Below are 72,089 nucleotides of genomic sequence, written 5' to 3' on the forward strand. Positions count from 1 at the left end.
TAAAGCAGTTTGCTGACAGTTCGGTCGATTGTAATGCAGGTGAGGTGGCAAGGAACTGAAGGGGTAAAGTGATTTTAGTTCAAGGATTTACCAGTATTGATAATGCAGAGAGGGAGATACAGAGATCACAGGTTAGAGGTTTGCTTCCTGGTTTCCTGTTTGATCATTGGCCTGTTCTTTAAGGGCATCCTCCAATAGCTTCAGTGCCCTCTGTCCTATTGAGGGGAGGGATATTGGCTGCTCATCCGGGGATTCTGCAAGGAAACAGCTTTGTGCTTCACAGTGCGGGCGGGTGCTGCTGTGCTGTACGTCGCAGTTGAATAGCTTGCTGCGATCTGCTGGCTGGACTCACCTACAAAGGACGGTCGCTTTTGAGAGGAACTGTGGTGAGGAGTCAGTAGCTTCAGGAGCTGAGGTAAGATGTGAAAGAGAGAAATAACTGCGATGCTGGGTGGCTGTAAAGCAGCTCTTGTTCCCTCAGTAACAGACTGCAGGAGTATCTGGGGACGAGATCTACAGACTGGTGCAGATTTGGGAGGGTAATGTGACAGAGAGGAACAATGTCTCAGAGTCTGTTACAGGGATGAGCATTGTTGACTCTTATCCTTCACCTGTTGAAAGACTGAAGTAGTGTCTATCTTGGGAGCCTTTGTTCCTGGCAGCTGAGGACAGCGGTGGTCTGTGAGGATGTAGACTGATCCATGCTGTCATTTCCCCCTTCACTCACTCTCCTCTCCCCCATTTGTGTCTCCCTCCTCCTGGTCCCCAATCACAGCTGCACTCAGGACCTGCAGCTCATCCAGAACCTTGGCCAGGGAGCCTGGAAGAGAAAGAAGAATTTTGCATTTATGTAGCCTCCTGTTACAAGCTCAGGGCGATCTGCAGCCTCTGCAGTGCTTCCCTGGATGTGCGCTTGTTACTACATCGCAATCACTTGTTGCTACGTAGAAACCAGTGCAAACAGTAACGTGATAACAATTAGACACTGATGGAGAAATATTGACCAGGACATCAGGGAGAACTCCCCTGTTGGTCTTCAAAATGGGAGTTTGAGTCAACCTTTTTTTTTTAATTCATTCGTGGGGCCATGGGTGTTGCTGACTTGTCAGCATTTGTTGCCCTTGAGAAGGTGGTTGTGAGCTGCCGCCTTGAATCGCTGCAGCCCATGTGCTGTGGGTTGACCCACAGTGCAGTTAGGAAGGGAATTCCAGGATTTTAACCCAACGACTGCGAAGGAATGGCGATGTGTTTCCAAGCCAGGACGGTGAGCAGCTTGAATGGAAACTTACAGGTGGTGGTGTTCGTAAGTATCTGCTGCCCTTGTCCTTCTAGATGGAAGTGGTCAGGGATTTGTAAGGTGCTGCCTAAGGAGCCTTGTTGAGTTACTGCAGTGCATCTTGTAGATGGTACACACGGCTGTCACTGTGCATCGGTGACGGAGGGGGTGGATGTTTGTAGATGAGGTGCCAATCAATTGGGGCTGTTTTTTGTCCTGGATGGTGTTGAGGTTCTCGAGTGTTGTTGGAGCTGCACCCATCCAGGGCAAGCGGAGAGTGTTCCATCACACTCCTGACTTGTGCCTTGTAGATGGTGGACAGGCTTTGGGAAGTCAGGAGATGAGTTACTCGCCGCAGTATTCCTAACCTCGGATCTGAGATCCCCGGTTTAAGATTACGTAAGAAATAGGAGCAGGAGTAGGCCATCTAGCCCTTTGAGCCTGCCCCACAAAGATTAGTGGGAAGAAACTTAGTAGAGTGGTCGATAATAAGGGGGCATAGATTTGAGGTCAGGGACAGAGGAGATTTTGAGGGGATTTGAGGAGAAACTTTTTCACTCAGAGGGTGTTGGGAATCTGGAACTCTCTGCCTGAAAGGATGGTCGAGACGGGAATCTCACAACATTTAAGGAGCATTTAGATGAGCACTGGAAATGCCACAGTGTACACTGCTGTGGAGCGAATGCTGGATAATGGGGTTAGGAAGTGTTTAATGGCCAGCAAATGCATGATGGGCTGAAGGGCCTCAAGGGCCTCTTTCTGTGCTGTGGAACTATATGAATTGCAAGAGTGAGGTCACAGATGCGAGGTAATCGCATTCCTCCCTTTTTGTAGGATCTAGCCTGCTCACTAATTTAGATCGCATTAACCCAGCTTCTCACCTGACAGTAACATACACTGGAGGCTGCTTGAGATTGTCCATCACTAGGACTGTGAGTGGGCCCTGCAAGTGTAGGAGTCTCTACAGCAGATGGCATAGCTTTGCACCCAGTGACACCCTGTGCAGGTAGTTCCTCATCACCATTGCCAGGTGGGTGTGTAAAGCCTCCCTCTATCATGGCAGGGAAATGCAGATTTTTTTTTTTGCAAAGGATTTTTTTGCTCTTGTGGGGAAAGGTAGAGGACGGGGTGATGGGTAAAACACCAACTCTATTTATTGTTGGAATGTGGGTGACACTGGGCTGGGCCAGCTTTTGTTGCCCATCCCTAATTGCCCTTTCAATGGAGTGTCTCACTCAGTCATTTTAGAGGGACAGATAGAGTCACCCACATGTAGGCCAGACCAGGGTAAGGACAGCAGATTTCCGTCCCTAAAGGACATCAGTGAACCTGATGGGGTTTTCTGACAATCGACAATGGTTTCATCAGTAGATTAATTCCAGATTTTTTTAAAAATTGAATTTAAATTCCACCCTCTGCCATGGTGGGACTCGAACCCAGGTCCCCAGAACATTAGCTGTGTTTCTGGATGAATAGTCTAGCTATAATACCACTAGGTCATCGTCTCCCCTGTAGGGAAGCAGGACAGCAAGAACCTATGGACAGCGATAAGACCAGTAAGCTATTTAGTGTTACTGGTGATGGGATAACTGTGTGTTTACAATGTATTATTTCTCTTTTTTTTAAAAACTCTTGTATTTCAGCAAATGTCCGCCCCGGGCAGTTACCTTTAGTGTAGGCCGGGCCTGCAGCCTTTGAAGCCTGGGTGTGGGGTAAGGGCCGGGCCAGCTCCTCTTCCTCACGCAGGGCGACTGTGGAGCGGATTGGCACAGCTCGGCGTTTCTTGTACTGGCTGAGCAGCCCTTCCTGTCTCAGTGTGCTCTGGAAAAGAGGGAAAAACAAGCACAATCCTCACTCTGTACCTGTCCCCCCCCACCGTACACACAACCCTCACTGTGTACCTGTCCCCCCCCCGTACACACAATCCTCACTGTGTACCTGTCCCCCTCCCCGTACACACAATCCTCACTCTGTACCTGTCCCCCCTCCACCACCCCCTCCCCGTACACACAATCCTCACTGTGTACCTGTCCCCCCCCCCGTACACACAACCCTCACTGTGTACCTGTCCCCCCCCCCGTACACACAATCCTCACTCTGTACCTGTCCCCCCCCCCCCCCCGTACACACAATCCTCACTCTGTACCTGTCCCCCCCCCGTACACACAATCCTCACTGTGTACCTGTCCCCCCTCCACCACCCCCTCCCCGTACACACAATCCTCACTGTGTACCTGTCCTCCACCCCCGTACACACAACCCTCACTGTGTACCTGTCCCCCCCCCCCGTACACACAACCCTCACTGTGTACCTGTCCCCCCCCGTACACACAATCCTCACTCTGTACCTGTCCCCCCCCCGTACACACAATCCTCACTGTGTACCTGTCCCCCCTCCACCACCCCCTCCCCGTACACACAATCCTCACTGTGTACCTGTCCCCCCCCCCCCCCGTACACACAACCCTCACTGTGTACCTGTCCCCCCCCTGTACACACAATCCTCACTGTGTACCTGTCCCCCCCCGCCATACACACAATCCTCACTGTGTACCTGTCCCCCCCCCCCTCCGTACACACAACCCTCACTGTGTACCTGTCCCCCCCCCGTACACACAATCCTCACTGTGTACCTGTCCCCCCCCCCCCCGTACACACAACCCTCACTGTGTACCTGTCCCCCCCCGTACACACAATCCTCACTGTGTACCTGTCCCCCCCCGTACACACAATCCTCACTGGGTACCTGTCCCCCCCCCGTACACACAATCCTCACTGTGTACCGGTCCCCCCCCCCCGTACACACAACCCTCACTGTGTACCTGTCCCCCCCCGTACACACAACCCTCACTGTGTACCTGTCCCCCCCCCCGTACACACACAATCCTCACTGTGTACCTGTCCCCCCCCGTACACACAATCCTCACTGTGTACCTGTCCCCCCCCCGTACACACAATCCTCACTGTGTACCTGTCCCCCCCCCGTACACACACAACCCTCACTGTGTACCTGTCCCCCCCCGTACACACAATCCTCACTGTGTACCTGTCCCCCCCGCCGTACACACAATCCTCACTGTGTACCTGTCCCCCCTCCCCGTACACACACAATCCTCACTGGGTACCTGTCCCCCCTCCCCGTACACACACAATCCTCACTGGGTACCTGTCCCCCTCCCCGTGTACACAATCCTCACTGTGTACCTGTCCCCCCCCTCCCTGTACACACAATCCTCACTGTGTACCTGTCCCCCCCCTCCCTGTACACACAATCCTCACTGTGTACCTGTCCCCCCCCCCGTACACACAATCCTCACTGGGTACCTGTCCCCCACCCGTACACACAATCCTCACTGGGTACCTGTGTCCCCCCCTCCCCCCCCCCCGTACACACAATCCTCACTGTGTACCTGTCCCCCCCCTCCCCGTACACACAATCCTCACTGGGTACCTGTCCCCACCCACCCCCCCGTACACACAACCCTCACTGGGTACCTGTCCCCCCCCGTACACACAACCCTCACTGTGTACCTGTCCCCCCCCCGTACACACAATCCTCACTGGGTACCTGTCCCCACCCACCCCCCCGTACACACAACCCTCACTGGGTACCTGTCCCCCCCCGTACACACAACCCTCACTGTGTACCTGTCCCCCCCCCCGTACACACAATCCTCACTGGGTACCTGTCCACCCCCCTGCACCCTACACACAACCCTCACTGGGTACCTGTCCCCCTCGCCCCGTACACACAATCCTCACTGGGTACCCCCTCCCCCCACTCCCAGATTATTAAAGCAAGGCCCATCATGTCTGTGCTAGCATCAAGCCCCCATCTGTTCTAATCCCATTTTCCAGCACTCGCTCCATAGCAATGGCATTTCCAGAGCTCATCTGAATGCTTCTTAAATGTTCCTGCCTTTCAGGCAGCGAGTTCCAGATTCCCACCATCCTCTGGGTGAAAAAGTTTTCCTTCAAATCCTCTCTAAATCTCTTGCCCCTCACTTCAATCTGTGCCCGCTGGTTACTGACCCCTCTGCTAAGGGGTAAAGTTTTTCCCTATCTACATCCCTCATCATTTTGTACATCTCAATTAGGTCTCCCCTCAGCCTTCTCTGCTCCAAGGTAAACAACCCCAGTCTAACCAGTCTCTCTTCATGGTTCAAACACTCCAGCCCAGGCAGCATCCTGGTGAATCTCCTCTGCGTCCCCTCCAGTTCAATCACATCCTTCCTATTGTGTGGAGACCAGAACAGCACACAGTGCTGTAGCTGTGGCCAACATTTTATACAGCTCCGTCATAACCACCCTGCTCTTATATTCAATGTCTCAGCTAATAAAGGCAAGTATCCCATACACCTTCTTAACCACCTTATCTACCTGTTCTGCTTCCTTCAGGGATCTTTGGACACGCAACCCAAGGTCCTCCTGCTTCTCCTAGCATCCCACTGTTCATTTCTGACAGTTTAGATGATAAAATAGCAATAACAGAAAAACTACTGGGCTGTTGCGCGAGTCCCGTTTCCAAAACCAAGTGATTAGGACGGCAAATGTCAACATTGGCCTTCATTGCAAGGGGAATTGAGTAGAGGAGTAAGGTGCCTTGCTGCGTTTGGAGACAGCCTTGGTGAGACTGCACTGTGTGGAGTTTAGATCACTTTTATCATTCTGCTGGAATGTGAGTCACCACCACCGCTCCCGGTGAGTTCCACATTCTCATCACTCACTGGACAATGACACTGCCCTCGATCTGTCTGACTGCGAGGGCCTGGTGTTCCGCTAGCTGTGAAACTCACTGGTTCAAATGACACTTGCCACTTACCACGAGAAGATTCTTGTCCCGCTCCAGTTCCCGCAGCTTGTTACTGAGCCGTTGGATCTCCCTCTGATGCTGTTCCTCCTGTACCTTCCCACAGGCTTGCATTCGCTCCTTGTCACGAGCAGCCTGTCGGTCTGTCTGACGGAGAGCGACAACTGGGTAAAAACCGAGACAACATCAACACAGCGGCACTGTCAGCAGCGGGTGAATTACTGATTCTAATCAGGCAGTTTGACAAACCGGTCTCCCTCGACGTTGCTTTCTTACCCACCTGGGCCCATCTGCCAACCCTGCCAAGTAGCTGCATGGTCCACGAGGGCAGCACTGAGGTTTAGTTAGCAAGGAGGCTCAGGAGGTTAAAGGGGTGCAGAGGATGGCAGATGGGAATCAAAGGGAAATGGAGAACAGCACCCAAGGACAGGAGGGTAGGCGATGCCGCGAGGGTAAAAGAGAAGCTGGCGGGCAGAGGGTACTACGCGATTGGAGGGAAGTTCAGGAGGGGGTGGATGGCTGCAGGAGAGTAGAGGTTATTGTACAAAATCTATGTGATATAAATAACAGAAAATGCTGGATAAACTCAAATCTGTTGGAAGAGAAACTGTTCTGTAGAAGGATCAGTTCGATCTGAAGTGTTAACTCTGTTTTTCTCCACAGATGCTGTCAGACCTGCTGAGTTTATCCAACGTTTTCTGCATTTATTTCCAGCACCCGCAGTATTTTGCTTTTATTTGCGAGGTTACTATATACCAAGTTAAGTGGAATTGAATTGTTTTATTATTATCCGACAGTAAAAAGTATTCTTTCTTTCATGCTATACAGACAAAACATCCTGTTCATAGAGAAGGAAAGGAGAGGGTGCAGAATGTAGTGTTACAGTCATAGCGAGGGTGTAGAAAAAGATCAACTTAGTGTGAGGTAGGTCTATTTCAAAAGTCCAACTGCAGCAGGGAAGAAGCTGTTCTTGAGTCAGTTGGCACGTGTCCTCAGACTTTTGCATCTTTTTCCCAGTGGGAGAGAGAATGTCCGGGTTGCGTGGGGTCCATAATTATGTTGGCTGCTTTTCCTGAGGCAGTGGGAAGTGTAGACAGAGTCAATGGATGGGAGGCTGGTTTGTGTGATGGATTGGGCTACATTCACAACCTTTTGTAGTTCCGTGCGGTCTTGGGCACAGCAGGAGCCCAGACCGAGCTGTGATACAATCAGAAAGAATGCTTTCTATGGGGCATCTGTAAAAGTTGGTGAGAGTCGTAGAGGACATGCTGAATTTCCTTAGTCTTCTGAGAAAGTTGTAGCGTTATAAATGTGCTCCCAACCCAATTCAAGCTTGTTAGGTTTGGCTATTGGGAAACAATGGTTTTCAAAAAAAAAACTGCTAAATTTGGTGGTTAGCAGCCGATTAACTCAGAGTTTACGCATCTGACATCTGATTCGATATCAAACCTGTTTGTTTTATTTGTCTGTGGGATGTGGGTATCACTGACTGGGCCAGATTTATTACTCATCTCCCAGGGCATTTAATAGTCAACATTAAAGCACATCAGTGAACCAGCTGGGTTTTTATGACAATGACTTTTCATTTCAGATTTTTATTGAATTCAAATTTTACCATCTGCCACGGTGGGATTCGAACCAGGGTCCCCACAGCATCCCCCTAAATCTCTGGATTACTAGTCCAGTGACCGTACCACTACACTACTGCCTCCCTCTGTTTGTTGCTGCATAGGCAACATTATTTTACCATTAATAACTTTCACCTTCAATGTTTTTAACATGGAGAAACATTCCAGGGAGCTTTATCAGACAAAACATTGCCATTGAGTCGCAGGAGGAGGAGGAGGAGGGGGAATGAGCAGGAATTATTTCAGCCAGAGGATGTGAATCTGTGGAGGCCAGGTCATTGAATGTCTTTATAGATGGGTTCTTGATCAATGAGGGGAGCAAAGGTTATGGGGAGAAGGCAAGACAATGCGGATGAGAAAAATATCAGACATGATTAAATGGCGGAGCAGATGTGATGGGCCAAATGGCCTCCTTTTGTGCTGTAGGGATTCTATGTACTGTCAGATTGGGAGTCGATGCAGGTCAGTGGGACCAGGGTTAGAAAAGCAGCCAGAGAGCAGAGCTGTCTGACTCTGCCTGGGTGAGGTCTCACTCTCCTCCTCACCCACATCCCACCCTGTCCCCACTCACCGGCCTTGGTGTGCTCCCTCCTGGTCTCGTTCAGCCGTTTCTCCATTTCGGCCAGTTGCTCTGCCATTCGTTTCTCTGCCTCGGCCATCTTCTCACCGAGAGCTGTAACAAGAGGCAGGGACCGTGCGATGAAGGAAGCTCTGAACATGTGAGCCACAGGAAGCAACAATCCACAGCAAATTAATCCCCTAGGAGTGGGAGGAGGTGGTGGAGGGAGTGGTCGAGTCTAGGAAGTGGTGTGTGTGTCGATGTGGGTTCTTTAAGCAGCACACTGTTACAATGGGTGGCACAGTGGTTAGCATGGCTGCCTCTCAGCTTCAGGGACCCGGGTTCAATTCCCGGCTTGGGTCACTGTCTGTGTGGAGTTTGCACATTCTCCCCATGTCTGCATGGGTTTCCTCCGGATGCTCCGGTTTCCTCCCACAGACCAAAGATGTGTAGGTTAAATTGATAAGTTTATTTATTACTGTCACAAGTAGGCTTACATTAATACTGCAACCTAGTTACTGTGAAGATCCCTGGTGCCTGTTTGGGTACACTGCGGAAGAATTTAGCCAATGCACGTATTTTGGACTTGGGAGGAAACTAGAGTACCCGGAGGAAACCGACGCAGACATGGGGGGAATGTGCAGACTCTACACAACGCGAGACCCAAGCCAGGAATCGAACCCATGCTGTGAGGCAGAGTGCTCAACACTGTGCCATCATGACGCCTCTTTTTGGCCAAACTAAATTGCCCCCTAGTATCAGCAGAATTAGCAGGGTAAATATGCAGGGCTGTTGTCGGTGCAGGCTCGATGGGCTGAATGGCCTCTATCTACACTGTAGGATTCTATAACAAAATCACCTGCCCTGAATCACACCCACAACACCATCCATTGATTTACTCTCAGCATTCAGGACAACATCGATATGTTCTGATGTCCTGTCCCTGTGGTGGTCACACAAGACTCTGTAGTAATATTTGAAGAGGAGCTCTGTCTGGTGTCCAGGCCAATGGGAGGTCAGAGTCGCTGCAGTCACCCCCATTTCTGTGGCTCTGGAGTCACGTGTAGGCCAGACAGGGTAAGGACGGCAGATTTCCTTCCCTAAAGAACCAGGTGGATTTCAGGTCACTAGTTTCACAGTCACCATTACTGAGAACTTTATATTCCCAATTTTTTTAATTGAATTTAATCACAGCAGCTGGTTTATCCCCCAGCCACATTTAAAGAGAGTAAAGATTTTCTCACAACAAGAAAGATCTAACCATCACCCTTAACATTCAATGGTATTACCATCGCTGAACCCCCCACTATCAACATCCTGGGGGTTATCATTGACCAGAAGCTGAACTGAACCCAGCCATATCAATATAGTGGCTACAGAGCAGGTCAGAGGCTGGGAATCCTGCGGAGAGAAACTCACCTCCTGACTTCCTAAAGCCTGTCCACCATCTACAAGACCCAAGTCAGGAGTGTGATGGAATACTCCCCACTTGCCCTGGATGGGTGCAGCTCCCAACAACACTTGAGAAGCTCGACACCATCCAGGACAAAGCAGCCCCGCTCGATTGCTACCCCATCCACAAACACTCACTCCCTCCACCACTGACACACAGTGACAGCCGTGTGTACCATCTACAAGATGCACCGCAGCAACTCACCAAGGCTCCTTAGGCAGCATCTTCCAAACCCATGCCCGCTGCCACCTAGACATGGGCAGCTGAATTTGACCCAGCGCTGGGGGAAATGGAAGCTCTATAATGGAGCTGTGCCGTTACCCACACAACATTGCTCCTGACAATACACAGGCCAAAGGGAAACTTGCCTTGTTCATATTTCTCCTGCTGTCGGCACAGTTCGAGCCTCAGGCTCTCTGCAGCCTCCTGACTGTCCGTCAGCTGTTTCCGGGTCTCTGTCAGTTCCTCAGCCAGTCTCTGCTCACCCTGGGATTTCGCCTCCAAGGCTTCCTCCAACTGAGCCACCACCAGCAGCCGATCCTTCAAATCAGTGTCAACTGAAAGAGAAACAATAATTGCAAATGTAGCACCTTTAGTTTATTTATTAGTGTCATACGTAGGCTTACATTAACACTGCAATGAAGTTACTGTGAAAATCCCTTAGTTACCACACTCCAGCGTCTGTTCGGATACACAGAGGGAGAATTTAGCACGGCTAATGCACCCTAACCAGCACGTCTTTCAGACTGTGGGAGGAAACCGGAGCGCCTGGAGGAAACCCACGCAGACACAGGGAGAATGTGCAAAGTCCACACAGACAGTGACCCAAGCCAGGAATGGAACCGGGGTCCCTGGCGCTGTGAGGCAGCAGTGCTGACCACTGTGTCACCGGGAATGGAACCTGGGTCCCTGGCGCTGTGAGGCAGCAGTGCTAACCCACTGTGTCACCGGGAATGGAACCCGGGTCCCTGGTGCTGTGAGGCAGCAGTGCTAACCCACTGTGTCACCAGGAATGGAACCCGGGTCCCTGGTGCTGTGAGACAGCAGCGCTAACCCACTGTGTCACCAGGAATGGAACCCGGGTCCCTGGTGCTGTGAGACAGCAGTGCTAACCCACTGTGTCACCGGGAATGGAACCCAGGTCCCTGGCGCTGTGAGGCAGCAGTGCTAACCCACTGTGTCACCTGGAATGGAACCTGGGTCCCTGGCGCTGTGAGGCAGCAGTGCTAACCCACTGTGTCACCTGGAATGGAACCTGGGTCCCTGGCGCTGTGAGGCAGCAGTGCTAACCCACTGTGTCACCGGGAATGGAACCCGGGTCCCTGGCGCTGTGAGGCAGCAGCGCTAACCCACTGTGTCACCGGGAATGGAACCCGGGTCCCTGGCGCTGTGAGGCTGCAGTGCTAACCCACTGTGTCACCGGGAGTGGAACCCGGGTCCCTGGCGCTGTGAGGCAGCAGTGCTAACCCACTGTGTCACCGGGAATGGAACCCGGGTCCCTGGCGCTGTGAGGCTGCAGTGCTAACCCACTGTGTCACCGGGAGTGGAACCCGGGTCCCTGGCGCTGTGAGGCAGCAGTGCTAACCCACTGTGTCACCGGGAATGGAACCCGGGTCCCTGGCGCTGTGAGGCAGCAGCGCTAACCCACTGTGTCACCGGGAATGGAACCTGGGTCCCTGGCGCTGTGAGGCAGCAGTGTTAACCCACTGTGTCACCGGGAATGGAACCCGGGTCCCTGGCGCTGTGAGGCAGCAGTGTTAACCACTGTGCCACATAATGTAGGAAAATGTCACAAGGAGGTTCACGGGGGGAGGCATCAAAGAATACACTAGGACAGGCAACCACAAAAGAAGACTTTAAGAAGCATCTTGAAGGGGAGAGGCATCTTGAGGGGTAACTTAGCATGGCCAATCCATCTAACCTGCACATCTCTGGAGTGTGGGAGGGAGTACAACAGCAACCAGTACAACAGCAATTAAAATTGGTGAATGTGCCAGAGGCAGGAGTTGAACGGACACAGATAGCTCGTGGGGGGGGGTGGTGGTGCTTTTAGGACTGGATCATCTCCCCTTGCCTCCTAAAGAAAGGATATGTGCATCACTCCTCAACCTGCCCCAATATGCCTACTCTTCACGTCTGAGTCCAGATAAGGCCAGAAGATACAGGAGCAGAATTAGGCCATTTAGCAATGCTCAATGGTGAGGGGCAGGATCGAGCTGGGTTCATAAACTGGGCACAGAAAAGGGCAAGGAAACCGGATCTTGCAATTTTCTCCAGTACAGGATCGGAGCGAGATCGGATAACAGCCTAGTAACCAGATGGCAGTCACTGGTCCTTGAGGACATGTCAATACATCAATGAGTGCTGAGGTATATCCGTTCGGCCCTCCTCTGTGAAACTCGATCCCTCTCTGCCTGCTTCCCTTTCAGCCCATCTGTTTCCAGCTTCCTCCCTTTTTATGTGTAACCAGGGGCTCTATGAAAGGTTTGCATGATCACAAACCCCTCCATTAATCACACACACGTTTATGTTTAGTTGAGAAGTTGGTTTAGGACAGCAGATTTCTTTCCCTAAAGGACAGATGGGATTTTCCGTCAATCGACAATGGTTTCATGGTCATTAGTAGATTCTTAATTTCTGATACATTTTTTTAATTGAATTTAAATTCCACCATCTGCCGTGACGGGTCCCCAGAACATTTGCTGACTTTCTGGATTAATAGTCTGGCGATGATACGACTAGGCTATTCCCTCGCCACAGCTGGAGCACCGTGTGCAGTTCTGGTCAGCACACTACAGGAAGGATGTGATAGCGCTGGAGAGGGTGCAGAGGAGATGCGCCAGGATGCTGCCTGGGATGGAGCATTTCATCTATGAAGAGAGATTGGATAGACTGAAGCAGAGGAGGCTTGAATGGGGATGTGACTGAGGTGTATAAGATTATGAGGGACATAGATTGACAGGAAGAAATGTTTCCCCTTCGTTGAGGTGTCAATGACCAGGGGGCATAGATTGAAGGTAGGAGGGGATGTGAGAAGAAGCTTCTTCACCCAGAGGGCAGTGGGAGTCTGGAACTCACTGCCTGAGAAGGTGATAAAGACAGAGACCCTCGGCACATTGAATATTTAGATGGACACTTGCGATACTAACGCACACCAGGCTATAGGTTAACTGCTGGGAAATGGGATTAGAATAGTATTATCGGACAACAAATTTTATGAAGTTGGGCACACAAAATGGAAGCAAACTAAAGTTACACTCAGAGCCCCTCCACTAAAATTCACAAAGTAACAGACACCAATCAATAGGCAAGAGCATGCTTTTAGAATGCAAATGAGACAAGCTGGACAGGATGGCACCTACAGGAACTAAATTTCCACCCCATCAAAATCAGCACTTCTAAAACAGTCAAACAACCCATGGAGACACCTAAAATTAGCATAGTTAAAGAAACATTCCTGGCCCCTCAAAAGCTCTTTTGAGATCAATGACACACCTATGGTTCAAACCCCAGAGATTCTAGACTATTAAATAACCAGTCAGACAAAACAATTAACACACACTTAAAACAATTTCCTCAACACTTGGAAACATCGAGACGGGATGGCTAAGGTCAAATACTGTAAATAAAGTATTAGCATTTGAATCACATACTGCACTAGAGTTCAGGTATAACTATAGCCTGCTGCGAGGGACAGACAGAGCGCTTTCGGGACAGTCCAATTGTATGTCCTGACTGCGCTTCTCCGTCAATGTAAAAGAAAATAAAGTTGTGCCGTTATTGAACTTCACCCTGAGTCTGTAGTGGTCGTTTCGCCCATTCGCGCGAACAATAGTTAGGTGGTTGTTTTTGACTAGCACACACGTGATGGGCCAAAGGGCCTTTTCAGTGCTGTAGATCTCTGTGACTCTAAGGCCATTTGGTCCATTGTGTCTGTGCTGGCTCTATGAAGGAACAAAGTGCCCCACTTTCTTCTCGTAACCCTCTCTTCCTTTTCCCTCCAGTGAACCCGTCTGCACCACACTCTCAGAGACACAAAAGATCAGTGGATTTCATAACATTTTAGATCACCCCCTTAATCTTCGGTACTTGGAGGATACAAGCAACAACTTAATGTGGTTTAATTTGTGTCTTTATAATCGATGCCCGTGATAACGGCACATGTTCACACAATGTGACCAGGATTTCTGGTTATCTGACTCAGCGGTGGGGGCCATCGTGTGGGTCTCCCTCAGGAGGATGGTAATGTACCTACATTTCAGCCTGGCCTCAGCGACCTTCTTCTCGATTAGCTGTGAGTTCCGCTTCAGCTCTGCAGCCAGTTGGTCCCGTTCTCCGTTCAGTAGCTCGAGTTCCTTCTCCAGATCCTCGTAGGAGCGTCTGTGGGAGCAGCGTGTGAGAACCAATGAGAGCGGCTGCAGGATTCGACCCCCACCCTCCGCGGTACGCGCGACCCCCACCCTCCGCGGTACGCGCGACCCCCACCCTCCGCGGTACGCGCGACCCCCACCCTCCGCGGTACGCGCGACCCCCACCCTCCGCGGTACGCGCGACCCCCACCCTCCGCGGTACGCGCGACCCCCACCCTCCGCGGTACGCGCGACCCCAGCCAGCGAGGAAGGAAAAAGCTACGGAAAAGGTTGCATCTATGGAGGAAGCAGAGGGCACCCTAAAGGGAGCGCAGCGCAGGGACAATACTGACCTGCCGATATCAGGCACTGCCGCTCCACTCTCCTCCTGCAATTTCAGCTTCACTAGTGCGTCCTTCCGAGCGACTAACCCTGCACAAAGAGAGACACAAACTGTAGCCACCCCCTATCGCAGGCGTTCCACCTCCCCCGTATGGTCCCGTTCACCCGAACGTTCTGTTTTTGGTACAGATACCAACCTGTGCTGCTCTGAACATCTGGACAGAGGATCTCAGTGTCTTTCAGTAACAAGAACACGAGGTGCTGGCTCTGTGGGTCTAACCAGTAAAAAGTCTGACAACACCAGGTTTTAGTTCAACCGATTTATTTGATAGTAAACTCACAAGCTTTCACAAGTCTGACAACCTGGTGTTGTCAGACTTTTTACTGTGTTTACCCCAGTCCAACGCTGGCATATCCACATCTGTGGGTCTAACCAGTGAGCATAATGTGGAGTTGGACTGGGGTAAGCACAGTCTGAAATCTCACAACACCAAGTTAAAATTCAACAGCTTTCAGAGCGCTGCTCCTTCATCAGAGGAATGGAGGATTCACAAACAGGACATATACAGACACAAACTCGATTACAAGATAATGTTTGGAATGCGAGTCTTAACAGGTAATCAAGTCTTTACAGGTGCAGACAATGCAAGAGAGGGTTAAGCACAGGTTAAAGACGTGAGAATTGTCTCAAGGCATGTTCGCAGCAAACTACCCAGCCTTCAGAATCGTGACCACACAATCCTGCTACAGTAACCTCTACAAGACATGCCGGATCATCGACACGGATGCTATCATTTCATGTGAGAACACCATCCACTGGGTACACGGTACATATTCTTGTAACTCAGCCAACGTTGTCTACCTGATACGCTGCAGGAAATGATGTCCCGAGGTATGGTACATTGGGGAGACCATGCAGACACTACGACAACAGATGAACGAACACTGCTCGACAATCACCAGGCAGGACCGTTCTCTTCCTGTTGGGGAACACTTCATCGGTCATGGGCATTCAGCCTTTGGTTTTTGGGTAAGCGTTCTCCAAAGCGACCTTCACGACACACGACAGAATCGCTGAGCAGAAACTGATAGCCAAGTTCTGCACACACGAGGATGGCCTCAACCGGGATCTTGGGTTCACGTCACACCATCTGTAACCCCCATGACTTGCCTGGGCTTGCAAAATCTCACTAACTATCCTGGCTTGAGATAATTCTCATATCTTTAACCTGTACGTAAACCTCTCTCCACTTGCATTGTCTGCATCTGTAAAGACTTGATTACCTGTTAAGACTCGCATTCCAACCATTATCTTGTAATTGAGTTTGTGTCCTGTTTGTGAACTCAATTCTTCACTCCCGTGACGAAGGGGCAACACTCCGAAAGCTCATGATACCAGATAAACCGCTGGACTTTAACCTGGTGTGGTGAGAGTTCTTACTGAATATTACAGGCAAGGACGTCCCAGGCTTTGATTCCAGATGGAAGTGCTGGCAGCAAAGATTCTACGGTCAAAGAACAGTACAGCACAGGAACAGGCCCTTTGGCCCATCAAGCCTGCACCGACCATGCTGCCCGACTGAACTAAAACCCCATACCCTTCCGGAGACCATATCCCTCTGTTCCCATCCTATTCATGTATTTGTCAAGATACATCTTAAAACTCACTATCGTATCCACTTCCATTACGTCCCCCGGCACCAAGTTCCACACACCCACCACCCTCTGTGTAAAAAAGCTTGCCTCGTACATCTCCTTTAAACCTTGCCCCTCGCACCTTAAACCCGTGCCCCCCCGTGTAATTGACTCTTCCACCCTGGGAAAAAACTTCTGACTGTCCACTCTGTCCATAACCCTCATAATCTTGTAGACTTCTATCAGGTCGCCCCTCAACCTCCAGCATTCCAGTGACGAAAAAAACCAAGTTTTCACATAGCTAATACCGTCCATGCCAGGCAACATCCTGGTAAATCTTTTCTGTAACCCTCTCCAAAGCCTCCACATCCTTCTGATAGTGTGGCGACTAGAATTGAACACTATATTCCAAGTGCAGCCGAACCAAAGTTCTATAAAGCGTCAACATGACTTGCCAATTTTTAAACTCAATACCCCGGCTGATGAAGGCAAGCATGCCGTATGCCTTCTTGTCTACTTTCTCCACCTGCATTGCCACTTTCAGTGACCTGTGTACCTGTACACCCAGATCCCTTTGTCTATCAATACTCTTAAGGATTCTGCCATTAACTGTATATTTCTCATTTGTATTAGACCTTCCAAAATGCATTACTTCACATTTGTCCAGATTAAACTCCATCTGCCATCTCTGCCCAAGTGTCCAACTGATCGATATCCTGCTGTATCCTCTGATGGTCCTCATCGCTATCCGCAAATCCACCAACCTTTGTGTCATCCGCAAATTTATTAGTCAAACCATTACATTTTCCTCCAAATCATTTATATATATCACAAACAGCAAAGGTCCCAGCATTGATCCCTGAGGAACACTACTTGTCACAGCCCTCCATTCAGAAACGCACCCTTCCATAGCTACCCTCTGTCTTCTGTGACCGAGCCAGTTTCGTATCCAATTGGCTGCCTATTCCTGTATCTGTCAAGATGTCTCTTAAACGTTGCTGTTGTATCTGCTTCTACCATACTCTCCGGCAATGCATTCCAGGCAGTTACCACCCTGTGTCTAAAACACTTGCTTCTCACATCTCCTTTAAACTTTTCCCCTTTCACCTTAAACCTCTGTCCCCTAGTAATTTGATATTTCGATCCTGGGAAAAGGACTCCGACTCTCCATTCTCTCCATGCCTCCCATCATTTTTTAAACTTCTATAAGGTCGCATCTGTCATTCAAGTGAAAACAAACCAACTTTGTCCAAACTCTTCCCATAGCTAATACCCTCTAAACCAGGCAACATCCTGGTAAACCATTTCTTTAGCCTCTCCAGATCCTCAAGGGCAGCCACCCCATTGTCACCCATCTTGCTCATCACTGCTGCCCAACGATCCATAATGGAAAGTGCCGGGGGGATAGTTCTCAGAGGAGGACAAAGTTACACACATTAAAAAAGCCTCCCGACACACCACATGTTCACGGAGCCTGAGTAATGGGAAATTCAGGCGACTGGGATCTAACTTGACTGATAAAGGTCGCTCACCATGAATAGTATCGATCCGCTTGTTGGCAAAGCTCACCCTCTGTGCCAGGCTCACCAGACGGCACAAGGCCTTCCTCAGTTCTGCCTCCTGGTCCAAGAATCTCTGGGAGAAACTAAGGAAGGGAATGAGAGGAAGTGTGTTTGAATCGATGGTGCAAGTGGACCCAGTGAACCATCCACATTTAACAATCCCAGATTCCAACGATACTGGTCTTGTATCAACCCTTCCACCTGGGGAAAAGCCTCTGACTGTCTGTGCCTCTCATCATTTTGCAGACTTTTATCAGGTCTTCCCTCAGCCTCCTCCTTTCCAGCAAAAATAATCCGAGTTTATCCACCCTCTCCCCATACCTAAAACCCTCCAGACCAGGTATTATCCTGGTGAACCTTCTCTGCACTCTCTCCAAAGCATCCACATCCTTCTGGTGGCAACCAGAATGGCACAAAATACTCCAAATGCAGCCTAACTAAGATTTTATGCAGCTGCAATGTAAGCTCTGGATGGTCTCAGGTTTCTGGAGGGTTGAATGTAGGTAGCTAGCCAGGAGAGGATTGAGATAGGCAAATCTCGGGGCAACAAAGGCATGGCGGGGGTTTCAGCTAATGGAAAAGCTTAGACATGAGTGAAATCTGGTGATATTGTAGAGAGAGGATATAGACATCCAAAGATGTGCAGGTTAGGGGGGATTGGCCATGCTAAGTTGCCCCTTAGTGTCCAAAGATGAGCAGGTTAGGGTGGACTGGCCATGTTATATTGCCCCTCAAGTGTCCAAAAGTGTGCAGGTTATGGTGGACTGACCATGCTAAATTGCCCCTTAGTGTCCAAAGATGTGCAGATTAGGGCGATTGGCCATGCTAAATTGCCCCTTAGTGTCAGGGGATTAAAAAGGCAAATACGTGGGGTTGCGGAGATAGAGCCTGGGTGGGATTGTGGTCAGTGCAGACTCGCTGGGCCAAATGGCCTCTTTCTGCACCATAGGGTTTCCATGATTCTATGAGATGGAATGAGGCAGGAGTATTGGTGAGGAGTTCATCCCAATCAAAGCTCTAACCTTTCCAGAGGTATGGTGTTGGCCAGGGGAGGGGGGAGAGTGAGATACAATATTCTGCATCAGAGTAATGACTTGCGGGTCAGCAAATCAATCTTCCACTGAGATATTTAGCACCATCAGCACTCCTCGTACCTGCTAACCACCTCCTTGAGGCTGCGCAGAGTATTCTCAGCTTGGTCAGCCTTCCCCCGAATCCTCACTGCTTCATTTTGAGCGCTGGCCAAATCCTCCCGGAGAGTCTGAAAAGGGGAATAGAATAGATCAAAGAGAGAAGGTGAGAGAGAGAGAGAGAGAGAGAGAGAAGGACTGAGAACAACGTAATAATTGTGTGCCTCGCACACACTTGTGACAATACTGCCTTTAGGAAATGTATTTTAATCATGTTTCTCTGCAGGATGTTTTGTCGGTGCCGTGTTGTCTGCAGCCAGTGTCCATTATTGTTACTGAAGCAATACAATTAACATCATGTTGATTTGAATCTGAACTAATGCAATGTTCAGTGGTTTTAACATTCCCCTGGGATTGCTGAGCGAAACATGATTCAGGTGCTATGACTGGGGGCAGCTATTTTTCACAAAGCATTCCAGTTTTTTTAAGTTTTGTTTCTCAGAGGGAGCTTGGAAGCTGAGACGAACAGCAGTGTTTCTTTCCTTCTCTGGAGTTCTTGCTGTTTAAGAAGTTCCAAAAAAACAAAGGGACCTTGGCGTGTTTCTACATAGATCTCTGAAGGCGGAAAGGCAGGTTAGTAGGGTGATAAAAAAAGAATATGGCACACTTGCCTTTATCAATCGGGATATAAATTATAAAAGCAGAGAGGCCATGGTGTAGTGGATAAAACTTTGGTGAGGCTACAGCTGGAGTACTGTGTTCAGCACAGTACTCCACATTATAGAAATGTGAACGCTCTGGAGGGGGTGCAGAGGAGAGTCACCAGGATGCTGCCTGGGATGGAACATTTAAGTTATAAGGAAAAGTTGATAGGTTTGGGTTATTTTGGTTGGAGCAGAGAAGTTTGATGGGCGACCTGATTGCGTACAAGATTATGAGGGGCAGGGACAGGGTGGGTAGGGAGCAGCTGTTCCCCTCGGCTGAACGGTCAGTTATGAGGGGACACAAGTTAAAAGGTTTGGGGGGTGGAACTTGAGGAAAATCTTTTTTACCCAGAGGGTGGTGAGGGTCTGGAATGCCTTGCCTGGGAGGGTGGTGGAGGCAGGATGCCTCACATCCTTTAACAAGTATCTGAATGAATACCTGGCACATCATAACATATGGGCTAAGTGTTGGCAAGTGGGATTAGTTGGCCAGGTCAGGGCCTTTCATGTGTCGGTGCAATGGGCCAGAAAGTTTCTTCTGCACTGCAGTATTCTGTGATTCTGAGAAGTGTTGCTGTGTTGGAAGCTGCCAGAGACTGGGGTTGCCTATCTGAGGTTTTGCTGTTTGGAGGTTACATCCTGCTGGCTTGGATTCTGTCCAGAGGAGTCGTAAAGCTGAAAATCCAGCATCACATGAGCATACTTGCTGATTCTGAAGAAGGGTGTATGTCTATGGGATATTGCTTTACATTGGAACAACTAGAGGTAGCTAGCTGTTAGGAGTTATACTCTATCATGTTTAAGTCTTCTGGTAGGTAAAAGTTATGCTAATTTTGCTATATTCTAACTGTGTTCTTAAATAAATATTGTTTGATAAAATCTTCCTAGTGGGTCACTTGAACCATACCTGGAATAAAACATCTTATGCTCACCTTGGTGCCAAAATCAAATGTAAAACTTAAGAGTCCAGGCTAATTTCACAGAACATCTTGGAATTTCCAGCCTGAGGCTTAATCACTGGAAACTAAATAAGGGAGCCATGTTGAGAAAGAACATTTTTCCATTATGATAAAGAAAGGCGTGCAACTAATACAGCGACAACTTCCAGACACCCCAAAATGCTATAAAATTAATTACTTAACAGCGGAAGTGCCATCACTGCTCTAAAGCAAGGACCACACAGGTCAATCTACACAAAGCAGGCACTCACAAACAGAAAACCGGCAGCACAGGAATCAGGAGCCCCTTTAGCATGCTCCACTATGATCATGGATGATTCTGGGTTTCAACTCCACTTTCCTGCCTGCTTCCCATTTCCTGAGAAACCCAAAATCTACCTATCACAGCCTTAAATTCATTCAACGATGGAGAATCCACAGCCCTCTGGGGTAGAGAATTCCAAAGATTCACAACCCCTGTGAGTGAAGAAATTTCTCCCTGTGTGACAGTGTGTTTTCAGTGAGGGATAGATACTTAGTGAGACACTAGAACTTCTCTGTTCCTAAATACTGGCACCAGATCTTGCCCTGGAGGGCAAATGGGGCCAGGATTTGATGTCTCGCTTGAAATACAGCGACAGTGCAACACTAGAAGGGCCAGACCAGAATTTGATAGATGAAAGAGAGAGTGGTTGTAGATGGGTCTTTTTCTGCATGGAGGTCGGTCACCAGTGGAGTGCCCCAAGGGATCTGTTCTAGGACCCTTGCTGTTTGTAATTTTCATAAATGATCTGGATGAGGAAGTGGAGGGATGGGTTAGTAAGTCTGCTGACGACACGAAGGTTGGTGGTGTTGTGGATAGTCTGGAGGGATGTCAGAAGTTGCAGCGTGACATAGATAGGATGCAAGACTGGGCGGAGAAGTGGCAGGTGGACTTCAACACGGATAAATGTATAGTGGTCCATTTTGGCAGGTCAAATGGGATGGAGGAGTATAATATCAAGGGTAAGACTTTTCGCAGTGTTGAGGATCAGAAGGACCTTGGGGTCTGGGTCCATAGGACTCTTAAATCGGCTTCGCAGGTAGAGGATGTGGTTGAGAAGGCGTATGGTGTACTGGCCTTCATTAATTGAGGGACTGAGTTTAGGAGTCGGGAGGTAATGCTGCAACTTTATAAGACGCTTGTCAGACACCACTTGGAGTACGGTGCGCAGTTCTGGTCGCCTCACTACAGGAAGGATGTGGAAGCTATTGAGAGGGTGCAGAGGAGATTTACAAGGATGTTGCCTGGATTGGGAGGCATGCCTTATGAGGATAGATTGAGGGAGCTCGACCTTTTCTCCTTGGAGAGATGAAGGATGAGAGGTGACCTGATAGAGGTGTGTAAGATGTTGACAGGTATAGATCGGGTGGATTCTCAGAGGCTATTTCCCAGGGCTGAAATGGTCACTATGAGAGGACACAGGATTAAGGTACTGGGGAGCAGGTACAGAGGAGATGTTAGGGGTGAGTTTTTCACTCAGAGGGTGGTGGGTGAGTGGAATCGGCTGCTATTGGTCATGGTGGAGGCAAACTCAATAGGGTCTTTCAAGAGACTTCTGGATGAGTACATGGGATCTAATAGAATTGAGGGTTACAGGTAAGCCCAGTAGGCAGGGATACCATCAGCACAACTTGTGGGCTGAAGGGCCTCTTTGTGCTGTAGTTTTTCTATGTTTTATGAAAAAAACTCTTAATGCACCTTAAATGCTTGCTCATAGACACACTCATGTGCGCTCACAGGGGCACATGCAGACACACACATTGACACATGCAGACACACACATGTACATGCAGATACATGCACTCACAGACACGCAGATGCACACGTGCAGACTCTCACACATTCACGCAGATGCACAAATGCAGACATGCACTGGCGCACACATGCAGACATGCATGCAGATGTACACACAGATACACAAAGAGATGGATTCTCAGTTGATTCCTCACCCGATTTTGAACCCGCTCCATGTTCATCTCTGCAGTTCTGTCTTCTAAGCTGTGAAGCAGCACCGTATGCTCCTGACCTTTCACCCTGAGCTCCTCCTCCAGCTCTGCAATCTGTACCAGCACAACAAGATTGAGACTTTGTGAAGGTCTCAGAGTAAAAATACATCTCCTGTGAAGATAACACCAAGTAAACTGCACAGCAGGTATCCAGCCTTCACCGCTCTGTGTGACTTAGCAAAATTAGTTTGGAAAAAGCACAGCTTTAGCAGCGATCTACTTGCTATCTAGCGGCGATCTACTTGCTGTCTAGCGGCGATCTACTTGTTGTGCAGTGGTGATCTACTTGCGGTTTAGCGGTGATCTACTTGTGGTTTAGCGGTGATCTACTTGCTGTTTAGCGGTGATCTACTTGCTGTTTAGCGGTGATCTACTTGCTGTTTAGCGGTGATCTACTTGCTGTTTAGCGGTGATCTACTTGCTGTTTAGCGGTGATCTACTTGCTGTTTAGCGGTGATCTACTTGCTGTTTAGCGGTGATCTACTTGCTGTTTAGCGGTGATCTACTTGCTGTTTAGCGGTAGTTGACTTGCTGCTGTCAAGATTTCATAGCAAACAGGCAACTAATATGTGCGATTTATTCACACTGGGAAAACAGCAGAGGAATATCATGCAAAAATAAGGAATTTGGGATAAAGAGGAAAAAAGTAAGGGAGCGCTTCTGTCCCAGAAACGGATAATGTCACCAGGTAAAGTGATCGGGTGAATCACACAGTTCAGCAAGATGTAATTCGCAGTCTAAATGCTATTTGAAGACTATTCAGTTCATCGAGCCTGCACTGACTCTTACCCAGGTTTACCCCGTAACCCCATGTATTTACCCTGCTAATCCCCCTAACCTAGAGATACTAAGGGGCAATTTAGCACGGCCAATCCATCTTTGGAGTGTGGGAGGAAACCGGAACACTCGGAGGAAATCCACGCAGACACAAGGAGAACATGCAAATTCCATACAGTCCCCCGAGGCTGGAATCGAACCCGGGTCCCTGGCGCATCAGTGCTAACCACCTGCAGAGCAAGAGGACAGTTTTGGTTGGGATTGATCTATGAAAAAGGAACAGACTGCTGATTTGGGCCTCTCAATGTTGGGAGAAGCTAACAGAACTGAGCACAAATACACTGGTTAAAAAGAAAACTCCCAGAGGCACAGTGAGCTTGAGTATAATGAATTAACTTTCAATGCAGATTTTATAAACTGAATTTAAATTCCACCAGCTGCCGTGGATTTGAACTCGGGGGTCCCGGACTGTGCCTCTGGATTACTAGCCCAGTGACATAACCAGAAAACCACCACCTCCCCAAAATGTTCAACTGAGAGGCCGCGGCGGGGGGGGGGGCTCATTTTAATGTCCCACCTGAAATCTGGTGTCACACATAGTTTAGCACGGAAAGTGTCAGCCTAAATTACATATTCAAATCTTTTTAGTTAAATGGGGTGAACTCTCTGAGTCATAGTCCACACACCACTGAACACATGCTGGGATTCAGGCTGCAAGATTTGATTTGATTTGATTTATTATTGTCACATGTACTAGGATACAGTGAAAAGTATTGTTTCTTGCGCTCCATACGGACAAAGCATACCGTTCGTAGAGTAAGAGGGGGCGAAGGAAAGGAGAGAGTGCCGAAGGTAGTGTTACAGTCATAGCTAAGACTGTAACACTACATATAGAGAAAGGTCAACTTAATGCAAGGTGGGTCCATTCAAGTCTGATGGCAGCAGGGAAGAAGTTATTCTTGAGTTGGTTGGTACATGACCTCAGACTTTTATATCCTCTTCCCAATGGAAGAAGGTGGAAGAGAGAATGTCCGGGGTGCGGGGGGTCCTTAATTATGCTGGCTGCTTTGCCGAGGCAGTGGGAAGTGTAGACAGAGTCAATGGATGGGAGGCTGGTTTGAGTGATGGATTGGGCTACATTCATGACCTTTTGTAGTTCCTTGTGGTCTTGGGCAGAGCAGGAGCCCAGACCAAGCTGTGATACACCCAGAAAGAATGCTTTCTATGGTGCATCTGTAAAAGTTGGTGAGTGTCTTAGCGGACATGCCAAATTTCTTTGGCTTCCTGAAGAGCAGGAGGAGAGCGGCTGATCTTTCTGGTATTTCTGACAGTGAGGTGGGGCCCAGGGAATGCTGTTTTTTTTTGTTTAAATATAAATATAAAACACTAGGATATCTGAGGAAGGCCACTGGAACCAGCCAGTCCACCACGTACCTTGACCTGGAGCCGGTTGATATCGTTGGTGTGACAGATTTCCTGCGACTTCAGCTGCACCATCAGGGCAAACACCTTCTCTCGCCAGCGGGTCACCAGTGGTGGCCTCGTCCCACTGTCCCCGTCCTGGGCATCCGGCTTAGGCTGGCAACACAAAATGGGAAGAAATTCCAGCATTTACGCATGCTGCACACACAGAGAGATAGAATTCCTGACTCTCTCGCCCCACTGCCAATGCACAACCAGCTGTGGCTCTGTGGTCCACACACTGGCCTCGGAGTCAGAATGCCATGGGCTTACTGCCCCCCCCGCTGCCTCCCACTACCCATCCCAAAACTCACCCCCCTCCCCACCCCGCCAAAACAACCACCCCCCCAACAATCATCCCCACCCACCTTCATTGATTCAGGAATCTCCAGAGAAAAGGGAGTTAGCTTCTCCCTCTCTGCTGTGTCATAATCATCATAAAACAATTCACTTCCAATATACCCTTCCTTTCCTACGTTCAAGGAACTCACAAATAGTTGAAGCTGCCCATCCAGGCAGAGGGAGCGTTCCCTACGTTAACTCAGCAGGAAGAATACAAAAGCACTATATTATTTGAAATGGAGACATGGAGAGAGATTGCAGAACTCTTAAAGAAGGATCTTGGGAGAGACTTTGGATCCGAGGGCACAGCCTCAGAGTAAAGAACCTGGATAAGGAGGAATTTCTTCAGCCAGAGGGTGGTGAATCTGCGGATCTCTTTGCCACTGGGGAGGGCAGGTCACTGAGTGTCTTGAAGACAGAGATAGATAGGTTCTCGATTGGTAAGGGGATCAAAGGCTATGGGGAGAAGGCAGGAGAATGAGGATGAGAAACTTATCAGTCCTGATCGAATGATGGAGCAGACTCAATGGGCCAAATGGTCTTATTCTGCTCCTATGCCTTACATGAATCAGATAAAATCGGTGATTGGGAAGGTAAAGGGAATGTTGTTGTTTATTGCGAGGGCAATGGAGTATGAAAGTTGGGATGTTTTGGTGCAATTCTAAGTTTTAAGTTTATTTATTAGTGTCACAAGTATGCTTACATTAACACTGCAATGAAGTTACTGTGAAAATTCCCCTAATCTCCACACTCCGATGCCTGTTCGGGTACACTGAGGGAGAATTTAACATGGCCAATGTACCGAACCAACAGGTGTTTTGTAGAGGGTCTTGGTGAGACTGTAACTGCAGTATTGTGTACAGTTTTGGTCTATTTAAAAATGGATATAAATTAGAAGGAATTGCGAGAGAATTCACTGATTCCTGGGATGGGGGATTATTTTACAAGGGAAGGGTTGGGCAGACTGGGCTTGTATCCATTGCTATTTAGGAGATTGAGAGGCGATCTTATTGAAAGATATAAGATCCTGAGGGGGGACTTGACAGGAGGATGATAGCCCAGCCGTGGGAGAGAATAGAAGCAGGCTGTTTAAAATCAGGGCTGGAATTTTCCAGCCATTCCTGCCACAGCGGGAGTGTGGAAAGTCCGGTCTGAGGATCCCGCTGTTTTAGATGGAAGTGGGGATTATTTCACTTCTTTCAGAGCATCAGGACCTCCTTTCTCCAGAGAGCTGTGGGGGCTGGGTCAGTGAGTGTTTTTAAGGCAGAGCTGGATAGATTCCAGGTTAACGAGGTGGGGGGGAAGGTGTTTGGGGTAGGTGGGAATATGGGGTTGAGGTTACAATCAGATCAGCCACGACCTTATTAAATTATAGAATACCTACAGTACAGGAGACCATTCGACCCATCGAGCCTGCACCAACAACAATCCCACCCAGGTCCTATCCCCATAACCCCATGTATTTACCTAGCTAATCCCCCTGACACTAAGGGGCAATTTAGCACGGCCAATCCACTAAACCTGCATGTCTTTGGACATTAAGGGGCAATTTAGCATGACCAAGCCCCCTAACCCGTACATGTTTGGACACTAAGGAGCAAGTTAGCATGGCCAATCCATCTAACCTGCACATCTTTGGACTGTGGGAGGAAACCAGAGCACCCAGAGGAAACACACGCAGTCACGGCGAGAACGTGCAGACTTTGCACAGTGACCTGAACTGGAATCGAACCTGGGTCCCTGGCACTGTGTGGCAGCAGTGCTAACCACTGTGCCACCCTGCCCATGCGGAGCAGGCTCAAGGGGCTGAGTGGCCATTTCTATGCTTGCATGATCCTCAAAATTTAACCCTTTTAGCCCTGGTTCCGTTTTGGTGAACAGATATATATATATCACATGAACTTGGGAGAGCGAGGGGTGGACGTTCTCTTCACCGTCCTCAGTCCAGTACTGTCAATTATTTTCCAACCTGAATCCCCACGGTGAATTGAAATGAATTGTATGTGGGAGCCCGCTCTGTTGCTGGGTACCTTCCTGCTCTGGGCGCTCTCCTGGATGGCGAGGATTTCAGTTAGTGATCTCAGACGTACGTTCAGGAGTTCCGCTGTGGCTCTCAGTGTCTCTCGTTCCTTCTCCAGATGCTGTCAAATCAAAGCGGGTTACAATAGTAACTGGTCAGTCCAATGTGCACAAGGAAAGTTATAACCAACAGGGGAGGTGATGGCCTAGTGGTATTATCGCTTGACTATTTATCCAGAAACTCAGCTCATGTTCTGGGGATCCAGGTTCGAATCCCGCCACGACAAGATGATAGAATTGGAATTCAATTAAAAAATCTGGAATTAAGAATCTACTCATGACCCATTGTCGGATAAACCCATCTGGTTCACTCGAGCCCCCTGGGGAAGGAAATCTGCCGTCCTTACCCAGTCTGGTCTACATGTGACTCCAGAGCCACAATGGCTGCCCTCCAAGGGATGGGCAATAAATGCTGGCCAGCCAGCGATGCCCATGTCCCATGAATGAATAAACAAACCCTGCACCGCACAGGCTCCAGCAGTTCAAGAGGGCGACTCACCACCATCTTCTCAAGGGAAATGAACGATGGCCATTAAACACTGGCCAGTGATGACTCTATCCCACTGATCAACACATAGAAAATAGGAGGAGTCCCACTCCCCCACCCCCATATCCTTTCATCCCTTTTGCCCCAAGAGCTATATCTGACCCTTTCTTGAAAATATACAATATTTCAGCTTGCTACCTGTGGTGAGAATCCCACAGGCTAAAGTAACTTTCTGGGTTATTCTACAAAACAGAATCGATTCACCTGAATTGAACTTGCTCTCATTATTTGGCTCCAGTGGGATTAAATGTTGCTCTGTGTAATGAATGGCCAATCGTGCACGACTGAGATGAATCTACGCCAATAATCTTCATACTTGTTTCAGTCAACTAAAATTATGGTCTGGTCGAATGGGCAAGACCTGAGCAATTAGGCCCAACATGAAACTAGACATTTTAATTAATACAGCTAAAGATGCTTCTATGAGGTGAGCACAGGTCAAAACCCAACAGGGACACATATCAGAACTCTCTCGTATATTGAAGAGTGGGGGACTTCACCTAAACCCAAAACTAGAAACAAGACCTCTTACACATTGAATAGAGAGGCTCAGACTTTACAATGGAAGGGTCAATATAGCCCAAAACCCGTCAGGAGGTACTCAGCCAGAAGACGTTATGGTTGTGTATTCCCTAGTTTCAGCCAGACTCTTTGCTACTAAAGGGGGACATTAAGAAGTCTCACACCACCAGGTTTAAGTCCAACAGGTTTATCTGGAATCATCAGGTGATGGAGCAGCGCTCCAAAAGCTCGTGATGGCAAATAAACCTGTTGGACTTTAACCTGGTGTTGCGAGACTTCTTACTGTGACCACCCCAGTCCAATGCTAGCATCGCCACATCATTACTAAAGAGATATGTATACCTAGGATGGCCTGGCCTAAACTTATTGGGTGTTGTGATTCCAAACCGCACCACCTTCCCACCACCCCATTCACCCCATCAGCTGAAAGCCAGGGAACGTTCAAAGAAGGGAAGAGAGGAATAAAACAGCCAAATTCAAGGCAAACTCCAGCAAAGACTCCACAAAACCTACTGCGACCTGGGGCAATGCAAGAGGGTGTGCACGATTGGCCATTTATTACACAGAGCAATATTTAATCCCATTGGAGCCAAATAATGAGAGCAAGTTCAATTCAGGTGAATCAATTCTGTTTTGTAGAATAACCCAGAAAGTTATTTTAGCCTGTGGGATTCTCACCACAGATAGCAAGCTGAAATATTGTATATTTTCAAGAAAGGGTTAGATATAGCTCTTGGGGCAAAAGGGATGAAAGGATATGGGGGCTGGGGGCGGGGTGGGGGGGGGAAGTAGGAAAAGATTACTGAATTAATTGGTCATGATCATGAGTGGTAGTGTAGGCTTGATGGGCCGAATGGCCTACTCCTCCTATTTTCTATGTTGCTGTGTATTGATCAGTGGGATGGAGGCATCGCTGGCCAGACGCAGTGTTTAACGGCCATCGCTCATTTCCCTTCGTGATAAGAACACTCAGTTCATCTGTCGCCATGAGTCAGTGAATTGAATCCAACAACCCAATCGATTCCACCAGATTGGGAAATAGCTATTCCTCAGGCGATTAGCCTAATTTGGGAAAAGTTAACAATCTATTGTGTATGTCTCTTTAATCAGTAAGGCTAAGTTTGAAGAAAAGTCCTTTGTCTCATAAAATAAAGGCTCGAGTGAGTGCAATAAACTGGCCAAAGTGGCTGTATACAATATTGCACAGACAATAAGCACACCAGCCAGACTAACCTGCACCTTGTTACTCAGCTCCTCCTTCTCCTGCCGGGATTCCTCCAGCTGTTTCTCATCCGGCACCAGCTGTCCGATGTAGGTGCGGAGTTGATGGATCAGGGAATTCTGCGATTCTAACTGGTGCTTTGTTTTACTGAAACGGGGAAAGAAAGGAAGAGGTGGCTACGTAACGGGCACTTCTCACACGGCCTGGACAAGCTCCGAAAGTGTCTCGCCACCGACTGATTATTCCTGAGTTACGGCACGAACGAGCACGGGTGCGAATCCAACACAGCAAGATCCCAAATGCAACAAGGAGAGAAATGCAAAGTTCACCCATTTCGGTGGTGGTGGGTGAGGGAGGAGTGTTGGCCAGCACGTGAGAAGTCGGAGCAGGACTGGGCCATTTGGCCCTTCGCGCCTGTTATACCAGGTGTTGAGATCACGGCTGATTTTCTACCTCAATTCCAACTTCTTACGGTATTTCCTGATATCTAAAAAATCGAACCACCTCTGCCTTGAGTGTCTGGCGTGATTCAGCATCTGCTGAGAATTTCAAAGATTCAAAAACTTCTAGAGAAGATGTTTCTCCTCATTTCCATTCTAAATGGACGATAGGGAGGCAGTGACAGTGTGGCATTTGTTTGTGCGATATGGGCGTCACTGGATTTATTTTCCATTCCTAATTGCCCCTTGAGAGGGTGGTGATGTGCCTCTGCCTTCTCACACTGCTCCAGCCCGTGTTGTAAATAGCTGATACTATCTGGGTTACATTTGCTCCCTCTCATTCTCGATCCATTAGTTGAGAGGGACTGTTTATATCCAGTCTGTCCACACCCCTCTTCTTTTTTATAAACACCTCTATCAAATCTCCTTCTCTGAGGAGAACAGCCCCAAGCTTTTCCCCAATCCATTCACATTACTGAAGTTCCTTATCCCTGGAACCATTATAGAATCCTTACAGTGCAGGAGAAGGCCATTTCGCTCATTGAGCCTGCACTGACAGCAAACTTACCCAGGCTCTATCCCCTGACACTAACGGGCTAATTCCCCTGACACTAAGGGGCAATTTAGCACAGCCAACCCACTTAAGCTGCACATCTTTGGACACTAAGGAGCAACTTAGCATGGCCAATCCACCTAACCTGCACATCTTTGGAGTGTGGGAGGAAACTGGAGCACCCGGAGGAAACCCACGCAGACACAAAGAAAATGTGCAAAGTCCACACAGACCTGAGGCTGGAATTGAACCCGAGTCCCTGGCACTGTGAGGCAGCGATGCTAACCCACTGTGCCAACCTATTCCTAAAGGGTAGTGCCCAATAGAGGCCAAAGGTAATTTTCCTACACTGATGTCGTGTGTAGACCACCAGGCCGTGAAGTCAAGTTTCTGAAGATTGTTGAGATTCACAAACTGTGGGGGCTGTGGTGCAGTGGTGAGCTCACTGGACTAGCAATCCAGAGTAACGCTCTGGGTTTAAATCCCACCACGGCAGCTAGTGGGAATTTGAATTCAATAAAAATCAGGAATTAATCTAATCTACTGATGACCATGAAACCATTCTGATTGTCGGAAAAACCCACCTGGTTCACCAATGTCCTTTGGGGAAGGAAATCTGCTGCCCTCACCAGTCTGGCCTACATGTGACCCCAGAGGCACAGCAATATGGTTGACTCTTAACTGCCCTCCAAGGGTAACTAGAGATGGGCAATCAATGCTAATCTTCTTCAGTGACATCCACATTCCATGAAAGAATAAAGAAGTGATCTTATTGAATGGCGGAGAGAGGTTTGATGGGCCGAGTGGCCTATCCCTAGCCTGTATGAAATTAAAACCATGGCCTCTGGAGCCCCAAGGAGAGAACACAGCGAACGCAGCTGAACTGACACAATCAGCAGACTCGCTTACCTCAGATCCTCCTGCAAGGTGTCCCGCTCCTGACTCACTACCTCGAGCTTCTCTCTGAACTGCGCCGTGTCCCGCTGCCCTTTCTCTCGGCTCAGCCTCAGCTCTTCCTCCAGTTCAGTCACCATTTCCCGCAAGGCCGTGCAATCTTTGCCATGACAGTCCGCAGGGTGCGAGTGCTGCTGGGACGAGACGTGGCAGATTAGAAAGACGGTGGGGCCCATACTAACTCATCCATCCATAAAGTGAAACCACATCTCCCCACCCCACCCCCCACCACGCTGCAGCTTCTGGAGGGCTCTCAAACAAAGTCTGTGTTTTCAACCTCTTCATTCAACCCAAGAATCCATTTCATGTTGTCAGGAAATTGAGAGTCAGAGAGATTTACAGAATGGAAACAGGCCCTTCAGTTCAACTTGTCCATGTTTTAACCACCAAGCTAGTCCCAATTGCCCACGTTTGGTCCATATCCCTCTATACCCATCTTACCCATGTAACTGTCTAAATGGGTTTTAAAATTGTACCCGCCTCTACTGCTACCTCTGGCAGCTCATTCCAGACACTCCCCACCCTCTATGTGAACAAATCGCCCCTCTGGGGCCTTTGGATCTCTCCCCTCTCACCTTAAACCTAAGCCTGCTAGTTTTAGACTCCCCTACCTTTGGGAAAAGATGCTGACTATCTAGCGATCTATGCCCCACATTATTTTATAGACCCCAATGAGATCATTCCTAAGTCTCCCAGTCTATCCAGCCTCTCCTTATAACTCAAACCATCAAATCCCGGTAGCGTCCTAGTAAATCTCTTCGGCACTCTTTCTAACTTAATAACATCCTTTACTGTTGAGAAAAGCATGGACGTTAGCGAACTTGGAAAAATAAATAGTGATGTCTTAAGGAGTGAACGTATTACAGAGAAAGAGGTGCTGGAAATCCTAAAGTGCATCAAATTAGATAAATCCCTGGGACCTGATGACGTGTATCCCAGGACATTGTGGGAGGCTAGGGAGGAAATTGCGGGTCCCCTAGCCAAGATATCTGAATCATCAATAGTCACGGGTGAGGTGCCTGAAGATTGGAGAGTGGCAAATGTTGTACCTTTGTTTAAAAAGGGCTGCAGGGAAAAGCCTGGGAACTACAGGCCAGTGAGCCTCACATCTGTGGTGGGTAAATTGTTGGAAGGTATTTTGAGAGACAGGATCTACAGGCATTTAGAGACAGTCAGCATGGCTTTGTGAGTGGAAAATCATGACTCACAAATTTGACTGAGTTTTTTGAAGGGGTAACTAAGAAGGTAGATGAGGGCAGTGCAGTTGATGTTGTCTACATGGACTTTAGCAAAACCTTTGACAAGGTACCGCATGGTAAGTTGTTGCATAAGGTTAAATCTCACAGGATCCAGGGTGAGGGATCTAAATGGATACAAAATTGGCTTCTTGACAGAAGCCAGAGTGTTGTTATAGAGGGTTTTTTCCAAACTGGAAGTCTGTGACAAGCGGTGTGCCTCAGGGATCGGTGCTGGGTCCACTGTAATTTGTCATTTATATTAATGATTTGGATGAGGATATAGGAGGCATGGTTAGTAAGTTTGCAGATGACATCAAGGTTGGTGACATAGTGGACAGTGAAGTAAGTTATCTCCGATTGCAATGGGATTTTGATCAATTGGGCCAGTGGGCTGATGAATGGCAGATGGAGTTTAATTTAGATAAATGCAAGGTGATGAATTTTGGTAGATCGAACCAGGGCAGGACTCAGTCAGTTAATGGTAGAGCACTGGGGAGAATTATAGAACAAAGAGATCTCGGGGTACATGTTCGTAAATCTTTGGAAGTGGAGTCACAGGTGGACAGAGTGGTGAAGAAGGCATTCGTCATGCTTGGTTTCATTGGTCAGAACACTGAATACAGGAGTTGGGACATCTTGTTGAAGTTGTACAAGACATTGGTAAGGCCACACTTGGAATACTGTGTACAGTTCTAGTTATCCTATTATATAAAGGATATTATTAAACTAGAAAGAGTGCAGAAAAGATTTACTAGGATACTACCGGAACTTGATGGTTTGAGTTATAAGGAGATGCTGGATGGACTGTGACTTTTTTCTCTGGGAGCATAGAAGGCTGAGGGATGATTTTATAGAGATCTATAAAATAATGAGGGGCACAGATCACCTAGATAGTCAATATCTTTTCCCAAAGGTAGGGGAGTCTAAAACTAGAGGGCATAGGTTTAAGGTGAGAGGGAACAGATACAAAAGTGTACAGAGGGGCAATTTTTTCACACAGAGGGTGGTGAGGTCTGGAACAAGCTGCGAGATATTAGTTGAGGCAGGTATAATTTTGTCTTTTAAAAAGCATTTAGACAGTTACGTGGGTAAGGTGGGTATGGAGGGATATGGGCCAAATGCGGGCAATTGGGATTAGCCTAGGGCTTTAATAAAAAAAGGGTGGCATGGACAAGTTGGGCCGAAGAGCCTATTTCCATGCTGTAAACCTCTATGACTTGCAAACCAACTCCTTGTGATTCTTGCAGGACACCCAGGTCCCTCTGCACAGCAGCATGCTGCAAATTTTTACCAATTTAGTAATAGTCCACTTCGCTGTTATTCCTACCAAAATGGATGACTTCACATTTACCAACATTGTACTCCATCTGCCAGGTCCTCGCCCACTCACTTAGACTATCTATATCTCTTTGCACTCTTTCAGCATCCTCTGCACACTTTGCTCTGCCACTCATCATAATGTCATGTGCGAATTTTAACACACTACACTTGATCCCCAACTCCAAATCATCTATGCAAGTCGTAAACAATTACGGTTCCAACACTGATTCCTGAGGCACACCATTAGTCACTGGCCACCAACCAGAAAAACATCCATTTACCCCGACTCTTTGCTTCCTGTTAGTTAGCAACAGATTCTGCAGGGACAGATTCTCAAGTATTTTTAAGTGTGTAAAGTGTTCTTGAGTACGTAAATGTTATTTTATGCATTATTTAATAGATATTTACGTGGAATATTTAAAATCATCAGAAATGGTCTGGGATTTACCTGTCCTGACTTCAGATCACTCCTCACCATAAACAAATTGCAAACGGTTTGGCAGCTTGTTCCAAGTTTCCTTCTGGGATTCGGGCAGCCAGGAACTTACTATCTGATGTGCCACTACAATGAGAAACAGGTGCAGCAGTAGACTATTCAGCCTGTCGGGCCTGACCCACTCTTTCATACAACCATGACTAATCTTGGGCTTCAACTTCACATTCCTGACTGCACATGTTGAGTGGAGTTGAAGATTATTGTAATCAGACATGATCTCATTGAACAGAACAGATTTGATGGGTTCAATGGCCTACTTCTGCTCCTACGTTTGGTATAATAGTTGAATACCTCTGTTGTGCATTGATATTGCTCGTCCTGTATCCTGGTGATCTGTAACAGGCTGTCTTTGCTCTTTGCTGCAGCGTGCTTGGCCAACTCCCCCTGCAGAGCTGACAGCTCCTGCCGGTAGCGCTCCCTCAGCTCTTCTAGCTCGCCTGTCAGCTGCTCGGCCTCCTCGGCCCAGCGGGCCTGCTCCAATGCCAGCTGCCTCTTCAGGTGCTGGGTTTCAGCCCGGTGCTGACTCTCTGTCTGATCCGCTTCGGCCTGGCACTTCAGCCGCAGCTGAGCGGCCTCCAGCTTCTGCTCCCGCATCTCAGCCCTCAGCTCCCCCAGTTGCTCGCCTAGCCGTGCCACCAGGCTGTCCTTCTGTCCGATGGTGGCTGCCTGTCCCTCCACCGTGCCCCTCAGTAGCCTCGCCTCCGCCATCAGGCGGTGGATTTCCCGGGTCTGCGCAGCCACAATCTCCGTCTGGTTGGCCAGCTCCCTGGAAAGCTCGGGGTCCGTCTGCTGGTCCACGGACCTGCACGGATCAGGAATAAGAAAACACGTGATGATACAAACACTACAGAGGCTGAGAATCTGAAATAAAGACAGAAAACGCTGCGAATACTCAGCAGGACAGGCAGCATCTGTGGAAGGAGTTAATGTTCAATGAACCACCTCTGCTTCTCTTTCTCTCCACAGACGCTGCCTGTCCTGCATTTTTCGCTTTCAGAAGAAATGAAACAGATATTCTGGATTTCAGCTGCTCATTATGAGAATCACAGAATCCCTACAGTGCAGAAGAGGCTATTCAGCCCAATAAGTCTGCACTGACCCTCCAAAAGAGCACCCTACCTAGGTCCAATCACCCACCCTAACCCCGTAACCTCACACTAAGGCACCTAACCTACACAGCTTTGCACACCAAGGGGCAATTTAGCATGGCCAATCCACCTAACCTGCACACCAATCCACCTAACCTGCATATCTTTGGACACCAAGGGGCAATTTAGCATGGCCAATCTACCTAACCTGCACATCTTTGGACATCAAGGGGCAATTTAGCACGGCTAATCCATCTAACCTGCACATCTTTGGACACCAAGGGGCAATTTAGCATGGCCAATCCACCTAACCTGCACATCTTTGGACACCAAGGGGCAATTTAGCATGGCCAATCCACCTAACCTACACATCTTGGAACACTAAGCAGGCAATTTATCATGGCCAAATCATCTAACCTTCAAAGTGTGGGAGGAAACCAGAGCAACTGGAGGAAACATATACAGAACACGGGGAGAACGTGCAGACTCCAAACAGACAGTGACCCAAGCCGGAAATTGAACCTGGATCCCTGGCATCCAGGAGAACTTCCCTGGAATTATTGTGCCCAGGATTTCAGCTCTGTCCAATTGCAATGCGAGCAAAAGTGACATTCCCTCAACACTGCAGGGAGAGACAAACTGCTGTGCACAAGACATGCATATCTGCAATGGTAATCTTAAAGGAGCTGCACGGTGCGACAAAGACACAGTGAAAGGGCTTTAAAGGGAATTGTCCAGCGACACATGGCATCTACAGCACAGAAACAGGTCATTCGGCCCAACTGCTCTCTGCTTGTGCTAATGCTCTACATGAGGCAGCACAGTGGCAGAGTGCCTAGCACTACTGCCTCACAGCGCCAGAGACCCAGGTTTGATTCCCAGCTTGGGTCCCTGTCCGTGTGAGGTTTACACATTCTCCCCAAGACTGAGTCTCCTCCAGCTGCTCTGGTTTCCTCCACACTCCATAGATGTGTTGGTTTGGTGGATGGGCCATGCTAAATTACCCTAGTGTTGGGGAATTAGCAGGGTAAATACATGGGGTTATGTGGGGTTGGGCCTGGGTGGGTTGCTCTGTTGAAGAGTCAGTGCAGGCTTGATGGGCTGAATGGCCTCCTTATGCACTGGAGGGATTCCAAGAGCTTCGTGATACGGCTGAAGACCGACAGACTTGGTAAAGAAAGGCCATGCACCCCCCATTCCCCGGATACGCAATGTACCTGGCTCTGCCGGGAAGCTTTTCTGGCTCCTTCCCTGTGCGCTCTCTGTAGTCGTCCCTGTTTGATGCCCTCTGCATCTCCTTCAGGCGGCTGTTTTCTTGCTGCAGTTCCAGGATTTCCTTGGTAGCCTTGGCCAGAGCAGCCCAGGGCTCTGGGTCCACAGATGGTGGGGCGGGGCGGCGACCCTCAAAGTGCGACGGAGGAATCAGTCCCTCCGCTCCTGGTGATAGGAAAGAGGTTCCGTTAATAAAAACCCCAATAACAGGCCTCTGGGAGAGCAGAATCTCTAAATCCTGCACTCAGCTCTGGCTCAAATCCTCCTCCTAAAACATAATCTATTGACTGAAGTCTAAAAATAATACGACATCATTATACCTCCTTCCTTCCGATCTGGGGAACCCTGTTGTGAAGTTTTTTTTCTCCAAAGCCTGATGTTGTTAACATCCCATAATCTTTGATTTGTTTTTATTTGATTTACTGTCACATGTATTAGCGTACAGTAAAAAATATTGTTTCTTTCAATCTATTCAGACAAAGCATACCATTTACAGAGAAGGAAGGGAGAGGGTGCAGAATGTAGTGTTACAGTCACAGCGAGGGTGTAGAGAAAGATCAACTTAATGCGAGGTAGGTCCATTCAAAAGTCTAACGGCAGCAGAGAAGAAGCTGTTCTTGATTTGGTTGGTACGTGATCTCAGACTTTTGTATCTTTTTCCCGATGGAAGGTAATGGAAGAGATGCATGGGTTCTTAATTATGATGGCTGCTTTGTCGAGGCAGTAGGCAGTATAGACAGAGTCAATGGATGGGAGGCTTGTTTCCATGATGGATTGGGCTACATTCACGACCTTTTGTAGTTCCTTGCTGCCTTGGGCAGAGCAGGAGCCCATACCAAGCTGTGACACAACCAGAAAGAATGCTTTCTATGGAGCATCTACAAAAGTTGGTGAGAGTCGTAGCTGACATGCCAAATTTCCTTAGTCTTCTGAGAAAGTGGGCTAACAAAAACTGCCCCTTTTTTAAGCCTCCCTTCATGCCTGTCTGTGCTCTTTCATATCAGACACAGCCTGGTCAATCTTGGCTGCTCTCTGTCAAGCTCAAGCCTCAATATCTATCCTAAAGTCTGAGTTCACAGTGCAACAACTCAGATTTTACTAAAACATTTTCACAATTATTCAACTGGCTATATTCAAATTCTGGGTCTAATTTCTAAAACAATTCCCTCCGTCTCATTTCTAGGTACAACGCATTTGTAGATCCAAATAACACAGGCATTTCTCAGATGGACATCTATCACATATATCCCTATCTCAGGGATCTGCATACATCTATATCTCAGATAGTTATAGAACTACAGCGTATATCTGTGTCTCAGGGATCTATATATCCACTCTCACTAAATCTATATCTCAGGGGTCCCATCTCACTTTGCCTCAGGTATCTATCTGTACATCTGCCAGTATATCCATAACAGAGATAAGCAAACACACACTCAATATGTAGACTTAAACCCCCTACATCTAGGGCAACATCTACCTTATATTAAGTTGATCTTTCTCTGCACCCTAGCTATGACAGTACCACTACATTCCGCACTCTCTCCTTTCTTTCTCTTTGAGTAGTATGCTTCATCTGGGATTTATATACATCGGAGATTTACAGGGGTTTATATATACATACATATCAATCAATTATATATATGTATGTGTGTGTGGGGGGGGTCTATAGGGGCTTATATGTATATCAGTGATCTATAGGGTTTGTATACTTCAATGATCTATAAGGATTTATATGCATCAGGGTTCTATAGGTGTTCATATACACATATTTCAGTGATCTATAGGGGTTTATATATATCAGGGATTGATAGGGGTTATATATTCACATATGTATATCAGGAATCTATAGGGGTTTATACATCATGGAGTCTGTACGGGAATTACATATGTGATCTATATGGGGTTTATATAAATCGGGGATCTATCAGTGTTTACATACATCGGGAATTTATAGGGGTTTTATATATATATATGCATCAGGAATCTATAGGGGTTTATATATAATCAAGGATATATAGGGGTTTATAAATATATATAAGAGATCTATAGGGGTTTATATATATCAGGGATCTATAGGGGTTTATAATCAAGGATCTATACAGGAATATATATATATAAAATCAGGGATCTATAGGGGTTTATATATAATCAGGGATCTATAGAGTTTATATATATATATAATTAGGGATCTATAGGGTTTATATATATAATCAGGGATCTATAGGGGTTTATATATAATCAGGGATCTATAGGAGTTTATATATATAATCAGGGATCTATAGGGGTTTATATATATCAGGGATCTATAGGGGTTTATATATATATCAGGGATCTATAGGGATTTATATATATATATCAGGGATCTACAGGGATTTATATATATATATCAGGGATCTATAGGGATTTATATATATATCAGGGATCTATAGGGATTTATATATATATATCAGGGATTTATAGGGATTTATATATATATCAGGGATCTATAGGGGTTTATATATATATATCAGGGATCTATAGGGATTTATATATATACATATCAGGGATCTATAGGGGTTTATATATATATATCAGGGATCTATAGGGATTTATATATATATCAGGGATCTATAGGGGTTTATATATATATCAGGGATCTATAGGGGTTTATATATATATCAGGGATCTATAGGGGTTTATATATATATCAGGGATCTATAGGGGTTTATATATATACATATCAGGGATCTATAGGGGTTTATATATATCAGGGATCTATAGGGGTTTATATATATATATATCAGGGATCTATAGGGGTTTATATATATATATCAGGGATCTATAGGGGTTTATATATATACATATCAGGGATCTATAGGGGTTTATATATATATATCAGGGATCTATAGGGATTTATATATATATATCAGGGATCTATAGGGATTTATATATATATCAGGGATCTATAGGGGTTTATATATATATATCAGGGATCTATAGGGATTTGTATATATATCAGGGGTCTATAGGGATTTGTATATATATCAGGGATCTATAGGGGTTTATATATATATCAGGGATCTATAGGGGTTTGTATATATATCAGGGATCTATAGGGGTTTATATATATATATCAGGGATCTATAGGGGTTTATATATATATCAGGGATCTATAGGGGTTTATATATATATCAGGGATCTATAGGGGTTTATATATATATATCAGGGATCTATAGGGGTTTATACATATATATCAGGGATCTATAGGGGTTTATATATATACACATATCAGGGATCTATAGGGGTTTATATATATACATATCAGGGATCTATAGGGGTTTATATATATCAGGGATCTATAGGGGTTTATATATATATATCAGGGATCTATAGGGGTTTATATATATATCAGGGATCTATAGGGGTTTATATATATATCAGGGATCTATAGGGGTTTATATATATATCAGGGATCTATAGGGGTTTATATATATATACATATCAGGGATCTATAGGGGTTTATATATATACATATCAGGGATCTATAGGGGTTTATATATATATATATCAGGGATCTATAGGGATTTATATATATATATCAGGGATCTATAGGGATTTATATATATATCAGGGATCTATAGGGGTTTATATATATATATCAGGGATCTATAGGGATTTGTATATATATCAGGGATCTATAGGGATTTGTATATATATCAGGGATCTATAGGGGTTTATATATATATCAGGGATCTATAGGGGTTTGTATATATATCAGGGATCTATAGGGGTTCATATATATATATCAGGGATCTATAGGGGTTTATATATATATATCAGGGATCTATAGGGGTTTATATATATACATATCAGGGATCTATAGGGGTTTATATATATATATATATCAGGGATCTATAGGGGTTTATATATATATATATCAGGGATCTATAGGGGTTTATATATATATATATATCAGGGATCTATAGGGGTTTATATATATACATATCAGGGATCTATAGGGGTTTATATATATATATATCAGGGATCTATAGGGGTTTATATATCAGGGATCTATAGGGGAATATATATATAATCAGGGTCTCTTTCCACTATCCCAATCCCAGATTTGGTTTTAACTGATAATTATTTTTACCGCTCTGTCTGCTGCTAAAGGCCGCCGGTGGATGCAGTCCCCTCCCCGGGGCCGGCGGCTCTCTCCCCGGGGCCGGCGGCTCTCTCCCCGGCTCCGCCATCCCCGTCCTCCCGCCGCTGCTCAGCGCCAAGCTGAAGTGTCCCAACATCAATAGTCCGGGCAGCCATCTCTGCACTGGGTGTCACACCCTCTCCCTTCCGGCCAGAATGAACAACCAACACACTCATTGAGCGAGGTGGTAATGAAAGCAATGGGCTGCTAAATACCTCCAGCAGACCCCCTCAAAGGACTTTACAGCCCAGCCTGTACACTTTTAATTCTTCATTGAATCAAAGACAATCATAGAATCCCTACAGTGCAGAAGGAGGCCATTCGATCCATCAACAACAATCCCACCCAGGTCGTATCCAGGTAACCCTACCTATTCACCCTGCTGATCCCCCTGACGCGAAGGGGTAATTTAACATGGCCAATCCACCTTACCCCACATCTTTGGGCTGCGGGTGGACACTGGAGCACTCGGAAAAAGAGCATGCAGACATGGGAAAAATTTGCAAACTCCACACAGATGGTGACCTGAGGCCGAAATTGAACCCAGGTCCCTGGCGCTGTGAGGCAACAATGCTAACCGTTGTTCCAGTATGCCGCCAGGTTGTGATGTGAGAAACATGGTGGTTATTTAAAAGTGAGATGGAGCCAAAATTTTTTTATTCAGTTATGGATGTGGGCATCACTGGCTGGGCCCAGCATTTATTGCCCATCCCTAACTATTCTTCATTTCAGAGGGCATTTGAGAGTCAATATATTGCTGTGGGTCTGGAGTCACATATAGGCCAGACTAGGTAAAGATGGCATGTTTCCTTCCCTAAAGGACATTAGTGAACCAGACAGATTTTTTACAACAATCGATTCATGTTCATCGTTAGATTTTATTCCAGATGTTTACTGAATTCAAATTTCAGTGTCTGCCATGATAGAATAGAAACCCAGGTTCCCAAAGCATTACCCTGGGTCTCTGGATTCTAGTCTATTGGTGATGCTACTGCCACCTTCTTCCCATATGCAGGGGTACGAGGAAAAATAGCACTATGTCATGATGCTCATCTGGAGAGCCAGTGCAGACACGATGGGCCAAATAACATCCGTCTGCACTGTAAGAATTCTGCCATCCTGTGTGCAAATTGGCTTTGGCACTTGCTACATTTCAACAGTGTCTACATTTTGAAAGCACCTTGACACTTCCTGCTTGACTTTGGAACTCTCAGCCCCTGAATATTTTCAAGGCAGAGGTAGGTGGATTCTCGTTAGGTGAAGGGATCTATGGTTAGCATAGAGTCTACTTCAGATAGCAGAGTATTATTCAAATAGTGATAGATTGGGAAATATTGATGTACAAAGGGACCTGTGTTCTTGTACACCAGTCCCTGAAAGGAAGCTCGCAGATACCGCAAGCAATTCGGAAGGCTAAAGGCACGTTGACCTTCCTTGCAAGAAGACTGCGTACAGGAGCAAGGATGTCTTACTGTGGTTGAGGTGAGCCTTGGTGAGACCACACTTGGAATATTGCATACAGTTTTGTTCTCCTTATCTGAGGAAGGCTATGCTTATCATAGAGGGAGTGCCACCAACATTCACTAGACTGATTCCTGGGATGGCAGGATTGATATATGAGGAAAGGTTATATTGACTGGGCCTGTATTCACTGGAGTTTAGAAGCTTAAAAGGGGATCTCATTGAAACATTTAGAAAATTATGACAGGGCTGGATTGACTGGGTACAGAGATGTTGCTTCCTCTGTGAACAAGGGTTCACAGTCTCAGGATATGGGGAAGACCATCTAGAACTGAGGTGAAGAGAAATATCTTCAGTCAGAGGATGGTGAATCTGTGGAACTTTCTACCACAGGAAGCTGTGGAGGCCAAGTCACTGAATGCATTTAAGGAAATCAATAGATTTCTAGACTCAGTCGAGAGATACGAGGAGAACATAGGAGTATGACATGGAGGATCAGCCATGATCATGTATGATGGCTCAAAGGGCCGAATGGCCTAATCCTGCTCCCAATTTTCTATGTTTCTGATAGTGAAATTTGGCTTATATTCCAGATATTTATTGAAATTCCTAGTGCGATTTGAACCTGTGAACTAGGAGCATTAGACTCAGCCTCTGGGTTGCTAGTCCAGTGACATTACCACTACACTACAGTCATTTGGAGAGCTGGTGCAACCATGATGGGCTGAGTGGCCTTCTGTGTTGTAACAACTTGACGACTAGACTCGAAACACTTGCACTGTTTCCCTCTCCCGGTCTGCTAAGACTTTTCAGCACTTTCCGTTTCCGTTGCTTCCTTGATAGAGATCAGCTTATTCAGCAGAAATGATTGGACCTTTGACCTGTGTTGACTAATTGTTGCCTCCACTTCCACAGTCTCATCAAGTGATGGCTGGAAATATTAAATAAAAACAGAGAATGCTGGAAGTACTGGAGGAAAATAAATAAATAGTGAAGGTTTCAGCTTGGTCAGAGCCTGACATCTTTGTGTGAGCTACTCTGACAGCTGTGCCTGGCATAGTATGTCCCTCCTTCCAGGGAGGGGGTGCCCGCATCAAAGATGGCCGCGCACACAGGCCTGGAAAGCGGCTTCACTGCGCAGTACGCAGGCCCCGGAGGGCGGGGAGCGCACGCGCGCACAGTGGTCGGACGCCAGCCGGAGATCTCGCGAGCTCAGAAAGCCGCCGCTCCAGCGCGCGCCAATTTTCAAAGGCGCTTCCTGTAAACAAGGGCAGGGGAAGTGGCTGGCCTCGCGCAGTCAGCTGTTGCCCTGGCGGCTCGAGCTGCTGGAGCACCTCAACGGCCGGAGCTCGAGACAAAAAGGCCGGACCCTTCCCCACGGCAGGAGCTCGGGTTCCGATGACGTAACGGCCGGACCCTTCCCCACGGCAGGAGCTCGGGTTCCGATGACGTAACGGCCGGACCCTTCCCCACGGCAGGAGCTCGGGTTCCGATGACGTAACGGCCGGACCCTTCCCCACGGCAGGAGCTCGGGTTCCGATGACGTAACGGCCGGACCCTTCCCCACGGCAGGAGCTCGGGTTCCGATGACGTAACGGCCGGACCCTTCCCCACGGCAGGAGCTCGGGTTCCGATGACGTAACGGCCGGACCCTTCCCCACGGCAGGAGCTCGGGTTCCGATGACGTAACAATCGGACCCTTCCCCACAGGAGCGCAGTTTTTGATGACATAACAATCGGACCCTTCCCCACCGGAGCACAACTTTTGATGACGTAACGGCCGGACCCTTCCCCACAGGAGCACAGTTTTTGATGACGGAAGCTGGCGGGGACGATGCTGTCGGAGGTGCAGCCCTGTCTGCAGCTGCTCCGCATCGGCCCCGGACCCAACCCGAACCCTGACCCTGACCCTGACCCCGGGAGCGGGCAGCCCCCCGCCCGCGACCTCTACACCTTCCTGCCCACCGGCCAGCGCTGCACCTTCCGCCTGGGCCGCCGGCCCGACCTGACCGACCTGTGCCTGAGCTCGGGCGGCCGGGCCGAGGAGCTCATCTCCCGGGTGCACGCCGAGCTGCAGGCCGAGCGGGGGCCGGCCGGGGAGTGGAGGGTGCACATCGTGGACAGGAGCACCAACGGTGAGGGTCTGGGTTGGGGGGAGGGGTGGGGAGTGAGTGGGGGGAGAATGAGATGGGGAGGGGGTTTATTGGGCAAGTGGATTGGGGGGATGATTGGTTGGATGTGTTAGGCTGGGTTATGATTTTGATTTGTCACGTATCAGTATACAGTAAAATGTATTGTTTCTTGCAAGCTGTATAGACAAAGCATACCGTTCATAGGGAAGGAATGAGAGTGCAGAATGTAGTTACAGTCATAACTAGGATGTGGAGGAAGATCAACTTAGTGCAAGGTAGGTATGATGGCAGCAGGGAAGAAGCTGTTCTTGAGTCAGTTGTCAGACCTGCTGATTTTTTTTTTCCCCAGCTTTCTCCATTCTAAATTTCAAATCTGTAGCATTTTATCTTTATCCTGTTTGATGAGGTTAAAGGGTGGTTTAAATGAGAGACGGAAGGAGGCTGTAAGAAATCTGATGGATCAGGGAGTTTTAATGTAGGGAGTGGTAGACTGGGAACAGGATTAAAGGTGTAAAGGTTATTAGATGCCAATTGCACTCTGTTCCCTGATATAGCTGACACTTGAGGGAGAGAAATATGAGTGCTTTTTCTTTGTAATCAGAATATAAAACTGTGACAGATGGTTCATTAGAATTTGAATATGAATTTGGGCTCCTGGTCCTCAGTATACTGTACTTATTAAAAAAGATGTTTGTAAACTCAGAGTATTGAACAAAGATGTGAGTTTCCGTGCTGTGAGGCATAGGACAGAGGCACCTGAGATTATTCATGTGTTCTTTCTGGGTTGTGTTGTTGGCAACCAGTGCTTAGCACTGCTGTCTCTCAGCTCCAGGGACCCGGGTTCAATTCCAGTTTGGGTGACTCTGCAAACTCCACACAGACATTCTCCCCTGTGTCTGTGTGGACTTCCTCCGGGTGCTCTGGTTTCCTCCCACATTCCAAAGGTGTGCAGGTTAGGTTGATTGGCCATGCTGAATTGCCCCTTAGTATCAGAGGGATTAGCAGGATAAATACATGCAGTTATGGGGTAAAGCCTGCGTGGGATTGTGGTTGGTGCAGGCTCAATTGACCAATTTGTACACTGTAGGGATTCTAAAATCTTTAGTGCATGTCCAAAGATCCTTAAAGGCAGCAGGACAGGTAGATGAGGTGGTTAAGAAGGTATGTGGGATAATTGCCTTTATTAACCGAGGTATAGAATATAAGAGCGGGGAAGTAATGATGGAGCTGTATAAAATGCTGGTTAGGCCACAGCTAGAATATTGTGTGTAATTCTGGTCACCTCTCCATAAGAAGGAAGTGATTGCACTGGAGAGGGTGCAGAGGAGATTCACCAGGATGTTGCCTGGGCTGGAGTGTTTCACCTATGACGAGGCTGGGGTTGATTTCCTTGGAGCAGAGAGGACCAAGAAGGCTCTTGATTGGACTGTAGACAGGGAGAAACCTTTCCCCTTAGAGAGCTCAATAACCAGGGGGCACCAGATTTAAGGTAAAGGGCAGGATATTTGGAAGACCTTGAGGAAAAAGTATTTTCCCCCAGAGGGTGTTAGGAATCTGGAACTCGTTGCCTGAAAGGCTGGGAGAGGTGGAAACCATCACAACATTTAAGAAGCATTTAGATAAGTACTGGAAACACCACAGCAATTTACGACTACAGAGGGAGTGCTGGATAATGGGATTAGAATAGGTAGGGGCTTGATGGCCAGCACAGACATGATGGGCCAAAGGGCCTCTGCTATAAAACTGTATGACTAAAGCTCACACTAACGGCTGTGTCGTTGTAGGTACTTTTGTGAATGACGTTCGCATTGCCAAAGGCCAAAGGACGGAGCTTGCTGACGGGGATACAGTCACGTTTGGCCACCCTGATGCTGTGAACATCCGTGAGGGCTCCTCAGCAAGTCAGCAGGACTCAGAGTTCTACTTCCTCTTCCAGAAGGTCAGCGTCCGCCCGGCCGACTTTGATGCCATAACCGTTCCCAAGGCCCGGCGGCAGTGCGGGTTCCGGCCAGTCTGCTCGACGGACAAGTGCATGTCTCCCCAGCGGGCACGGATCCGCAGCTTCACCAGGGCACCTGCTGCTTCCCGGGCCACGTTGATCCTGAACTCCATCGGGAGCATCAGCAAGCTGAGGTCGCAGCTTTTCTGGCTGCACTCGGAGGGTGAGGAGGGGAGTCAGTGCGGCGATCCCTGCGGGGTGCTGGGGAAGTTCCAGCATTTCTCCCTGGGGGCCCGCCATTGCGGGAACAGCAGCGGTGTCGCCGCTCCAGCCCTGAAGAGGCCTTGCGACCGGCCGGTGACCAAGCACCGGCGGAAGACTGTTCACACTGTCCTCCCCGACCTGGAGCTGGAGGAGGAACTCCAGCGGTTTTCGGTGGAGGTGCAGCAAGGCCGGCGGCACTGCAAGTCTGAATCGGATCTGGATCCGGGTCTGTATCGGCATTTGACTTTGGGGGTCCGGGCGCTCTCTCCTGACCAAAAACCAACTCTCAAGAGGCATAAAGTGGAGCAGAAAGGACAAGTCCTGCCAGACTCGATGGCCAATGCACACATCACGCCCACTGGGTGAGTTCCTGGGTCCGTTCCCTGTGTTTAAATCGTCACAGTCTTGCTACGCATGAAACTAGGCTGTTTACCATCACTGAGCTCTAGTATCTTGTCTTGAAGTGAGACTTCCCTTTACCCAGAGAGTGGCGAGGATCTGGAGCGTGCTACAACAGGGAGTGGTGGGAGTGTGTGGTGACACACAGTGGCTAGCACTGCTGCCTCTCACTGCCAGAGACCCAGGTTCAATTCCAGCTTCTGACTGTGTGGAGTTTGCATGTTCTTTCTGTGTCTGCGTGGGTTTCCTCCACACACCAAAGATGTGCAGGTGAGGTGGATTGGCCATGTTAAATTGCCCCTTTAATGTCAGGGGGATTAGCAGGGTAAATATTTGAAGTTGCATGGGTGGGATTGTTATCAGTGCTGGCTCGATGGGCTGAACGGCCTCCTCCTGCACTTTAGGAATTCGATGAAACTTCAAAGATGCTTTGAGGGGGAAAACTAGGTGAGGACAGAAGAGGATGAAGGGTTATGATAAAGGATTTAGATGAGGAAAGGTGGGAGGCAGCTCAAGTGGAGAATAAGCAGCAGCCTGAATGGTTTCCTGTGCCGTGTATCTTCTGTGACAGTTTTGGTGTCTTTCATCGAGGTAAACGTTTGTTCATCATGTATAGCAAAGCCCAGTTTTAGACCACCAGACAGCTATCACTGGCATTTTGAGTTTTATAAACAGAGACACAGAATTCAGAACTATATTTGCACTGGACAAGAATTGGGCTGTGGTTGGAGGATTGTGCAGTTTTGGCTGCCTGTTTACAGTGTGTTGTCGACACTGTCCAGAGAGAGAGGCCAGAGATGAGGAACGTTGGTTAAAATTGGAGAAGGGAGATGCTGGAACAATTTTCACTGGAGTGAAGAAAGCTGAGCAGCGATTTAAGCAAAAGTTTCTTTTTTAAGACTTGAGAAGGGTTTGAATTGGGTGGACCAGGGAAGACATTGGTGGTATAATCACTGAAGGTGTAAATTGACTTGGGATGGTCAGTAAGGAGAGTGGAGAGAAGTACAGAGATGTGTCTTTATTCACGAGAGCAGGGAGCGTGAGACCACAGTGAGTAGTTGAGATAGGCAGTGTTTCTATTTAAAGTGCAAGGGGATAAGCTGCTGAAAGAGTTAAACAGCTCTCTGGGGACAGTGGGATTAGTTTTGTATTACCCTTAACAAAGAATCACCACAGATGTGCGGGATGCATGGTTGTATGAACAGAACTGCATTAAAATGGAGCATTCAGAATTGACTTCCAATCACAGAACGGTTATGATTCTATAGAAATAGGCCATCAGGTCCATTGAGCCTGTTTCAGTTCCCTGTAAGAGCAATTTAACAAAGTTTTCCCTCTGCTGCTTCCATCAAGGTTTTACACCTCACCCTTCAGGATTTCTTTGTCTTGACTTATACAAACGCATCACAATCAATTCCCAGACTGTTAAGATGGCACCAAACTGTAGTTTTACCTCTGAAGCCCTGCTTTCCTGCTGTAAATTTGGTTCCTGTGGCTGTCTCTAACTCAGAACCATTTTCTACTTTTAAATTTTCCTATACAGTACAACTTTTTGGTCTCTCTTCCCTTAACTTCAATCTTCCCAAGATATTCTTTTTGTCCCAACTCCCTGGTTGTCTGGACTTTACCTGGTTCTTTGGGAAGTCTGCATGGTTGTGATCCTCTTGACCTGTCCAGCCTATCATCTGGCAAAGCTGAGAGATGTTGACTCCCTGGCGTCCTATCTCTGACTGCAATATATACAGCTTAAAAAGTATGTTCATTAGCGTCACAAGTAGGCTTACGTTCACAGTGCAATGAAGTTACTGTGAAAATCCCCTAGTTGCCACACTTCGGCACCTGTTTGGAGGGAGAATTTAGCATGACCAATGCACCTAAGCAATTTTTTGGACTATGGGAGGAAAACAGAGCACCCGGAGGAAACCCACGAAGACACGGTGAGAATGTGCAAACCCTACACAGTGACCAAAGCCTGGAATTGAACCCGGGTCCCTGGCGCTGTGAGGTGGCAGTGCTAATCACTGTGCCACCATGTTGCCCCAATTAATAACTAAACTCTAATAGCCTCCCTACTCTAAAGGTGCCTCTGGTTGCTAAGGAATAACTTCATGCTTCTGCCAACCCATTTACTTTCCACACTCTAGCCCCCTTTGAGCACAATAGAAGCACACTTAGAACTGAGCCAACATCCCAAACATACAAATACCTTTGTCCAGCATGAATCTAACTATAGGTTTACCCTTCCTTACACACACAATTTAACTGTACCTCTCTTCTAATATTTACAAATACAAATGTAAATCCCATAAAACGATGCTGTGAATCACGGTTCTGAAAAGGGGGTAGGAATCAGCACCATCCCCATCCCATACCGACTGATTGCTGTGGTTCCCTTTCAGGAAGAAGCGAGGGCGACCCCGGAAACATCCACTGGGTGCCATCCCGCTGGGGTCAGAGGTCATGTGCAAAGTCTTCACCCACACGCTGTACACGGCGGAGCAGTGTGCTGCCGAGCGGTGCCAGCTCCCCCAGGAGGACACGGTGGAGTGGGTGCAGTGTGACGACTGCGACGTCTGGTATCACGTGGCCTGCGTCGGCTGCAACTACACGGCGATGAAGGAGGCCTCAGCGGAGTTCCACTGTGGCTGCACGTAACAGCAAGTCAGCGTTTTTAAAAAAACAAACCCTGAAGACCCGACCTCCGTCTTCCCCATTCTGCTTTTTTATTATTTTCCAAAGTTCGGTGAGAGTGTCAGACATCTCGTTTTGTTCTGCCGACCGGCTCCTTCCTCAGTCGTCTTAATGTCTGGGAGTCATGCTGAATTGCTGACTTGCCTTTGAAACGATTCCTGTTTGGTGGAGTATTTACGGGCGGCTGAGTGAGCAGCGAGCTCGCGTCACTTGGTGTAGCCTCATGGGAGAGCATGTTGTTCGAGAGAGCCGCTGCGGTACAGCTTGGACTTTGCAAAGTGCCTGCGGTTCTGATGGTTTGGGAGGGGGTAGAGAATTGCAGGATCAGAATGCTCTTGTTTGTAATAAGCTACTTTTCACATTCAAACTGCCCCGAGTAGCATTCTCTCTTATGGTGTTCAGGAGGCATTCTTCACAGGCAATACTGTAGCCCACAATGGAGTGCCCAGCTTCTGTTATACCCTCATACGTGGAGGGCCAATTTTCAGCTTTCATTGGTGTGCACTCTGTTAGTGGATCTGAACCATTGAGAGTACAAAAGCTCCTCGGAACAATCTTAACAACGCAGCATCACAATGTGGTCAAAGTCAGCATTGTTTACCAGGGAGGAGAATTAATCCCAAACAGGAATCTGCTCCCCACCCCACTTAGTGTCAGTCAGGTGGACTGCGAGTATTCCCAATCCAGGAGTGCTGCACTTGGCTGAAACTGCGTCTGGTGATACATTAACATGACAAGAGGGCTTCTGTCAGGAGCGGTTCCTGTCAGCCTTTCTAGCCAAGGGTTTTTGTGGTAAATGTCATCTTTGCCTGAGTTGATGCTCGGGGCTTCTTGGTGTTGGGAGGGGTGGGGGGAGGGATACTCACTTCAACCGGGTCCCTGAAGGAGTTGGAATAGGAGTGGTCAGGCCCCAGCTCTTTGTGACCAAGCCCAGTGAATTTCATAGACTCGGCTCTAAGCAGAGTGTGGTGGTACGCTCACCAGCATCTTTCCATATCCCCCGGGACGTGCTGTCACAGCTGGCAAAGGACTTGAGAACGGCAGTCACTCATTTCTAGCAAACAAACTGTGTTTGCCTGCTGATTTTAACCTGCATTCCTGCTTCTTCCATTGTGCTAATTCCTCTTGGAATGATCTCTGGGTCTGGTTACTGACTGCCTTTGGGCTGGGTGGTGATGGTTGGATAGGTCATATGTACCAGATCGAGTCCAAATTAAACACTGGGGAAGGAAAATGGCAGTAAAAACAACCAAGTTGTGACCCAGAATTCTAGAGGTGACAATTACTGATTGAATGGTAAATGTGCCATTAATTCTCTCCTGGGCTCTTAATGCCACAAGTGGAAGTGTTCATTTGAATTGATGCTTTTCGAAAGACTGATGGGTGAGGGTTTTATATTCCTGGTGTACCACCATCCGCAGTAATGTCACCAACTCCCAACGACATCGAATTCCAGCTTCCTACAGTGTCTCTTCACAGCAATCCGTTGGAAAAATATTAAGCCTGTTTATTTTGCCTTCCAAAAGGGAGAATTTCTGCTGCTGTCAGAAGCCCTACCGTTAATACTGTCATCATACGAGGAAACATCCCTTCCCTACCTCTTCCGTCCAAATACATTTAAGTTTGAAAATAAACACGGTGGCTGGTTTGGGTGGGATTTTTACAGTGCAAAGAATTCAACCCATCGAGCTTGCACCGAGTATCTTACCCAGGCTCTATCCCCGTAACCCCACACATTTAGCATGGCCAATTCCCCCTAACCTACACATTTGAACACTAAGGGACAATTTAGCATGGCCAATCCACCCAACCTGCACATTTTTGAACTATGGGACAAACCCACACAGGCACAGGGAGAACATGCAAACTCCACACAGACAGTGACCCGAGGCTGGAATAGAACCTGGGTCCCTGGCGCTGTGAGGCAGCCAAGCTTGCCACCGTATCACCGCTGAGTAAACGTGAATATGTACTGGATCTGGAATTTAACCGCGTTGGAAATAACAGGTCAATTTTGCAATGGCAAATATTGTGGATTCTGGAAAATTGAAACCAATACAGAAAACGCTGGAAATACTCGACAGGTCAGGTGATTGTGGAGTTCAGATAAAGCACCGTTGACCAGAAGCATTAATTCTTTTTTTCCTCTCTCCACAGATCTACCTAACATGCTGGGATTTCCCAGCACTTTTCTGTATTTAACTTCACTTTTTTACTTTTGTAGATGCTCAAAACGGGTGACACAGTGGGTTAGCACTGCTGTCTCACAGCGCCAGGGACCCGGGTTCCATTCCCGGTGACACAGTGGGTTAGCACTGCTGCCTCACAGCGCCAGGGACCCGGGTTCCATTCCCGGTGACACAGTGGGTTAGCACTGCTGCCTCACAGCGCCAGGGACCTGGGTTCCATTCCCGGTGACACAATGGGTTAGCACTGCTGCGTCACAGCGCCAGGGACCCGGGTTCCATTCCCAGCCTTGGGTCACTATGTGAAGTTTGCAGTCTCTCCCCATGCCTGCATGGGTTTTTCCAGGGTGTTCCAGTTTCCTCCCACAGTCCAAAGATGTACAGGTTTGGTGGATTGGCCGTGGGCTTACAGGGTTAGAGTGGTGAGAGAGGGCCTGGGTAAGATGCTCTTTCAGAGAGTTAACACAGACGAGACGGGCTGAATGACCTCCCCCTGCACTGAGGATTCTCCCATTCTATTCAATGATTCTAAATGTTGCTCCTGGCATCTGGCTTTGAGTGCAGGACATGCTAATGCCACGTATGTCTTCCCTTTCTGCTGGCTACATATGACTAGCACATGGATGTAACTGGCAAGGATGTGTGTCCATGTGGATTGGTCATCTTGTTGCAAAGCTGCAAATCTGAGATATGGCAAGATGTGCTCTCCTGGGAAAGAGGAGGGAGCTTTTGTTTCGACTTTGACTACACAGGTACCTGACCTTAACACTCGTGGTGTAACCAGTGGATGTCCAAAATGTTCTGGTTACAGAACCTGAACTTTATTTGAGAGAGCAGGAGTGATGTAGTCTTCTGCTTCCTCCTGTGTGAGTGGAAGAGTGTTTCTACTGATGATAATCCAGCTCACTCCGTGTCCATGGCTGTATTCCTCTCAGCCTGCCTGCTGTTTCCTGACTGTGTCTCTCGGAGCTAGTGCTGAACCTACTCCCTCCCGCTGATGGCCTTTACCCCTCTGATCCTCTCATCCCCGGAGACATCCAGAATCATGCTTTCAGCTGAGTGTAATCTCCAGAAGAACCAACAAAGGGAGTTAGAACAGCAGCAATTGAGAGAACCCTTTTTATATGAAAAGTCGCTGCAACCCTCACTAAAGTAAGCAAAGATGAGGGATGTTTCCTTTTCCTTTGTATATTCATTTTGTACATTACCAAATTTTTGAAGCACTTAATTGTGGATCTTGCTGCATTTATTTATTCTGAGGGTGGCACAGTGGTTAGCACTGCTGCCTCACGGCACCAGGGACCCGGGTTCCATTCCCGGTGACACAGTGGGTTAGCACTGCTGCCTCACGGCGCCAGGGACCCGGGTTCCATTCCCGGTGGCACAGTGGGTTAGGACTGCTGCCTCACGGCGCCAGGGACCCGGGTTCCATTCCCGGTGACACAGTGGGTTAGCACTGCTGCCTCACGGCGCCAGGGACCCGGGTTCCATTCCCGGTGGCACAGTGGGTTAGGACTGCTGCCTCACGGCGCCAGGGACCCGGGTTCCATTCCCGGTGGCACAGTGGGTTAGGACTGCTGCCTCACGGCGCCAGGGACCCGGGTTCCATTCCCGGTGACACAGTGGGTTAGCACTGCTGCCTCACGGCGCCAGGGACCCGGGTTCCATTCCCGGTGGCACAGTGGGTTAGGACTGCTGCCTCACGGCGCCAGGGACCCGGGTTCCATTCCCGGTGACACAGTGGGTTAGCACTGCTGCCTCACGGCGCCAGGGACCCGGGTTCCATTCCCGGTGACACAGTGGGTTAGCACTGCTGCCTCACAGTGCCAGGGACCTGGGTTCCATTCCCGGTGGCACAGTGGGTTAGCGCTGCTGCCTCACAGCGCCAGGGACCCGGGTTCCATTCCCGGTGACACAGTGGGTTAGCGCTGCTGCCTCACAGCGCCAGGGACCCGGGTTCCATTCCCGGTGACACAGTGGGTTAGCGCTGTTGCCTCCCAGTGTTAGGGAACTGGGTTCAATTTCTGCCTTGGGTCATTGTTTGTGTGGTGTCTGCATGTTCCCCCTGTGTCTGCATGGGTTTTCTCCAGGTGCTCCGGTTTCCCCCCACACCCCGAAAGACATGCTGGTTAGAGTGCATTGACTGATAAATTGCCCCTTAGTGAACCCAAACAGGTGCCAGAGTGTGGTGACCAGGGGATTTTCACAGTAACGTCATTGCAGTGTTAATGTAAGCCTACTTGTGACATTAATAAATAAACTTTAAAGATATGTCACCAACTCCTTCCACACCCAAGTTTAGTTTGACCTTTACTGATAACTTTTGCTGTCAGCCACTGCCTTTTTTCAGTAGCTTTTAATGCAATTCCGTATGTTGTTAGTTTGGCTGGCTGGGGTAGGGGGGCTGGTGCTGGAGGCGAATGGGAATGCTGAGTACCCTCGGCTGGGAATTGTACCACAGCCACGCTTCCTCATCCACCAGGAAATAAAAAACAATCCAGCATGGGTCAAGTGTTCAGGGAGGTAACTGATGTGGAACCATCTCTCCATTCTCCTTCCCATCTGCTATTTGCCAATTCTGCCATTCCTCCCTCCCCCGCCTGCCCACCTGATGCAAGATCGGAAAGTGGCCCCCAAGAGCTGGCCTGTCTCTGCCCCTTTACATTCTCTGCCCTTTCCCCCGAGACCCCCGGCTCTGAGTCCTCGCACCCCCTCCTCCCCCGAGACCCCCCAGATCTGAGTCCTCATGCCCCCCCTCCTTCCCAAGACCCGGCTTTGAGTCCTCGCCCCCTCTGAGTCCTCACTCCCTCCTCCCCCAAGACCCAGCTGAGTCCCCTCCTTCCTTAGAACATAGAACACTACAGCACAAACAGGCCCTTCAGCCCATAGGTTGCGCCGATCACATCTATACCTACTAAGCCATAGACCTAGCTATAACCCCCAATCCCATATACTCATCCAGAAGTCTTTTAAAAGACCCCAGCGAGTTCGCCTCCACCACCACCGACGGCAGCCGATTCCACTCACACACCACCCTCTGAGTGAAAAACTTACCCCCAACATCTCCTCAGTATTTGCTTCCCTGCACCTTAAATCTGTGTCCTCTCCGTGAAACACCCTCCCCTGAGACCCCCAGCTCTGAGTCCTCATGATCCCTCCGCTGCTGCCTCTGAGACCCCCCCAGCTCTGCATCCTTGTGCCCCGTCCTCCCCCAAGATGCCCTGGCTCTGTGTCCTTGTGCCCCGTCCTCCTCCCCGTGGCTCTGAGCCCTCACGCTGTGTCAGTGCCAATTGAGGAACAGGCTTTCTCAAAACAGAGGTATGTGGAGCGGGCTGGTGAGCTGGCAATTCATTCCATTAACTGGAAAAATCACAGCTCTGTCAAGTAGATTTGAATTTTGATAATTGACCTGGTGGGTGGGTTACTCTCTCTGCCGCTGTGTTCACCCTGGTCAGTGAAGCTTATTGTGAAATTTGCACAGTGACCTGTCAGCTTAAACTGACTGACAGGTTCGAGATTACTTTATATTGCTTAGTGGAGAGGGAGGGAGTGCAGCGAACGCATTTAATTTTTTTTCTCTGCCGCTTGTGTTGTAGTTAAACTCGAGTGTGAGGTTGTTGCACACAGTGCAATGTGATCCACTGGATCGTACTGTTAAGCAGGGATGCTGGGTGAACCAAGGTCCATTTCCAGATGGATATACCCACCTGTTGGAAGTTTGCAAGATGGGTCTGGCTGTGCTTGAGATTGAACCCCCTACCAGCTCTCTCTCCACCGTGGTCTGATCTTCCTTAGACAGGAGGGGTAGAAATGCCTCCTTCAGCAGTAGCTCAGTGGCTGTAGTTGTGAATCAAGTTGTGATGTTTCACTGGTGCTAAGCCTTGCGTTCTGTCCCTGCAAGTGAGGGAGGTGATGCTGAGATCACCACAGAGGGGAGCCTGGCAGCAGGACTCACTGTGGGTCAAGTGTTTGATGTTTCTGAAGATTATTTATATTTGACAGTGAGAAATCTGCACTGCAGGCTTTGTGAATCAGTCACAAAGTGAACTGAGCCCTGGACGGTCTGGTTCCCCCACTCGCAGGTATTTAACAAGGGGGAACAGAGTCCAGTCCTCAACCTGAACCTTGCTCACTGCAAATCATGTTTCCTCAATGCTTCCTCCTTCAAATCAAATCACTGCAAGCCTTAAAGGCAAAATAATAAACAGGAGGGCAGTGTAGAGGGGGGGGAGCCTTGTTTTTAACTTGCCCCCCTTTTCAAATAGGATAAAATAGTACATTGGGTGTATTGTTTTTGTATGGGGAGGGGGAAAGGGATTATTCAGACATAATCAGGATACTCTTTTAACCAAAAGAAACTCAGCTATCAAACAATCAGTGTATATTCTGGTTAGGCAAAGTTGTGATTTTTGTAACATGCTTTTTCTGGATTTATTCTGTGGATTTCTGACTGTTAATGAAACCTGCCTTCATTGTAACTGTCTAAATACAAATTGTAGAATGGTTTTTAACTGTATCACTGCCAATATTCAATAAATTAAAACTACCAAAGGGTGTCTCTTTTTCCCCCTCCACTCAACTTATTATTGTCACATTAGTATACAGTGAAAAGTATTTTTTTTTGTGTGTGCTATAATATTCAAAGGCCTGATTCTCCCCCTCAATTGTTGACTGCACCCAGAGGTGATTGAGAAATGGTGCCAGGGTCCTGATCTGGTGTTGTATTGTAATGGTACAGCCTGACATTGTATCATCTGTTGGGTGGTACAGTGCAATCTGACCTTGTGGCTTCAGTCCCCCCTGGCCGTGGGAGTCCCAGGATAACTTCTGTTGATAAATGTATCATGTAAAAGAGGGTAAGATCAAGCTAATGTAATCTGGGTGTAGACAGGCCTGCTAAGCATAAACACTTTAACATACAGCTCCTCAGGCCATTGTTCATGAAAAATTGCAGTTTTGGGTGAGAATGGGAATATTTAAGAAATTCTGTATGTGGAAAAGGACTGGGAGTATTGGGTGCTATAATCCTATTTGTACATGTTAGCAGCTTACAGCATTTACATACACGAATAGCAAAGATACTCTTTTTCACCCTTGTACAGCTAAGCAGGATGTGACTCCAGTATTACCACAGCAGTTAAAAACAAATTACTGTAGATGCTGGAATCCGAAACCAAAAGAGAAAATCTCAGCAGCTCTGGCAGCATCTGTGAGGAGAGAAAAGAGCTGATGTTTTGAGTCCTGACGACCCTTTGTGGGAGATATTTATAATTTATAAAAACCTGCCACGATTTTTCCAGCATTTTCTCCTGGTTACCACAGCAGTTGATTTGCAAAAGTGCCCCTTCAAGGCCTGATTCTTCCCCCTAGATTACAAACCCTCTAATGGGATGGTGGAATGGCCTGTTTTAGAAATTCCTCCACAAGTCTCACCATCACCTTTCTGGGCAAGCCATCCCCAGCAACCCACCCGAGTCTGTGACCAAGCTCTGACATTCATCAATTTGCTGTGTTCCAGTAGATCACAAAAAATTGCACTGTTGGTCAGGCAGGTTAGAGAAAGAGGATCGAAATAGTCAAATGGGAATGGAAGACAAGTTATCTGAACAGACCAAGCAGGATCATAGCGATACTGACACAGGGAACCAGTGCAGATACTGTAAATCAGATGGCTGTACAGTATTCCCACAGAGTAACAACTCTTACCAAATTCACTGGTTTGATAAAGGATATTCTACAACTCTCCCTGTATTGAAACTTCCTGGCTGCAATATTTTCCATCCCTTCTACTTTGCAACATCTGCAATTTTATTTTGATTTAAATGTGTATCTAATTTTTAAATCATAGCTGCCAGTCAACTTGATTTATTATTGATGAACATTAGTATACAGTGAAAAGTATTAGAACATAGAACATTACAGCACAAACAGGCCCACAAGTTGCGCCGATCACATCAACACCTACCAATCTATAGACCTATCTATAACCCCTAATCCCATTAAATCCCATATACTCATCCAGAAGTCTTTTAAAAGACCCCAGCGAGTTCGCCTCCACCACCACTGACGGCAGCCGATTCCATTCACTCACCACCCTCTGAGTGAAAAAACTTACCCCTAACATCACTTCAGTACTTGCCTCCCCACACCTTAAATCTGTGTCCTCTCGTAGCGACCATTTCAACCTGGGGAAATAGCCTCTGAGAGTCCACCCTATCTATTCCTCTCAACATTTTATAAACCTCTATCAGGTCGCCTCTCAACCTTCGTCTCTCCAGGGAGAAGAGACCTAGGACCCTCAACCTATCCTCATAAGGCATGCCTCCCAGTCCAGGCAACATCCTTGTAAATCTCCTCCGTACCCTTTCAATAGCTTCTACGTCCTTCCTATAGTGAGGCGACCAGAACTGCACACAGTACTCCAAATGAGGCCTGACAAGGGTCTTATAAAGTTGCAGCATTACCTCCCGACTCCTAAACTCAATCCCTCGATTAACGAAGGCCTTGCGCCTTCTTGACCACATCCTCCACCTGTGAGGCCGATTTAAGATCCTTCTGCTCTTCAACACTACTATTGTTGAAAAAAACTATTGGTTTTTTGTATGCTGTAGGTCTGATTCTCCCCTTCAATTACAAACTCTCCACTGGGTCAGAACATAGTGGCAGCATCAGAACCTCCCCTCTCTTCTAGCCGACTTTGTTTTTGAAATATTATGAATTGCAACCGGGGTGACCAGTTCTGAGGGAAAGAAGTTACTTAACATATCCAAAAAAAAGGTCACTTTCTCTCTTTAGGGATACTGCCAGACCTGAGTCTCTCCCCCAAGTATTTACAGCTCCAATTTCCAGCATCCACAGTAGTTTGCTTTTGACACTCATTTTAGGTATCAGTTGTGGGATAAATTTTGACCTGGACAGCAGGAGACCTTCCCTGTTCTGACCTGAATTAGTGTTGCTTTATTTTTAAATGGTGCTAACAGCAGCAACAGATAGAATCTGGACCATGTAAAAGACTGCACCTCTGACAGAGCAGCACTCCTTCTGTGCTGCACTGAGTTACCAGCCTTACCAGTTATGTAACTTGGGAGTGAGACAGTGACAGGGAAAGACTGTTGCTCACTGAAGCATAATTTGGTACAGAAGGTGAAGTCGCATGGGAGCAGAGGTGAGCTGCCAAAATGGACACATAACTGGCTCGGTCGTAGAAGACAGGGTAGCAGTGGAAGGGTGCATTTCTGAATGGAACGCTCTGACTTCTGCAGTTCCTTTGCTGTTGTAAATAATTTGGAAGAAAGTATAATTGGTTTGATTAGTAAGTTTACACACAAAGGTTGGTGGAATTGTGGATAAGGATGAGAACTGTTAGAGAATAAGTTGGAGACTTGGCAGATGGAGTTTAATCCAGACAGATGCGAGGCCACACATTTTGGAAAGTCTAATACAGATGGGAAATATGCAGTAAATGGTTAAACCTTTAGGACTGATAGGCAGAGGGATCTGGGTGTATAGGTATACGGGTTACTGAAAGTGGCAATACAGGTGGAGAAGGAAGCCAAGGAGGCATACAGAATACTTGCCCTCATCAGCCAGAACATTGAGTTCAAAAATTGGCAAGTCACATTGCAGCTTTATAGAACCTTAGAATATCACATTCAGTTCTGGTTGCCAAACTACCAGATGGACATGGAGGGAGTATAGAATGTTATACCAGAATAACATGTATAGAATATACCAGGATGTTGCCTGGTATACAGAGGGCATTAGCTTTGGAGGAGAGGTTGGAGAAACTTGGTTTGTTCTCACTGGAATGGGAGGGGGTTGGGTGATCCGATCAAAGATTATGATGGATGTGGATAGTCAGAAGCTTTTTACCCAGGATGGAAGAGTCAATTACTGGGAGGGGGGGGTGCACAGGTTTAAGGTGCGAGGGGCAAGTTTAAAAGGAGATGTACGAGGCAAGTTTTTTTAAAAAACTACACAGGTGGTGGTGGGTGTCTGGAACTCACTGACCAAGGTGGTAGTGGAAGCAGTATATATGAGTGACTTTTAAGGGGCGTCTTGACAAATAGGATGGGAATGGAGGGATATGTCCCTGGAAGACTAGGGGCTTTTATTTCAGATAGGCAGCATAGTCAGTGCAGGCTTTGAGGTCCTGTTCCTGTGCTGTAAATTTTTGTTCTAATAAAATCCTTGCAGACAAAGAATGCAGGGTGCAGAGAGCAAGGTTTTTTCCTTTTATTTAAAACTACATTCTCAAAACAAAGAAGGTGGAAGTGTTCTTTCTGTAAATAACCAAAACCCAAGAGAGAGAGAGAGAGATATTTTGTTCTGAAGAACAGCTCTGTTCCAGTTTCCCTTACCCTGCTCAGCTCTCTCTATCTCACTCTACAAGGAGAACCCACCCTCCTGCAATAACAAGTTGAAATACCTAAAAAGTTGCAAGCTGGCTTCATATAAATAAAAAAAAGTCATACAAGGTGGTGGAGCTGCACACGTGACAACCATTTCAAGGGGGATCTCGCCATCTGGTGGCAAGTAAAATTAGTGCAGGGGAAACTAACCATCTCCCAGATCTTCAGCTGAAGAATCTTTCATTGGAGAATATTACCCGGCTCCTTCCTTCCTTCCTCACCTTTTTAAGAACATAAGAACATAAGAACATAAGAAATAGGAGCAGGAGTAGGCCATCTAGCCCTTCGAGCCTGCCCCGCCATTCAATAAGATCATAAACTAGGCTTGTACTCGTTAGAGTTTAGAAGAATGAGGGGAGATCTCACTGAGACGTATAAGATGATGAATGGGATGGATAGGATAGAGGTGGAGAGACTCTTCCCGCTCAAAAAAGACAGTAGGACTAGGGGGCACAGCCTCAAGATAAAGGGGAGGCGGTTTAGAACGGAGTTGAGGAGGAACTTCTTCACTCAAAGGGTGGTGAATCTCTGGAATTCTCTGCCCGTTGAAGTGGTGGAGGCTGCCTCGCTAAATATTTTTAAGAAGCGGGTTGATGGGTTTTTGATAAGAGAAGGGATTAAGGGTTATGGGGAGAGGGCGGGAAAGTGGAACTGAGCCACGACAGATCAGCCATGATCTTATTGAATGGCGGGGCAGGCTCGAAGGGCTAGATGGCCTACTCCTGCTCCTATTTCTTATGTTCTTATGTTCTTAAAAAGGTGAGGAAGGAAGGAAGGAAGGAGCCGGGTAATATTCTCCAATGAAAGATTCTTCAGCTGAAGATCTGGGAGATGGTTAGTTTCCCCTGCACTAATTTTACTTGCCACCAGATGGCGAGATCCCCCTTCAGCGAGTTGACTGGAGGGGGGGAAATGCTGGCATGGGGTTAGAGGGGCTGAACGGCCTCCTTTCCCTGTCGCTGGGAAACGAATTTCGTCACAGCTGCCATCGGGAGATGGATAGGCAGACGGGGCAAGTAGGCAGAGCGGTTCTGCCACAGTGAAGGGCTAATTAGTGTCATACCACTCTGATCTATTTCCTCGGGGATTCAACATCCTGCTGTCACACCGCACACTTTCAATGTTACCTTAAAACGGTGCCCAAAGAGAGGCAAACGGCAGCAAGGGATTCTCTCTCTCTCTCAAGTCTAAATCTCCCAGTTATCCCTATTAGTACACAAACAAAAATCATGACTCCCACCCATGTGTAACCTGGTCCCCTCACATCCCACTCATCTTTGCTTGGGGTACAAATCCCCCACAGTCCCATTATTTACCTGCCATTTAGCAGTTTGAGGGCAATTTAGCGTGGCCAATCCACCTAAGCTGCACATCTTTGGGAGGGAGGGAGAGAACCCACACAGACATGAGCAGAATGTGCAGACTCTGCACTAACAGTCACCCGAGGTTGGAATCGAATGCGGGTCCTTGGCGCTGAGAGGCAGCAGTGCTAACCACTTGTGCCACCGAGAAATAAATGAGGGGTAGGGGAAATTAAACTCACTCGTGTCTTTGCACTAAGTGATTGGGGGGGAGGCAGAAATACAGGAGGGATGGGGGTTGTTGCATTTGTCACTCATTAACCTGCAGATTTGGGCGTACTAGATAACAGCTCGTCAGCACAGTACGGGCCAGTTAGTGTGGCCATTCCAATTTGTAAAAAGATTACAACTCCCAGGGAGGCACGAGCTTCAGGGAAACTCTTAGCAGAAATACCCAGAGAGAGAGAAAATCCAGCCATTAAAAATAACTCGTAAATGGACAAATGGTATAACAATCTCCACATTAACACCTGTAGGGTAAAAATGGGATGAAATATAATGATATTTTAGGTGGGACAATGCACAGAAACATGAACAGCATCACTTAAATAATTCTAATGGAGAGTACCACTGCCTTGACACGTGGTCAGGAATACGAATAAAAAGGCAGTTCTGGTGTCACTGCAGCAAACTTAGGTAGCCCACGAGATAAAAAGTGTCAATACTCCAAAGTTCTCACTCCAACTTATCCATGTTAGATTTTACATCCTTAAAAAAAAAGTCAGTGGGTGACCACGCACCATTGCCTCTTCCAAGGATCCTTGGCAATGCCCGCTGGTTCTAACTCAAGTGCATTGTCCTGGGCAATGGCGTGGCTTGCATTGGCAGGGGGTGGTACAAGTCCTCATGGAACTGGGGGGCGTAGACGGCTGCCCCGTTGTACACCTGTGGAGCGGACACCCCCGCTGGGGACGGCTGGAGAGGGGGCACCCTGTACCCGGCCAACCCCTCGTACTCCTCCCCGAAATGGAAGGCTGTCCTCCTCCCTTTCTGACGCCGATTACAGAACCAGACCCGCACAACCTGAGAGAGAGGGAGAGAGAGAGGAGGCAAAAAACACACACGGGGACGTTAGCAGGGAGGAGGAATAGGCAACCCTCACAAATCCCTCCCAACAGCAATCATACAAATATGATGGAAAGTTCACCAGATATTGGGACACACACACACAGAGCAAGGAGGTAATGTCGGAACTGTACAGAATGCCGGTGAGGCCACAGTTAGATTACCGTGTGCAGTTCTGATCGCCACACCATAGGAAGGATTTGATCGCACTGGAAATTGACCAGGATGTTTTCAAGTTTATTTATGGAATCGAAAGACGGGAGGCTGGTTTGAGAGATAGTCTGGGCTACGTTCACGACCTTTTGTAGTTTCTTCATTCATCCATGGGACGGGGGTATCGCTGGCTTTTATTGCCCAGTTCAGATTTCCTCCCTGAAGGAGGTAATGGGAGCCGACAGGATAAGGAACCAGATCAGCCACAATCTGATCGTGTGATGGAACAGGCTCGACGGTTCAAAAGCTCTACTCCTGCTCCCTAATCCATAACAGCAGGGAAATTGAATAAGGAACTTAAAAAAAAAAGTAGAATGCTTGCTAGGAGAGATGTATTTTGTCTCAATGCACCCTCCCTTCCCCCTCCCCTTACATAGATAGGGCTGTCTCTTTTTAAAGTAAAGACATTTGCCCTTGATACCACTATTAACACCTACTTTAGTCTTTAACGCTTTCATTAACACTCCCATTGTTCGGTGTCTGGGGAATCCTTGTCAAATCCCCCCTGAACTTATCTATCCCTTCTAAAACGGGATAAAATCCAGCACATTCCCCCTCCCCACTATTCAGCTGTGAAGAGTCATAGACTCTAAACGTTAACAATATTCCCGTCTCCGCAGACACTGCCAGACCTGCTGAGTTTTTCATTCCAGATTTCCACCATCTGCAATATTTTGTGTCCATCATAACTGATATTTAAAAGGAGACCAGGTAGAGGAGGTCAAAAATAAAAATCGAGAAAGGCTTGGATCACTTATCCCATTCCCAGATAACGGATATCTAATCCGCAGACACAGATTCAAGGCAAAAACCTCCCCCAGGAGATCGTAGGATTTTTATTTTTAAACTAACCAAGTTGTAATCCAGGCTATGCTGCCTGTTGAGGGAATAATAACTTCCAAGTTACAGAAGCGGGAAAGAGAATGACAGGAACAAAGGCAGAGATAGATGGCCTGAATGGCCTCCTCCTGTGATGTACCACTTTCCCATTCTTCGTGGCTTGGTGTGGAAATGTTTCCATGAAACGCTGTGGGAGAGCTCGCTGAAGCAAAAAGGAGCTGCACGGAATCGACACTGTAACAGGAGGCCATTCAGCCCATCAAAGCTGCACCAACAATCCCACCCAGGCCCTATCCCTGTAACCCCAGACTTACCCTCCTGATATTAGGGGCAATTTAGCATGGCCAATCAACCTAACCCACACATTTGGGGTGGCAGTGGGTTAGTGCTGCACAGCGCCAGGGACCCGGCTTCAATTCTCAGCACGGGGTCACTGTCTGTGCGGCGTTTGCACATTCTCCCCATGTCTGCGTGGGTTTCCTTCAGTGCTCCAACTTCCTCCCACACTCCAAAGATGGGCAGGATAGGTGGATTGGCCATGCTAAATTGCCCCTTTAGGTGTCAGGGGGCCTCGCTAGGGTAACCACATGGGCATAGGACTCGGGTGGGATTGTGGTCAGTGCAGGTTTGATGGGCTGAATGGCCTCCTCCTGCACCATAGGGGTTCTAGGATTTTTGAACCAGAGGAAACCCATGCAGACATGGGGAGAATGTGCAAACTCCATACAGTGACCCAAGCTGGGACTCGAACCTGGGTCCCTGGCACTGGGAGGCGGCAGCGCCACCGGGAATTGAACCCAGGTCCTAGGTGCCATGAGGCAGCAGTGCCACCAGGAGTTAAACCCAGGTCCCTGCCACTGGGAGTCGAACCCAGGTCCCTGGCACCTGGAGGCAGCAGTGCCACTGGGAGTCGAACCCGGGTCCCTGGAGGCAGCAGTGTCACCGGGAGTCGAACCCAGGTCCCTGGCACCTGGAGGCAGCAGTGCCACCGGGAGTCAAACCCGGGTCCCTGGAGGCAGCAGTGCCACCAGGAGTCGAACCCAGGTCCCTGGCACCTGGAGGCAGCAGTGCCACCGGGAGTCGAACCCAGGTCCCTGGCACCTGGAGGCAGCAGTGCCACCGGGAGTCGAACCCAGGTCCCTGGCACCTGGAGGCAGCAGTGCCACTGGGAGTCGAACCCGGGTCCCTGGAGGCAGCAGTGCCACCAGGAGTTGAACCCAGGTCCCTGGCACCTGGAGGCAGCAGTGCCACTGGGAGTCGAACCCGGGTCCCTGGAGGCAGCAGTGCCACCAGGAGTTGAACCCAGGTCGCTGGCACAATGCCACCCCATATAAATGGATATTGTTGTTGAAAACCTGAAGACAGAATCAACCCATCCTCCGTCTCCCCCCCCCACACACAGTCCTGCTTACATCCTTCTCCAGATTAAGGTCGTCAGCAATCTGAGCGATCTCCAGGGTGGAGGGTTTGGGACATCGGGTGAAGGAGGTTTCCAGCATCCCCTTCATGTTATTATCGATGCTGGTGCGCCTCTTGCGTCTCTGTATCGGAGGCAGCGACTGTTCAAGTCTGCACAACTGCAAAAATAAAGGGAAATATAACCCGTTCCTTTGTAAAAAGTTTTATACAGAATGGCCTAACACAAACAAAATAACACGGGCAAGATCACTCTGCCTGATACACAGCCAAATCCAAACAAAGGACTGCTGGAAGGAGGCCATTCAGGCCATCTATCTCCGCTGGTAGAACCTTAGTGAGGCCGCACTTGGAATATAGAGTTCAATTCTGGATCGCCCACACCACCAGAAGGATGTGGAGGCTTTGGAGAGGGGACAGAAAAGATTTACCAGGATGTTGCCCCTGGTATGGAGGGCATTAGCTGTGAGGAGAGGTTGGAGAAACTTGGTTTGTTCTCACTGGAAGGTTGAGGGGGGGGGGGACCTGATAGAAGTCGACAAGATTATGAGGGACAGAGTGGAGAGTCAGAAGCTTTTTCTCCCAGGGTGGAAGAGTCAATTACGCGGGGGGGCACAGGTTTAAGGTGCGAGGGGCAAGGTTTAAGGAGATGTACGAGGCAGATTTTTTTTTACAGAGGGGGGGTGGGTGCCTGGAACTCATTGCCGGGGGAGGGAGTGGAGGCGGATACGATAGTGAGTTTTAAGAGGAGTTTTGACAAGTACATGAATATGACGGGAATAGAGGGATATGGTCCCCAGAAGGTTTTAGTTAAGACGGGCAGCGTGGTGGGTACAGGCTTGGGGGGCCGAATGGCCTGTCCCTGTGCTGGAATTTTCTTTCTTCCAATTGATTGCAGCGGGCATCGTACAGAATCCCACTTTCACAGACAGCGTGCGCAACCTGAGCCAGGACAGGGAATAAAAACATTCCCAGCAGTAAGGATACTATTAAACTAGAAAGAGCGCAGAGAAGATTTACTAGGATGCTCCCGGGACTTGATGGATTGAGTTATAAGGAGAGGCTGGATAGACTGGGACTTTTTTCTCTGGAGCGTAGAGGGGTGATCTTATAGAAATCTATAAAATAATGAGGGGCACAGATCAACTAGATAGTCAATATCTTTTCCCCAAAAGGTAGGGGAGTCTAAAACTAGGGGGTATAAGTTTAAGGTGAGAGGGGAGAGATACAAAAGGGTCCAGAGGGATAATTTTTTTCCCACACAGAGGGTGGTGAGTGTCTGGAACGAGCTGCCAGAGATAGTAGTAGAGGCGGGTACAATTTTGTTGTTTAAAAAGTATTTAGACAGTTACACGGGTATAGAGGGATATGGGCCAAACGCGGGCAATTGGGATTAGCTTAGGAGTTAAGAAAAAGAGGGCAGCATGGACAAGTTGGGCCAAAGGGCCTGTTTCCATGCTGTAAACCGCTATGACTCTATACATACGTGCACACAAACACTTAACGGACCATCAGAATAGTGTTAGTTTATACATCAGTGTCTTTTTTTTGGTGGAATATGGATTCAATTAAAAAAAAATTGGAATTAAGAATCTATTGGTGATCACGAATCCATTGCGGTTCACCTGGCTCATTAATGTCCCTTTTAGGGAGGGAAATCTGCCCTCCTTACCCCGGTCTGGCTTACATGTGACTCCAGAGACACAGCAATGTGGTTGACTCAACTGCCTCTCCAAGGGCAACTAGGGATGGGCTCACAGCCAGCGACACCCATGTCCCACGGATGGGGAGGAATAGAAGAGCCTCTCTCCCCAATTAAAGGCTCGCTTTGAGTCCAACGCCAAGCGGCCCAACCCTGTGGAGCCAGCCGGGGGGAGGGCCGCACTCTGCTCCCTTTGGCACTCACCTCCTGCAACTTCTCATTGTCCTTGGCTTCCTCCAGCCAGCACTGCAGGAGAGGCTTCAGCTTACACATGTTCTTGTAGCTCAGTTGTAGAGCTTCGAACCTGCAGATGGTCGTCTGGCTAAACATCTTGCCTGTGGGGGGGTGGGAAAAAACAACAAAAAGTAAAAAGGCAGCTTGAGAATGGCCAGCTCCCACTCGCCAGGGAATAAATGCCAACTCTGGAGGATGCCAGCCTGAGGTGGACCACCTCACAAAACCTGCTCCCGGGCAAACTTGCCAACAGGTCCAGACAGAGGGTGACCGAGGGGGGGCATCCTACTGGCAGATAGTAGCAGCCCTGGTACAAGAGCATGTCCACCAATGCTGCCAAGACCTGTGGGCACCGTGGGGGTTGGGGCACCTCAACAACCCTCTCCCATTTGACGTTTCCAAGTTTTGGTCGAGATTTGCTGTTTTGTTTCAGGTACTGTCCCTTTAATTTGTCCCCCAAGTCCATTTCACAATCCCTACTGTGCAGAATGAGGCCATTCAGCCCATCAGGTTTGCACTGATCACAATCCCACCCAGGCCCTATTATCGCAACCCCACTAATCCCCCCCGACACTCGGGTCAATTTAGCGATGGCCAATCCACCTAACCCACACATCTCGGGTTTCGTTTAGTTGGTTTTAACCCAAAATAGGGTCAACCTCACAGGACTCGAGAGGCAGAGATTCAGGTCAATGGGTTCAAATCTCACCGCAGCAGCTGATGAGGAATTTTAGTTCAATAATACTTAGATATAAATCTGGAATGAGACGGTTCAAACCTCCAGCCCATTCACAGAGCAAGAATCTTGGCCTTTCCTCAAGAAGGCCTCCATTCCTCTGGTTACCCCAGCTCATTGCAGCAACACCAAGGCCCAACTACAGATCAGCATCAACCAGAAACCGCCCCCCGACCCCACACCCGGGGCTCACCCTCCCAAAACTACCTTTAACTCTCCCCCCTCCATGACCTCTATCATTCCCACCTTCTCCAGGATGTGTGCACACAGCCACTGGCGGCCATCTTGTACGCACACAGCCACTGGCGGCCATCTTGTACGCACACAGCCACTGGCGGCCATCTTGTACGCACACAGCCACTGGCGGCCATCTTGTATGCACACAGCCACTGGCGGCCATCTTGTACGCACACAGCCACTGGCGGCCATCTTGTACGCGCGCACACACACACACACACACACACACACACAGGTGACCATCTTGTACGCACACACACAGAGCCACTGGCAGCCATCTTGTATTACAAGACAGCAGATTGTTTATTCCCAGGTTTCTTTTTGGGCAAATCAAATGAACTAAATTAAACAAACTCAGGGGCAAAGTAAGAAGGGCAGCCCCCATAAAGGGAACCACCCAAACCAAAAAGACAAATGGAAAGGCAACGTGAAACATTAAATTAAAATGTGACTTGGTGGGGGGGGCGGGGTGAGAGTTGCTAATATATCCCAATCCCTGCGGTGCAGATAAGGAACACAGAGGCCACTTACACCCAAATAACAAGATCACCTAACTGATTAAATGGCCAGTTAACACACCGTTAGACAGATGGCTAAAAGCAGAGAGGATCATGGGAGGACAGGGCTGATGGGAGAAACTACACTGGTTATAAACCATTTAACAAGGCCAGACCCAGGCTGCAATATTTGTAAGGAGTTGAGAGGGAAGATCTCACTTCGAAGAGTTGGCCTTTAGTTTGGCCTAATTCACTCTCTTAATCGAGGCCCAGATACCCAGAGGAAAAGGACCCAGCCCAGTGGGAAAACACACACACCCAGGCACCGAGAAAAGGTTCATCTCCAACACCCTCCCCGTCTCCTTAAAGCTACAGTCCCGTCCCTCAAGAACTGTAGCACAAACTCCAATCCATCAACTGGTTCGAACAACGCCCAAGGTGGAAATGCCTCATTTCGGGTAAGATGGCATCATTAATCGAGCTCAGCACACAGAGCAGAAATTTCACAGGCACCCCTCCATCCTCTGTTACTTACCTCGAGGGGAAAGTCCAAGTCTGTACAGGGGCAGGAAGTAATTCACCGCAATGCCCTTCACGGTCGAATAGCCGTCATGGCCTTCACACTGGGAATGGCGAATTTAGCCGGGAGAGCAGTGGCCAATCACCGGGATCAGCACAGGGTTTCATTTCAAAAAAAAAGGGATAGAGTCAGAGTCAAACGGTGAGGAATTGTTCCGAAGCCTGGGTTGAAACTTGGGTCCCAGCAGAGCGTGTAGTTCTAGCTGTCGCTTTATTAGAGATGGACAGGGAGGATCCCGGGAATGTGTGGGTTCACACATCAGGACAGGATCGAACAGCCGAGTCTCTTTTCTCTCAAAGGCAGCTGGAGGAGGTGATCTAATAAAAGGTAACGTGGTGACCAGAACTGGACACGGTATAAGAACATAAGAACATAAGAAATAGGAGCAGGAGTAGGCCATCTAGCCCTTCGAGCCTGCCCCGCCATTCAATAAGATCATGGCTGATCTGTCGTGGCTCAGTTCCACTTTCCCGCCCTCTCCCCATAACCCTTAATCCCCTCTCTTATCAAGAACCCATCAACCCGCTTCTTAAAAATATTTAGCGAGGCAGCCTCCACCACTTCAACGGGCAGAGAATTCCAGAGATTCACCACCCTTTGAGTGAAGAAGTTCCTCCTCAACTCCGTTCTAAACCGCCCCCCCTTTTATCTTGAGGCTGTGCCCCCTAGTCCTACTGTCTTTTTTGAGCGGGAAGAGTCTCTCCACCTCTATCCTATCCATCCCATTCATCATCTTATACGTCTCAATGAGATCTCCCCTCATTCTTCTAAACTCTAACGAGTACAAGCCCAGTTTATTCAGCCTCTCCTCATAGCTCAACCCCCTCAACTCCGGTATCAGCCTAGTAAACCTCCTCTGCACTCCCTCCAGGGCCAAAATATCCTTGCGCAGGTGCGGTGACCAAAACTGCACACAGTACTCCAGCTGCGGCCTCACCAATGCCCTATACAGCTGCAGCAAGACCTCCCTACTTTTATATTCAATCCCCCTCGCTATGAAGGCCAGCATCCCATTCGCCTTCCTGACCACCTGCTGCGCCTGCAGGCTGGGTTTTTGCGACTCATGCACAAGGACCCCGCGGTCCCTCTGCACCGTCGCCTGCTGCAGTTTTTCGCCACGTAAGTAATAGTCCTTCCTACCATTCTTCCTACCAAAGTGGACCACCTCACACTTGCCAACATTAAATTCCATTTGCCATTTCCTGGCCCATTCGCCCAGCCTATCTAGATCCTTCTGCAGAGTCTCCACACCCTCCGCACAATTTGCCTTTCCCCCAATCTTGGTGTCATCAGCAAATTTCGACACCCTGCACTCGGTTCCCTCGGTATTCGCCCAACCAACATTTTACAGAACTGACATAATTTGCCCGCTCTTGTACTCGATGCCCTGATGAAGGCAAGTGTGCCATCTGCTTCCTTCACCACCCGTGCTGCCACTGAACTCCCAGATCCGTGTCTAAGCTCCTGACGGAGCTGGAATTTTATAGCTCCCATCTGAATTGGATTTTCCAAAATGCTTCACCTCATACTTATCCAAATTAAATTCCGTCTGCCATTTCTTCACCCAATTTTCCAGCCTATATCCTGCTGTAATCTCCAACAATCTTATCCCACCATCGATCCCCTCCATTCACCCTCCCACTGTTACCCTCTGTCTTCTATGATAAATGATGTGGGGGTATCAGCGTTGGACTGGGGTAAACACAGTAAGAAGTCTCACAACATAGATTTGGAACACAGTTTTGGAACATAGAAAAACTACAGCACAAACAGACCCTTAGGCCCACAAGTTGGTGCTTGCAGTCTGCCTTGTTGTCCAAACAGGGGCATACACGCGATGGGTCGTACGAGGGCTGCTCTTGGATGTTGAGAGTAGCCTAGTACTTCACGTCGTTAGTGTACGCTCAAACTGGACCGGATGCCGGGCAAGACGACAGCTCAGTGACCATCACTGTTTGCTGTGCAGATACATGGATTTGGGCCGGTGTCTGTGGGAGTTTGCGCATTCTCCCCGTGCTTGCGAGGGTTTCCTCCGGGTGCTCCGGTTTCCTCCCACACCCCAAAGATGTGCTCTTAGGCTGATTGGTGTAACAAATTGTCCCTAAATTAGTCTCTCCCCAATCTGGTTTCCAATGTGGAGTGCCATAAGCGTAGACAGGGGTCATGGGCGGAGAGGGGACTCACAATGTTAAGATGGCGGCACGGGCTCGTTGGGCCAGAGGGCCTATTTCCTGGGCTGTGTTGTTCTTTGATATCCAGGGCTCTTCCCTTTGGAATCATTTGAGGTTAACACTTTGGTGGCAAAAGTAAATTATCTGAAGGGTGACGGTTCAGGAAAAGGGGGAGTGTGTCGTGACCTGGTGTTATGGTGGAATAGTCACCAAGGTTGGGATGTAGGCACAGCCGGCAGTGATTCTCAGAGGCTATTTCCCAGGGCTGAAATGGTCGCTACGAGAGGGACACAGGTTTAAGGTGCTGGGGAGCAGGTACAGAGGAGATGTCAGGGGTAAGTTTTTCACTCAGAGGGTGGTGAATGAGTGGAATCGGCTGCCGTCGGTAGTGGTGGTGAACTCGATAGGGTCTTTTAAGAGACTTCTGGATGAGTATATGGGATTGAGGGTTATAGGTAAGCCTAGTAGGGAGGGATAGGATTGGTGCAACTTGTGGGCCGAAGGGCCTGTTTGTGCTGTATTTTGTTCTACGCATTTGTTCTACGAAAGCTAATGGCACGTTGGCCTTCACAGCAAGAGGATTTGAGTATCGGAGTGAGGGTGTCTTGCTGCAGTTATACAA

At 48.1% G+C, this 72,089-nt stretch overlaps 2 protein-coding genes across 2 annotated transcripts; one reads left to right on the top strand and one right to left on the bottom strand.

Moving 5' to 3' along the window:
- Positions 1-437: 437 nt before the first annotated feature.
- On the bottom strand, positions 438-41,029 carry cchcr1 (coiled-coil alpha-helical rod protein 1). The gene is made up of 17 exons (XM_080182035.1): positions 40,882-41,029; positions 36,692-36,911; positions 34,678-35,188; positions 31,288-31,466; positions 29,397-29,532; positions 27,046-27,156; positions 24,647-24,790; positions 22,379-22,489; positions 18,769-18,875; positions 17,585-17,697; positions 14,429-14,507; positions 13,982-14,106; positions 10,095-10,283; positions 8,286-8,387; positions 6,099-6,250; positions 2,944-3,097; positions 438-820 (listed from the first exon to the last, which is right to left on the bottom strand). The coding sequence occupies exons 1-17, from the start codon at positions 41,027-41,029 to the stop codon at positions 720-722; spliced, it is 2,682 nt and encodes an 893-aa protein (XP_080038161.1). The 3' UTR covers positions 438-719.
- A 3,064-nt stretch (positions 41,030-44,093) lies between these two features.
- Positions 44,094-50,632, top strand: tcf19l (transcription factor 19 (SC1), like). Its single transcript, XM_080182079.1, has 3 exons — positions 44,094-44,528; positions 46,310-47,090; positions 49,527-50,632. The coding sequence occupies exons 1-3, from the start codon at positions 44,228-44,230 to the stop codon at positions 49,780-49,782; spliced, it is 1,338 nt and encodes a 445-aa protein (XP_080038205.1). The 5' UTR covers positions 44,094-44,227; the 3' UTR covers positions 49,783-50,632.
- Positions 50,633-72,089: the final 21,457 nt, after the last annotated feature.

This window comes from Carcharhinus amblyrhynchos, unplaced genomic scaffold, assembly GCF_965287045.1.
Source record: "Carcharhinus amblyrhynchos unplaced genomic scaffold, sCarAmb.v2.hapA scaffold_45, whole genome shotgun sequence".
NCBI classification, from domain to species: domain Eukaryota; kingdom Metazoa; phylum Chordata; class Chondrichthyes; order Carcharhiniformes; family Carcharhinidae; genus Carcharhinus; species Carcharhinus amblyrhynchos.

Excerpts from the sequence above, each read along its gene's own strand:
- cchcr1 (XM_080182035.1), bottom strand. The coding sequence starts at position 41,029 with ATGTTGGGACACTTCAGCTTGGCGCTGAGCAGCGGCGGGAGGACGGGG. Across the intron at positions 17,698-18,768 it reads CTCAAGGAGGTGGTTAGCAG|TTTCTCCCAGAGATTCTTGG; the intron begins GTACGAGGAGTG and ends TCCCTTCCTTAG. Across the intron at positions 10,284-13,981 it reads CGCTGAGGCCAGGCTGAAAT|TTGACACTGATTTGAAGGAT; the intron begins GTAGGTACATTA and ends TTTCTCTTTCAG.
- tcf19l (XM_080182079.1), top strand. The coding sequence starts at position 44,228 with ATGCTGTCGGAGGTGCAGCCCTGTCTGCAGCTGCTCCGCATCGGCCCC. Across the intron at positions 44,529-46,309 it reads CGTGGACAGGAGCACCAACG|GTACTTTTGTGAATGACGTT; the intron begins GTGAGGGTCTGG and ends GTGTCGTTGTAG. Across the intron at positions 47,091-49,526 it reads GCACACATCACGCCCACTGG|GAAGAAGCGAGGGCGACCCC; the intron begins GTGAGTTCCTGG and ends GTTCCCTTTCAG.